At 35.7% G+C, this 72,089-nt stretch overlaps 2 protein-coding genes across 2 annotated transcripts; both read right to left on the bottom strand.

The window, feature by feature from the left end:
- Nucleotides 1-9,792: 9,792 nt before the first annotated feature.
- On the bottom strand, nt 9,793-15,469 carry LOC136031362 (transcription initiation factor IIB-like). Its single transcript, XM_065710863.1, has one exon. It carries the CDS (start codon nt 13,419-13,421, stop codon nt 12,486-12,488), a length of 936 nt encoding a protein of 311 aa, XP_065566935.1. The 5' UTR covers nt 13,422-15,469; the 3' UTR covers nt 9,793-12,485.
- A 42,111-nt stretch (nt 15,470-57,580) lies between these two features.
- LOC136030814 (transcription initiation factor IIB-like) lies at nt 57,581-58,659 on the bottom strand. The gene has a single exon (XM_065709860.1). It carries the CDS (start codon nt 58,657-58,659, stop codon nt 57,865-57,867), a length of 795 nt encoding a protein of 264 aa, XP_065565932.1. The 3' UTR covers nt 57,581-57,864.
- Nucleotides 58,660-72,089: the final 13,430 nt, after the last annotated feature.

Consider the following 72,089-nt stretch of genomic DNA (forward strand, 5'->3'; position numbering starts at 1 on the left):
TTTTTTTTAGTTTTTTACCTTTTTTTAGTTTTTTTAGTTTTTTTAGTTTTTTTAGTTTTTTAGCTTTTTTACTTTTTTTATTAGTTTTTAGTTTTTTTGTAGTTTTTGCCTTTTTTTAGTTTTTTCAGTTTTTTTTTAGTTTTTTATTGGTTTTTACCTTTATTTTAGCTTATTTTTCAGTTTTTTTCTTTTTTTTAGTTTTTTTTAGTTTTTAGTTTTTTTAGTTTTTTACCTTTTTTTAGTTTTTTTAGTTTATTTAAGTTTTTTAGCTTTTTTATTTTTTTTATTAGTTTTTAATTTTTTGTAGTTTTTGCCTTTTTTTAGTTTTTTTAGTTTTTTAGCTTTTTTATTAGTTTTTAGTTTTTTTTGTAGTTTTTGCCTTTTTTTAGTTTTTTAGTTTTTTAGCTTTTTTATTTTTTTTATTAGTTTTTAGTTTTTTTTGTAGTTTTTGCCTTTTTTTAGTTTTTTCAGTTTTGACGTCACCTGATCCAGTTTTTTCAGGTGACGTCACCTGATCCACGATCCACAGATTCACAGACAACTTATTTTTATATATATAGATAGTTTTTTTTTTTTACTTATGTCCTGGTCGTCATTTATTCTCCCTGTGTCCCGGTGCTTTGTTGATTGCTAATCGAACATTCCTTTTGTCCTGGTCGCTTTCTCTTTGAGTTTCGTCATTTATTTTTTTCTTTTTTAGTTCTTTTAGTTTTTACCTTTTTTAGTTTTTTTTAGTTTTTTCGATGAAAATTTTTTTTAGTTTTTTCCTTTTTTTCTTTTTAGTTTTTTATTGGTTTTTACCTTTATTTTAGCTTATTTTTCAGTTTTTTCCTTTTTTTTAGTTTTTTTTTTATTTTTTATTTTTTTTAGTTTTTTACCTTTTTTTAGTTTTTTTGGTTTTTTTAGTTTTTAGCTTTTTTACTTTTTTTATTAGTTTTTAGTTTTTTTTTTGTAGTTTTTGCCTTTTTTTAGTTTTTTCAGTTTTTTTTTAGTTTTTTATTGGTTTTTACCTTTATTTTTGCTTATTTTTCAGTTTTTTCCTTTTTTTTAGTTTTTTTTAGTTTTTAGTTTTTTTAGTTTTTTACCTTTTTTAAGTTTTTTTAGTTTTTTTAGTTTTTTAGCTTTTTTATTTTTTTTATTAGTTTTTAGTTTTTTTGTAGTTTTTGCCTTTTTTTTAGTTTTTTTAGTTTTTTAGCTTTTTTATTAGTTTTTAGTTTTTTTGTAGTTTTTGCCTTTTTTAGTTTTTTAGTTTTTTAGCTTTTTTATTTTTTTTATTAGTTTTTAGTTTTTTTGTAGTTTTTGCCTTTTTTTAGTTTTTTCAGTTTTGACGTCACCTGATCCAGTTTTTTCAGGTGACGTCACCTGATCCACGATCCACAGATCCACAGACAACTTATTTTTATATATATAGATAGTTTTTTTTTTTTACTTATGTCCTGGTCGTCATTTATACTCCCTGTGTCCCGGTGCTTTGTTGATTGCTAATCGAACATTCCTTTTGTTCCTGGTCGCTTTCTCTTTGAGTTTTGTCATTTATTTTTTCTATTTTAGTTCTTTTAGTTTTTTACTTTTTTAGTTTTTTTTTAGTTTTTTTAGATGAAAATTTTTTTTAGTTTTTTCCTTTTTTTCTTTTTAGTTTTTTTATTGGTTTTTTACCTTATTTTAGCTTATTTTCAGTTTTTTCCTTTTTTAGTTTTTTTTATTTTTTATTTTTTTTTAGTTTTTAACCTTTTTTTAGTTTTTTTATTTTTTAGTTTTTTAGCTTTTTTACTTTTTTTATTAGTTTTTCAGTTTTTTTTTTGTAGTTTTTGCCTTTTTTTTTAGTTTTTTCAGTTTTTTTTTTAGTTTTTATTGGTTTTTACCTTTATTTTAGCTTATTTTTCAGTTTTTTCCTTTTTTTAGTTTTTTTTAGTTTTTAGTTTTTTTAGTTTTTTACCTTTTTTTGGTTTTTTTTAGTTTTTTTTAGTTTTTTAGCTTTTTTATTTTTTTTATTAGTTTTTAGTTTTTTTTGTAGTTTTTGCCTTTTTTTAGTTTTTTAGTTTTTTAGGTTTTTTTATTAGTTTTTAGTTTTTTTTGTAGTTTTTGCCTTTTTTTTAGTTTTTTTAGTTTTTTAGCTTTTTATTTTTTTTATTAGTTTTAGTTTTTTTTGTAGTTTTTGCCTTTTTTTAGTTTTTTCAGTTTTGACGTCACCTGATCCAGTTTTTTCAGGTGACGTCACCTGATCCATCCATCCACAGACAGACAGACAACTTATTTTTATATAGATAGATATATATATCTATATATATAAAAATAAGTTGTCTGTGGATGGATGTGTGGATGGATGTGTGGATGGATGTGTCAGGTGACGTCACCTGAAAAACTGGATTAGGTGACGTCAAAACTGAAAAAACTAAAAAAGGCAAAAACTACAAAAAAAACTAAAAACTAATAAAAAAAATAAAAAAGCTAAAAAACTAAAAAAACTATAAAGGTAAAAACCAATAAAAAACTAAAAAAAAAAACTGAAAAAACTAAAAAAAGGCAAAAACTACAAAAAAAAACTAAAAACTAATAAAAAAAGTAAAAAAGCTAAAAAACTAAAAAACTAAAAAAACTAAAAAAAGGTAAAAAACTAAAAAAAATAAAAAATAAAAAAAAACTAAAAAAAAGGAAAAAACTGAAAAATAAGCTAAAATAAAGGTAAAAACCATAAAAACTAAAAAAAAAAAAGGAAAAAAACTAATAAATGACGACACTCAAAGAGAAAGCGACCAGGACAAAAAACTAAAAAAAAAGGCAAAAACTACAAAAAAACTAAAAACTAATAAAAAAAATAAAAAAGCTAAAAAACTAAAAAAACTAAAAAAAGGTAAAAAACATAAAAAACTAAAAACTAAAAAAAAACTAAAAAAGGTAAAAACTAAAAGAACTAAAAAAGAAAAAAATAAATGACGACACTCAAAGAGAAAGCGACCAGGACAAAAGGAATGTTCGATTAGCAATCAACAAAAGCACCGGGACACAGGGAGTATAAATGACGACCAGGACACAAGTAAAAAAAAAAATTAACAAAACTAAAAAGAAGGTAAAAACTACAAAAAAAACTAAAAAGAAAAAAAAAACTAAAACTAATAAAAAAAACTAAAAAATCTAAAAATCTAAATAAACTAAAAAAGAAAAAAAAAGGAAAAAAATAAAGGAGAAAAACAAAACTAAAAAACGAATGTATATACAGACCGGTACACCGGGATACAAATGACGACCGGGACACAGGGAATATAAATAACGACCGGGACACAGGGACACAACTACAACGGGGACACCGGGGGAAACAGGGGGATATAAATGACGACCGGACAAAAAAACTAAAAAGAAATAAAAACTAAAAACTAATAAAAAAAACTAAAAAATCTAAAAATCTAAATAAGCTAAAAAAGAAAAAAAAAGGAAAAAAATAAAGGAGAAAAACAAAACTAAAAAACGAATGTATATACAGACCGGGACACCGGGATACAAATGATGACCGGGGACGCGGGGACACAGGGAATATAAATGACGACCGGGACACAGGGACACAACTACAACGGGGACACCGGGGGGAAACAGGGGGATAACCTGACAATCTATTTATATGCAAAGACAATGGGACAGCAAAGAATGTTGTATATTCGCAAGTTTTACGTAGTTAAAACCATATATATATATATATATCTATATTCACAGGTGGGACATAGGGACACAACTACAATGGCGCGTAACTATTATGGCGCGTAACGACTTACGCGCGCGGGGGGGCTTGGGGGGGGCGCGAAGCGCCCCCACCAACTAGGTGTTGGGGTGGCGCGAAGCGCCTACCCCAACAGCTAGTATATATATATATATATATATATATTATATAGAAGATATATCTATATATAATAAATAAGTTGTCTGTGGATCTGTGGATCTGTGGATATAGATTATAAATGACGACCAGGACATAAGTAAAAAAAAAAACTAAAAAAACTAAAAAGAAGGTAAAAACTACAAAAAAACTAAAAAGAAAAAAAAAACCTAAAAACTAATAAAAAAACTAAAAAATCTAAAATCTAAATAAACTAAAAAAGAAAAAAAAGAAAAATCTGGTTAGGCTAAAAAAGGTAAAAAACTAAAAACTAAAAAAAAAAACTAAAAAAACTAAAAAAAGGCAAAAACTACAAAAAAAACTAAAAAACTAATAAAAAAGCTAAAAAACTAAAAAAACTAAAAAAAGGCAAAAACTACAAAAAACTAAAAACTAATAAAAAAACTAAAAAAGCTAAAAAACTAAAAAAACTAAAAAAACTAAAAAAAAGGTAAAAAACTAAAAAAACTAAAAACTAAAAAAAAACTAAAAAAAAGGAAAAAACCGAAAAATAGAAGAGAAAAGAAAACTATAAAATTAAGAATAAAAATAAAAAAAAATTTAAAAGATAAAAACTAAAAAAAAAGTAAAAAGAAAAAACGAAAAAAAACTAAAAAAGCTAAAAAAAAAAGGTAAAAACCATAAAAAACTAAAAAGAAAAAAAGGAAAAAACTAAAAAAAAAGTTTCATCTAAAAAATTAAAAAAAAACTAAAAAAGGTAAGAACTAAAAAAGAAAAAAATAAATGACGACACTCAAAGAGAAAGCGACCGGAACAAAAGGAATGTTCGATTAGCAATCAACAAAGCACCGGGACACAGGGAGTATAAATGACGACCATGACATACGTAAAAAAAAAACTAAAAAAACTAAAAAGAAGGTAAAAACTACAAAAAAACTAAAAAGAAAAATAAAACTAAAAACTAATAAAAAAACTAAAAAATCTAAAAATCTAAATAAACTAAAAAAGAAAAAAAGAAAAAAGGAAAAAAATAAAGGAGAAAAACACAACTAAAAAACGAATGTATATACAGACTGGGACACCAGGATACAAATGACGACCGGGACACAGGGAATACAAATGACCATACATAAGCCATAATGACCAGGACATAAGTAAAAAATATAATTGACGACCGGGACACAGGAACACAACTACAACGGGGACGCCGGGGGGCACAGGGGGATATAAATGACGACCGGGACACCGGGACAGGGAATGGTCGATTAGCAATCACCATCAACAAAGCTCAAGGGCAATCATTAGAATAATGAGGTATAGATCTGAATACGGATTGTTTTCCCATGGACCATTATATGTTGCATGTTCAAGAGTCGGTAAACCTGACAATCTATTTATATGCACAGACAATGGGACAGCAAAGAATGTTGTATATTCGCAAGTTTTACGTAGTTAAAAACATATATATAATATATCTATCTATATTCACAGGTGGGACATAGGGACACAACTACAATGGCGCGTACTAATATGGCGCGTAACGACTTACGCGCGCGGGGGGGCTTGGGGGGGGGGCGCGAAGCGCCTTCACCAACTAGGTGTTGGGGTGGCGCGAAGCGCCACCCCAACAGCTAGTATATATATATATATAAAAGTTGTCTGTGTGTCTGTGTGTCGAGTGACGTCATGTCATCCGGTCGCCATGTCGTCATTATGACGATAACGTCATTAAATGTATTTATGACATTCGTTCACGGAAAAATGTTTAATTGTAAAATGACTGAAGAACCTACAATGTCAACAGCCGAGGAAGCTGCTCAAAGAGTCTATGCCAAAAAACGCTGCTGATAGAGAAAGTAAGAAAAGAAAGCGTGCCGAGGAATCACAAGAGCAACGCGAAACCAGACTTGCTGCTAAAAGAGAAAGTGAAAAAAGAAGGCGTGCCGAGGAATCACAAGAACAGCAAGAAAACAGGCTTGCGGCTGATAGAGAAAGTAAGAACAGAAAGCGTGCCGAGGAATCACAAGAGCAACGCGAAACCAGACTTGCTGCTAAAAGAGAAAGTGAAAAAAGAAGGCGTGCCGAGGAATCACAAGAACAGCAAGAAAACAGGCTGATAGAGAAAGTAAGAAAAGAAAGCTTGCCGAGGAATCACAAGAGCAATCTGAAAATTATCGCCTGGCATTCAGGTACAGCCCAGTCGATGATTATAGCTTGAGTAGATGTGTTCAAATCGGGACTATGTCTAAAATTTGTCCCTATTGCAAGGCCTTGAAATTCAATGGTGAAACAATGGGAATGTGTTGCGCCTCAGGAAAAGTTAAACTTCCTCTATTGGCTGCACCACCAGAGCCATTGAAGAATTTGCTTACTGGAACTACGTCAGAATCTAAGCGTTTTTTATCACAGATCAGAAAATATAACTCATGTTTCCAAATGACGTCGTTTGGTGCCCAAATCGAAAATCCAGATCAATTTATGCCTACTTTCAAAGTAAAAGGGCAAATTTATCATAGAGCAGGGTCCCTTCTACCATTCTCAGGCGAGAATCATAAATTTTTACAATTGTACTTCATCAGTGATAGAAATTCTGAATTGAATGCACGTTGCGAAATTTCTCCCAACGTTGAAAGGACAATCGTTTCCCAATTGCAACATCTTTTCCACGAAAATAATAATCTAGTGCGTCTGTTCAAACAGCCATCGATTTGATGGCTACTGATACGCATAAAATTGTTATTTCCGCTGACAAAACGCCTCCTGGCCAACATGTGCGTAGATACAATGCTCCAACTATCGACGAAGTGGCAATTGTTATGGTCGGTGATCAGTTTTTACCCCGAGATATTATTCTTCATAAGCGAAACGCTCAGTTGGTAAGAATTACTGAAACTCATCGATGCTATGATGCCCTACAATATCCTATCATTTTTTGAGATGGAGCCGACGGCTATCATATATCTATATTGTCGACTTACGAAATTACAGACCGGGACATCGGGACAAAAATGACGACCGGGACACCAGGACATAGGGAATGTTAATGACGACCGGGACACTCAAAGAGAAAGAGACCGGGACACAAGGAATGTTCAATTAGCAATCACCATCAACAAAGCACCGGGACACAAATGACGACCGGGACACAGGGAATATAAATGACGACCAGGACACTCAAAGAGAAATTACAGACCGGGACACCGGAACACAAATGACGACCGGGACAAAAATGACGACCGGGACACCGGGACACAGGAATATAAATGACGACCGCGACACTCAAAGAGAAATTACAGACTGGGACACCGGGACACAAATGACGACCAGGACACTGGAAAACAACAACAACGGGGACACCGGGGGGCACAGGGGGAAACAGGGAAACAATAACAACGCCACCTGGGGGCACAGGGGGATATATAAATGACGACGGGGACACAGGGAATGTTCGATTAGCAATCACCATCAACAAAGCTCAAGGGCAATCATTAGAATAATGAGGTATAGATCTGAATACAGATTGTTTTTCCCATAGACAATTATATGTTGCATGTTCAAGAGTCGGTAAACCTGACAATCTATTTATATGCACAGACAATGGGACAGCGAAGAATGTTGTGTATTCGCAAGTTTTACGTAGTTGAAAATATATATATATATATATATATATATATATATATATATATATATATATATATATATATATATATATATATATATATATATATATATATATCTATATTCACAGGTGGGCTTACGCGCACGGGGGGCTTTGGGGGGGGGATGGGTCGAAGCGCCCCCTCCAACTAGGTGTTGGGGTGGCGCGAAGCGCCACCCCAACAGCTAGTATATATATATATATATATTTATATATATATATATATATATATATATATATATATAATATATATATATATACATATCTATATATATATATATATATATATATATATATACTAGCTGTTGGGGTGGCGCTTCGCGCCACCCCAACACCTAGTTGGTGGGGGCGCTTCGCGCCCCCCCCCCCCAAGCCCCCCCGCGCGCGTAAGTCGTTACGCGCCATATTAGTTACGCGCCATTGTAGTTGTGTCCCTATGTCCCACCTGTGAATATAGATAGATATATATATATATATATATATATGTTTTTAACTACGTAAAACTTGCGAATATACAACATTCTTTGCTGTCCCATTGTCTGTGCATATAAATAGATTTTCAGGTTTACCGACTCTTGAACATGCAACATATAATGGTCCATGGGAAAACAATCCGTATTGAGATCTATACCTCATGATTCTAATGATTGCCCTTGAGCTTTGTTGATGGTGATTGCTAATCGACCATTCCCTGAGTCGCCATCGTCATTTATATATCCCCCTGTGCACCCCGGCGTCCCCTTTGTAGTTATGTCCCTGTGTCCCGGTCGTCATTTATATTCCCTGTGTCCCGGTCGTCATTTGTGTCCCGGTGTTCCAGTCTGTGATTTCTCTTTGAGTGTCCCAGGCGTCATTTATATTCCTTGTGTCCCGCTGTCCCGGTCGTCATTTATATCCCCCTGTGCCCCCCGGCGTCCCCATTGCAGTTGTGTCCCTGTGTCCCGGTCGTCATTTATATTCCCTGTGTCCCGGTCGTCATTTGTATCCCGGTGTCCCGGTCTGTATATACATTCATTTTTTAGTTTTGTTTTTCTCCTTTATTTTTTTCCTTTTTTCTTTTTTTTCTTTTTTAGTTTATTTAGATTTTTAGATTTTTTAGTTTTTTTATTAGTTTTTAGTTTTTTTTGTAGTTTTTACCATTTTTTTTAGTTTTTTTAGTTTTTTTTTTTTTACTTATGTCCTGGTCGTCATTTATACTCACTGTGTCCCGGTCGTCATTTGTGTCTCGGTGCTTTGTTGATTGCTAATTTATATTATATTTATATTTATATTTTTTATATTTATTAATATTTTTTTAGTTTTCTTTTTCTCTTATTTTTCAGTTTTTTCCTTTTTTTTAGTTTTTTCTTTTTTAGTTTTTTTTTTTTTTTACCTTTTTTTAGTTTTTTTAGTTTTTTTAGTTTTTTAGCTTTTTTAGTTTTTTTATTAGTTTTTAGTTTTTTTTTTAGTTTTTGCCTTTTTTTAGTTTTTTCAGTTTTTTTTAGTTTTTAGTTTTTTACCTTTTTTTAGTTTTTTTTTAGTTTTTTAGCTTTTTTAGTTTTTTTTCTTTTTAGTTTTTTTTGTAGTTTTTACCTTTTTTAGTTTTTTTTCTTCTTTTGTATTAGTGTGAAATAATTCAGACGTCATATGCGGACAAACACGACGTCACTCGACAGACAGACAGACAGACATAACCCACAAACAACTTATTTTTATATATATTTATTCATATTTTTTTAGTTTTCTTTTTCTCTTTTATTTTTCAGTTTTTTCCTTTTTTTTAGTTTTTTTCTTTTTTAGTTTTTAGTTTTTTTTAGTTTTTTACCTTTTTTTAGTTTTTTTTAGTTTTTTTAGTTTTTTAGCTTTTTTATTTTTTATTAGTTTTAATTTTTTTTGTAGTTTTTGCCTTTTTTTATTTTTTTCAGTTTTTTTTAGTTATTAGATTTTTACCTTTTTTTAGTTTTTTTTAGTTTTTCAGCTTTTTTAGTTTTTTTTCTTTTTAGTTTTTTTTGTAGTTTTTACCTTTTTTAGTTTTTTTCTTCTTTTGTATTAGTGTGAAATAATTCAGACGTCATATGCGGACAAACATGACGTCACCTGATCCACACATCCACAGACAGACAGACAACTTATTTTTATATATATAAGATATATATATATATATATATATATATATATATATGTATATATATATATATATATATATATATATATATATATATATATATATATATATATATATATATATATATATATATATATATATATATATATATATATATATATATATATATATATATATATATATATATATATATATATTCACAGGTGGGACACAGGGACACAACTAATCACTATCAACAAAGCTCAAGGGCAATCATTAGAATAATGAGGTATAGATCTGAATACGGATTGTTTTTCTCATGGACAATTATATATTGTATGTTCAAGAGTCGGTAAACCCGACATTCTATTTATATGCTTAGACAATGGGACAGCAAAGAATGATGTATATTCGCAAGTTTTACGTAGTTAAAAACATATATATATATCGATCTATATTCACGGGTGGGACACAGGGACACAACTACAATGGCGCGTAAATAATATGGCGCTTAACGACTTACGCATGGGGGGGAGCTTGGGGGGCGCAAAGCGCCACCCCAACAGCTAGTATCTATATACAAATAAGTTGTTTGTTTTTGTGTGTGTGTGTTGAATGACGTCATGTCTGTGTGTCGACTGACGTCATTGTAAGGATTGAGAATTATGCCGTCATGAAGTTTGTAGACTTCATGGTTGTAGACTGACGAAATTAGTGACCGGGACACCGGGACATAAATGACAACCGGGACACAGGGACACAGGGAATATAAATGACGACCGGGACACAGGGACAGAGCTACAACTGGGACACTGGGGGGCACAGGGGGGATATATAAATGGCGACCAGGACACAGGGAATGTTCGATAAGCAATCACCATCAAGAAAGCTCAAGGGCAATCATTAGAATAATGAGGTATAGATCTGAATACGAATTGTTTTTCCCATGGACAACCGGGACAAAAATGACGACCGGGACACAGGGAATATAAATGACGACCGGGACACTCATAGATAAATTACAGACCGGGACACCGGGACACAAATGACGACCAGGACACAGGGAATATAAATGACGACCGGGACACTCAAAGAAAAATTACAGACTGGGACACCGGTACACAAATGACGACCAGGACACAGGGAATTTAAATGACGACCAGGACACAGGGACAAAACTACAACGGGGACGCTGGGGGGCACAGGGGGGGTATACAAATGACGACGGGGACGCAGGGAATGTTTGGTTAGCAATCACCATCAACAAAACTCATGGGCAATCACTAGAATAATGACGTATAGATCTGAATACGGATTGTTTTTCCCATGGACAATTATATGTTGCATGTTCAAGAGTCGGTAAACCTGACAATCTATTTATATGCACAGACAATGGGACATGGGATATATATATTCATTAACATCATAAGGAATAGATTTGTTATTAGGTTTAATTAGTCACAGACGTGCATGTTGCTTAACAAATTATTTTAACGAAAGAACTAATGGTTGTTAAACTCTTTATATAAGCATTCACACGCTTCCATCTGCGTGTCTAGGAATTATATTAAGAAATTAGACTTGCAGTGTTGCACAATCAAAAAATATTCATTAAAGTTGCTTAATTATCCGTTATTCCAGCTGGATCAGTTATTCCATCTTTTGGAAAATAATTAGACAAAACGATCAAATTAAAAATCAAGATTCATCCCATTAATATTTAATCGTTTAAAATTAAAATCAGCCACATACATACAATCTAAATTACTCGCTCTTATTCGTGACATAAAACATTCAAAATTATAAAAGAACTCATCAGGAACAGCACCAGGAGACTGGTATATCAGCCAAAACAAAATTGTCTTGTTTATCGTAATAGTTTCTATCTTACCCTCAATCCAACAAGTGAAATCATCGCTCAATCCGAAATATTCTATCATCAAGAGATTCAAAGTGGCTTTTCATAGACTCCAGTTGATTTTCTATTTCAGCAAATTTTGGGGTATATTCTATAATAACAGGTTGATAGACTTACGAAACGATATTTTCATCCGAGAATTTCTTTTTCTTCAATAGTAGCTAAGCGAGTTTGCACCTCTTTCTCAATGTCCTTCTCCTCAACTTAGCCTTGGTGCAAGCAATTTCAATTTTCGTCATCGATAATCGTGCACTTCATTAGTCTTACTAGCAGCACTTCTTCTATGAGCGTCTACAATTTTTGAACCCATGGAAATATACGCCCAATATTTTTTGTCTTCTCAAATTTTTCAAAATAGATATCGGGCATTAAATTCAGTTTAACAAATTTTTTTTAGCATTTTTCGCTGTTTTCTTTGAGGCTTCATTTTAATTTGACTCAAAATTAAGTAGGTTAATCTCCGCTAACGTCTGCTCATCTTGAGACCCATGACAATATACCAAAAATTTCCAACCGCCTGATATCACGGAGTCTATAATTCTGACGGATGATGGAGGATACCCCGTGAATTTAGCAAAAGCAAAATCACCCGATTCATATAAAGCGATATCAAAGAGACTTACTGGCAAGGGGGGTGTTTGAAGAGCCCCCCCCCCCTAATAACCTAAAAATCCAAGTTATCAACTATCTATCCAGTAAACAGTATATCCAAATGAGTTATCATGAAGCACTCCGATAATTCTTTTAAATTTAGCCAGGAAAGATGTAATTTCTTGGTCACTGAATTTTCTTCAATAATCAAGTATCTTTGAAACATTTTCAGTATGAAAAGACATATCAGTATGAAAAACTTACCTAGAGGTAGATTGTTTTTAAAGTCAACAATTTATTACCATTTGAAGTTACAACAGTATTTGAAAATGTTTTTTTTTCTAAGAACCCAAAACAAGCTGAAGTCTAACTATGAAATAAGTTTGAAACATAAATTTGTTTCTGTAGCTTAGCTTTGGGAGAAGCATTTAATTGGAACTGAAAATTTGAAGCTTTTAGGAAATAGAAACGGAGCCGATGTCATCATAAGTCGATAAGTCTGTTGGATTGTAGCCTCAGTGGTACCAACAACATCACCAATGACCTTCCGAGAGCATGGATTATTAGATGCCTGAGACGCCATGTAAATAGCAGCTGCAGCAACAGATATCGGTGATCGTCCTGGCACAATATCTAACTCCATAGCTTTTTCTGCAATATGATGAGCAGATATCTGAACCGAGTAGGGCAAACCAAGGCTGTTACAAAACCGTGCTATAAAGTCCCCGGGAGTATTCAAATTAAGAGTGATCGATAGATTGCTTACAATCCGCTTAAACTCTCGTTTAATATCTTTTATACTAACGCTTGAAACAGCACATAATTCTTTAAAAGTCCGTGGGTTCCCTTGTTGTCGAAAGGCAATGTATAAACAAGCCGAAGCAATAGCATTATTGGACCTTCCTTTTAATGATTTTCCACCATGAAACCTTTTAAAAAGGCTCCCAGCTTCATCCACAGTAGTTCTTGGTAAATGGAGTTTATCAGCCATTTCCTCAAGGCTCTTTTGAGCGGTCTTCAAAGCTCGATCGGAGCTACTCATCTGGCTGATATAATATTTTGCATAATCTAATTTACCAAACGAGCTGGGACCAGCAGGGCCAATCATTGTGGACAGGCCATGGCCTTCAAAAAGAAGATTCTCCGGACCACCAACACGAGATGGATCTGCACTGCTTTTCTCATTACTAAAACTTCTCCATTCACTCCCAACATCAATAGTCCTTTCACCTACCACCAGCGCACATTCTGAGCACAAGCTATCACCTGCGTGAGAATCTTCAATCAAATCGGCTTGTGGGTGATAAGGACATTTAACACTGTTGGATTGAATTAGCTTATCCATTATTTCAATAGTTTTTTACTTTTCATACTGAGGCGTCATAAGCGGACACATCCTTTTATATTGATTAATAACGTCATGACAAATGACGTAATCGTGATAATACATAAGTTTATAGTATGACGTCATTTAAATCATCATACATATACTGCAGCCACTGCAGCTTTCGAACACCGTGTTAGAACAATTTAATCCAAGAGGCTCCGGAGAACTGAAAGAATCTGATAGACATACTTGTTAGCATTAGCCACTTGCGAGGTCACTCTTTTCTGTCCAGACTGACCAGCGGACGTTGGTTCAGATATTTTCTGCGGCTGTCTGATGACACATAGGATCAGATTCTCCATGACTCTTAGCCAATCAGTAGCGGCTTAAATCGTCCAAGGAGAAGGCCCAAGTTCCGGTGGAACGAGTCTTCGAAAATTTCTGGACCAGGCTGGAATTCTGCTGTAAGATGAACACACTCTCGCTACTGACCATCCTACGTAGAATTAAATGGAATAGTGAAATGAATGGAAAAATTGAAAATGATTTTAAAATGGAATAGTTGTGGGTATCAAGCCTTGGCTCGTTGTAGAAAAAGCTAAGACAGATAGTCCAATTGAGTGAGAAGCAAGCTTGGCATTAATCCCCCCCACCCTTATTAGGGTTCGAATTGCTAATTATATAAAAATTATAATAAAATAAAATGGCTAATTATAGAAAAAGCCAAGAAAGATAGTCCAAATGAGTGAGAAGCAAACTTGGCATTAATCTCCCCTCCCTTAATAGGATTGTATCAAAATGTTGTTAGTTCATTTGTTAAAATATGTGTGTATCTATATAGGCCTGACGACGCGCTCAATGCCACCCCGGCATGAGGATTAAGTAAGTTAGTAACTGTAGTACTAATAGCAAGAGCAGTAGTAGTACACCACTACTTATAGTAGTAGTATGCACAGTTAAATGGCTGATAAGAGTTAAATTATGATATGGATTATTGCTAATACGGCCCTTTGAAAACCTACATGCACAGAATGTGTTTTTAGTCCAAGATGTCCCTGAAAATTTAATCTTCGTGCCCTTAGTCTCTGTAGCAATAGTCGTAAGAGTAGTAGAAGCCGCAGCAGTATGTATAGAGTGCCTTTTGGTTAGTTCAAACTTCCTCTCAACACGCCCTGAAAGTTTCAACTTAACCCTCTAAGCTATTCCTGAGAAACTACTCATACGTCCTTTGGGCAACCAGAATGCAAATAGTGGATTTGATTAGTTTATCATTCATCTAAACATTCTCTGAAAGTTTTACCTTGATACCTCCTTCAAAGTAGTAATTGTAGCAGTACTAATAGTATTAATAATGGTAACATCTACTTAGGGCTCTGTGATTAGTTCATCATGTCCTGATAGCTTAAACTTAATATTCTAATCATTCTTAAGATATTGCTTACATAGCCTACCCTTTTGACAACCTCCATGCATATAGTGTTTTTATTTGGTTGAAGCTCACCCAAGCCATTTCCCGAAAGTTTCACCTTAACACCATAAGCCTCACCAGTGGCAGTAACCTAGCAGCAGTACTTAATACTCAAAGCCGTTCAATAGATATTGCCGCTATACCCTTTTGACAATTTGCATTCTCATAGTATGTTTTTATTTAGTTTAACATCCTCCTAATCATTCCCCAAAAGCTTCACGTTAATACCGTTGGTATCAGCAGTAGCAAATGTTGTAGTAGTAACATTAGAAAAAGTGTGCATGTAGTACCTTTTCCTTTTTTAATACTCCCCTAAACACAAGCAGAAAGTTTCAACCTAATACCCTAAACAGTTCCAGGGGCATTGCTAATAAGTCCTTTTGACAACCTGCATGCACACAGTGTGTTTTGATTTAGTTCAACGTCCCCTGAAATTTCACCTTAATACGCTTCGCTTTAACAGTAAAAGTACCAGTGATAATAGTAGTAGCAATAGCATTAATAATAATTGGTGTCAGCAGTAGTAGCATGCATACGTTGCCTTTTGGTCAGATGAACATCACTTTCATCCAGCCCTGGAAGTTTCAATTTAATATTCTAAGCCGTTCTCAATATACTACTGATAAGCTCATTTGACAACCTATATACACATGGTATGTTTTAATTTAATTCAATTTCCCTTCAACATTTCCTGAAATTTTCCTCTTAATAACCTTAGCCTTAGTTACAATATAAGTAATAATGCGTGCACAAATTGCTTTTGCGTCAATTGACCATTCCCTGAGAGTTCCAACTTAATACCATCCAGCCAATCCTGAGATACACCTTTTTGACAATCTGTATGCACAGAGTGTGTTTTTATTTAGCTCAGCTTTCCCTGATGCGTTTACCTTAATTCCGTTAGCCTTACTAGAACTCATAATAGTTGCATTAATAGTAATAAATAACAGTAGTAGTATGCACATATTGCCTTTTGGTCTGTGTAACATCCCCCTCATCATGCGCTGGGAGTTTCAATTTAACACTCTGACGACGCTAATAAGCCGTTCCTAAGATGTTGCTGATGTGCCACCCGATATGAACTTAGTGCTCTAATTTAGTAGTAGTAGAAGCGTGCACGCATGGCCTTTTCGTCAAATGATCATCTCCCTCACCATTACCCGAAAATTCCATCTTAATGCCCTAAGTCATTCCTGAGATACGCCCTTTTTGACAATCTGCATGCACAGAATGTGTTTTGATTTAGTTAAACTTCCCCCTCAACATTTTCTTGAATTTTCACCTTAATATCCTCAGCTGTAGTAGTAGCCACAATAGGAATTGTAGTTGTAGCAGTAGTAACAGTGGTGGTAGTGGTAACAGCGTGCACATATTGTTGTGTATATTAGGCATATTTTGGTCAATTGATCATCATTCCCTGAAAGTTACAACTTAATGCTCCAAGTCATTCCTGACACACGCCCTTTTGACAACCCACATGCGCATAGGGTCTTGATTTAGTTCAACAACCCTCAACGTCACATCCCCTGAAAGCTTCCTTTGAATGCCCTTGGCATTTGTACGAAAAAGGATAAACACGTATTTCTTTCCCAATAACATATATTATATGTAAACAATGGGCCAATTGTACAACTTACAACCCTTGCCCCCAAGGCTTAGGAGGGAAGGGTGTCATCCCCAGACCCATAGTTACTGGATCTTTCAACTATACTAGACAAGATGACTATCTCAAAAATTTGATTCAGGAGGGAGGGGCTTGTTGCCCTTCAATCACTTTGGCCCTTAAAAATGGCAAAAATTCCAATCAAATGATTCTCTGCTGAAGTTTCTACAGCCCCTTCCATATGAACGCCCGAAGGTGAAAAAATTAATAGTACCCACTTGGTTTTTTACTTATAGGCACTTGTCCATCTTGCTACATATAATATTTGGGGTATATAAATTGTTCTGAACTTGAAACGCATACTAAATGAATATCCCTCACATATTACAAATCACGTCTCATAACCACATGCTTCCCATAAAACAAAGGTGAAATACAAACGATGATTAGACAAAAGTTTAATTGACAATGTTAGTTCATCTCAAACACAATACACTGAATTTCTTAAATCAACGAAAACAAATCTTTATTAAACACATATTGCAAGAATTAAAAATACATTTCTTAACACATACTCTAAGTATATATATATATATATATATATATATATATATATATATATATATATATATATATATATATATATATATATATCTATCTATCTATCTATATATATAAAAATAAGTTGTCTGTCTGTCTGTGGATGTGTGGATCAGGTGACGTCACCTGAAAAAACTGGATCAGGTGACGTCAAAACTGAAAAAACTAAAAAAAAGGCAAAAACTACAAAAAAAACTAAAAACTAATAAAAAAAATAAAAAAGCTAAAAAACTAAAAAAAACTAAAAAAAAGGCAAAAACTACAAAAAATACTAAAAACTAATAAAAAAGCTAAAAAACTAAAAAAACTAAAAAAAAGGCAAAAACTACAAAAAAAAACTAAAAACTAATAAAAAAAATAAAAAAGCTAAAAAACTAAAAAAACTAAAAAAACTAAAAAAAGGTAAAAAACTAAAAAAACTAAAAACTAAAAAAAACTAAAAAAAAGGAAAAAAACTGAAAAATAAGCTAAAATAAAGGTAAAAACCAATAAAAAACTAAAAAAAAAACTGAAAAAACTAAAAAAAGGCAAAAACTACAAAAAAAAACTAAAAACTAATAAAAAAAGTAAAAAAGCTAAAAAACTAAAAAAACTAAAAAAACTAAAAAAAGGTAAAAAACTAAAAAAAAATAAAAAATAAAAAAAAACTAAAAAAAGGAAAAAACTGAAAAATAAGCTAAAATATCATATCATTCTATATCATACATTGTTCATGAGATAAAAGGTACCCTTGGATATGAAATGAAACAGAAATGCCAATTTAACAAAATTTTATACAAATGAAGATAAAAATATTGAAGATGATAAATATTCTAGGCGTGAAAGATATGGTGGCCCTGTTTCAGAATTTAAAGATAAGGCTGGATATAAGCCAGATGTAAAGCTGGAATATATAGATGACTCTGGACACATATTGGATCAGAAGGAGGCTTTTAGATACTTATCACATATCATTAAAACTCGATTTGAGGGGCTGGATTAACTCAAGAAACTCGAGAAAGGACTAAAAAATGATATCTTTTGTGTCGATTTGACAACTACTAACTTTTGAATTTCGATTTGTTTGAGTTTTTATATTTCTGACTTTATTTGTCTCCCTCAATCACCCTTAATCTTTAATTCTCACGCAGCGAGTTGGTGATGCCTTTGCCAGCTTATGCCTTCGATGCCTGTTGTGTTTATGCCTTTGCCAGCACTGAATATACTACAGCAACTTTTGCAATATCGAATTTTAAAGTCAAAGCTTGAAGCCACTACTTACCCATATTCTCAACGACAAAAGAAATTAAACTTCAATGAACAAGTTTTAAAATAAGAGGTACCTTTGAATGTGAAATGAAATAGAAATACCTACTGATATGAAATAAAATTCATACCATTCTTTCACATCATTCGATACCGTATATTCTTAATGAAATAGAGGTTCCTACTGCTATGAAATGAAATACATACCATTTTTTCACGTCATTCTATACCATACATTCTTTCACACCATTTTATATATGATTCAATACCATACATTGTTTGTGAAATAAAGATGTCTACTAATGTGAAACGAAATAGGGTTTTTTGTTTATGAAATAGTATTGCCGATTGAGATCAGGATACCGTGGCCCAACAAAGATTTTAATGACTGGCATTATACTTTGGCTCAGGCTGTTTTTCTAAAACAAATACGCTTTTTCAGAAAATTTGTAGACATATTTCCTCACTGGGATTTGAAGGACCGTTGGAACAATATATTAAAGACTACGTCTTTTCAGGGCGTCGGTAGTGTGTCCAAAATTTTGATTGAAACCCCTCTATAAAATGTTGGGTATTTGTATTGCCTTCAAAAAATTATATACATTGAAAATTTGTTCTACAGTTATCTCTATAAAAGTGCTACATACAGTGGAAATACAATGGAAAGTTGCAGGCAACTGTAATTTTTATTTAGTTTAATTTTTTTTTTTACTCAGGTTCATTTTTATGAATACATTTTCCTTGACAAAAGAACTTTCATTGTTTACGTAGAACCCAAATGTTCAATAAGAAAAAGAATGTTCGTTCATGATTTGTGAGGCACCTGAAAAGCCCTCCTAAACATTACTTTTGGGTTTCTGTTCAGGCCTAACCAATACTATTAAAAAAAGTCCCATTAAAACTAAGTTTTTTTTTTTTAGATATTCAGCAGTCAAGATAACAAGTGCGTTTTTCTTGGAAATCTCTTATGCATAAGAAATGAAAAATTACAAGGTATGGCAAACACACCCTTTAACAACATCCATGCATAGATTTAACTTGTGATTAGTAGATTAAAAAAGAGAAGGTTCAACGGACAGATACTGAAATATAAAAAAAGCATTAAAAATAAAGATACAAAAGACGATGTGAGACACACAAAAAGAGAAAATAAGGAAAACAAATCAAACAAGATGAATATGTGCACACACAAATGAAAGCGGCCTCATTAACAAGAACCAGAAACTTCAAAACGAATCCTACCCAGAGACCTTAGAATACCAGACGCCAAATAACGCTATATTAATCGATCTCTGTCCTTCTTTTCTTCATGAGCCGAATACCCCTTATGAGTAAAATTTTCAATAGTAGTTAGAACTCAACAATAGTTAAATAAAGCTCAATAATTCTACCCAGAGGAAAACTAAAATCATCACGGATTTCTGGACGTAATTTTACCAACATTTGGGATCAAGTACTATAAGGTCTTTGCGTCTACCTGACTAGGTTTAAGACCTAAACAACTGTACGAAACAATTAAAAAAGAAGAAGAGTAGATGGGTATGCCGGACTTCTATTGTACTCTTAAAACGAAGTTATGATTGGCAGAGAGACGAACAACGCAGGTTACAGTTAAAGACTATAGAAACCATTGTTTTAACTTGGGGAGGAGAAACCTAAATAACTGTAAAAACACAGGTACACAATCAAAAAGTCAAAAGAAACACACGGTGGATAAGTTCAATAAAAAGGAGTTGTACCATTATATATGATAGTTGCCCATTGTTAACATATGCAGTTTTTGATGGAAAAGGTGGTTGTGTCAGATTTGGAAAGGGCTTATTCGAACGGAGATCGAAAGTTCTAGTACCCTTTTTAAGAGTCGAAATTCGTCGGAGGGTAAATTCGATCAAAACGATTGTACCATCAATCTGTTTAGAACACTGAGGAGGATCAAGGTTTTTTTTTACGAGTTTCTACCATAACAAAAAATAAGAAGACGACCGTCACGTTTACACTCTGTATTTTCAGAAGGAGCTTTTTTAACTCTATTTCTGAGTGCAATGAAAAATATAAAATGCACCAAAAGATCAAAATATTTACTAAAGATACGCTAATATATAGACAAAATATACTTTAAGAACAAAATAAAAGATTAAGATATTTTCAGAAACCAAAACAAAAGTCTTTGGTGATATATTTCATAAGAAATCTTAATTTCCTTTCAGGGGCGGGGAATGGCTTAAAACCACTTGAAACAATATAAAAGAAGAAGGCCTTAGCTAAACGTCGCTAAAAATGCAACATATTAATAATATATGCGACAGAACTTAGATATTCGATTTTCGTTCTCCATTATGGCCTCAAAAGTAGAAGGCCTCAATCAAAGGTCGCTGAAAATGCAAAGTAAAAATCATATATGTGATAAAACATAGACTTTCGAATCTCTTTGTCCAGTTTGGCCTTAAAGGGAAAAGGCATCAATCGAGTGTCGCTAAAAGTGCAACTTATGAATAATATATGTGACAAAATATGGATATTTGATTCTCGTTCTACAGTGTGGCCTCCACATATGATATTGAGAGAGAAGGACTAATCATATTTGAAACCAATACTAATGAATTCTTAGAAAATAAATAATTGACACCGCGGACAAAGTAGAAAAGAGGATAGGCATAGTACACAGAGAAGGCAAATAATCTCCATCATGGTTTTTTTGCTTTTCTTGCTAATAACTAGGATCTATCAAACCGTTGAATCATTTAACGGTCTAACGTTACCGCACCGCAAACAACGTCTAACGTTTAGACTATTACCACATCCAAAAAACCGTTTTTTCTTCAGGAGAGGAAATGTCGCGGCGAATAGTTCCCTCTTTTGTTATTTCTATTGTGGGCGGTGCTATTCTACCCGCTTTGTGGATGAATCCTACTTAAAAAGTACAAAAACTTTAATAGTCCCCTTGGGAGGTTTTCTCCAAGTAGCAACAGTATCATAGGTTTTTTGTAAACATTTTATTTTTCTATTAAAAAACTAAAAGGATCACAAGTTCAGTTGAGATTTTATCCAAGATAACTTAGATCTTCGATTCGAAATAGTTCGAAGCTTTAAGTCTTCAGCATTTAGGCTTATAAAGACAGTCAGCAAGTTTGTCTAAAACACAACGAATCTCAGAAAACTTACAAAACAAATTACAAAAGAATATGAAGATCAAAAATAATTCGATTACATATTTGGATGTGGTATACCAAAGATTGCGCTGAGTAATTTCCTTTTTATTTAAAATATTTAATTATATATATTATGGTCATATAATTATCTTAATTTAATATTAAATTTCATTGCAGTTTGGATTTATTTTTAAGTTAAAATATTTTATTTTCTAAGTTAAAACACTCCTTCCTCGGCTTCAAAAAGCGCTAAACAAAATTTTTACGCAAAAACTCTGAAAAATCCAAATTTTGAGGAAAATTTTTTTCACAAATCCATGTGATATAAGTTCACGTAAACTTCTTGTAAAAAAAAGGCCTTTACTCTGATTGACCAACATAAGCAAAGAGTCATATACCTCAAAATATATTTCAGAGAAAATTGAATGGAACCCAAATGCTGTACAATAGCGTAGCTTTCTATCTATAAATATTATTCCAATATTGTTCAGCATTCACAAAAAAATGAATTTATTGCCTCTCAATTGACCATAGTCAGATTGAGACACCATTCCAAAAAAGACTCCATTCCCCTAGGAATATAAATTACCAAACAAGTTTAAAAGGCTAACAGAGGCCATAACAGTGAGAACATGCAGGGTATCAAAAAGTAAACCCTGATTCTATTTTATGCATTTGAATCAGACATCAAAATTTTGGAAAAAAAGGTTATAATGTAGAACTTGCACCATAAGAAAATCAGAATGTCACCAAATGAATAAACGTGTCAGTATGTCAATGAATCCCCCCCCCCTCGCCCTGTTTATTCATTTTCATACGGGTCTGTCAATCAAAAAAGTAAAATAATTTGACAAATGTGTATCTTAAGCTCCCAAAGTTTCAAAACTAACTTAAAGACCCTTCCTGCAACGAACACGTTATGGAAAAGTTACAAATAATCCACCCCAACCCCCAAAGAAAAAGAACAGCTAGGCGAGCACGCATTTCAAAATTTCAAATCCAAGTTTTAATCCCACCCCCGCCCTAAATATAAGAAAGGTTAGCCATAGTTAAGCGGATTTCCATTGTTTATAAAATTAAACAATTTTAGTCAGAATACTTTTCGGTCACCTTGTACAGTCTTTCAAGCAGAATTAGAGTTGGTTTTAACTATATGGCTGAAAAGATTTCAGAAAAGAGTATTAATAAAAATTCGGTTTCGAATATAAAATATATAAACGTTACAATACAAAAATACCTAGCCTTCTAAAAATTCTTCTTTTACCGTATTTTTCAGTACATAAGTTACCTAAAAAGGGAGCGTTTTTACATTCAGTAGGAAGTGCCAAAAAGTGTCACTGATAATGGAAAAAAGTAGGTCAATTCTTAAAAAACCATATAATTCGACAATAGCATATACGTACAAATACGTTGCGTATGCGCACAAATGACGTAATACGTTGAAACATAAACAATACTTGGGAACACAATAGTATTGAAGTAACATTTTCCATCCAAGTTTTATTCCTATTTTGCTTGAGTGAGCCCCAGAAAACAGGAAACTAAGTTTCGTTCAAAACCAATGTGTTCATCATCTTCAACATCTGAGATTCCAAATAATTTAATCAAGTCATTAAAAAAAAAGACAACTAAATTTCACTGGAAAAGGTACTTACGCTAGGGAAGTTTTTGCCCCTAAAAACTTCATAATTTTTATTTTCTTCTTATAATTCAAATATTTTTACGTATTTTAGAAATTCTTGCACACGTTTCTATGCTAGAGTAATAATTTTTGAAACACGTTGCAATTCAATAATTCCAAAAACGCCAAGAGGTAAATTTTGTTTACATCCATTATCCAGGCATAATTTTCAAATTTGTAGGACGTGAGCTTTAGTTTATTTGTTATGGGAAAGATGGGGAAAATTATTTGTCACAAATAAAAAATAATAATAAAAAGAGCATAAGAGCAAAAATATGCAAAAATATAATGTTACGAAAATATTAAAGAAAAAGGGTTTCCAACGACGTTATAGTCCGAAATGATTCTTGAATTTAAAGGTTTGCAGTCCGAACCCTAGAAAAAACCGATCAACCAGTTTTCAGTTTCCAGATATTCAAAAAAGAAAAAAGAAATCTGAAAGGGGATACCAGAGTACACGGTTTTAAAACAAACTTCTAGGCTCATTGCAACTTCAAATCCTGATATATCCCTTCTTTTAAAGGAACCAGGTTCAAAACTGAATTATACAGATTATTTCTAATCCAATGATTAATATTACACTGATAAATACCAGTCTGTCCTCTTTACTGATATGTCACTTGTTTGGAAATATTGAAGCTAAGAAAAAGGCAAGAAAAAAGAATAAGAAAAGAATAATACCTGATTAAAATTAGACTCCTTGCATAATGAAAATATACAAAATTAAGAGAAAAGGAACAAAAGCTAAAATGTCAAAACAGAAAACAAAAGTGGCAAGAGACTCACATATCATTAATAAGTCGTTACTATTTTTAAATGCCACCACAATAGTTAGAAAAATAAAAAATAAAACGGAAAAAAGAACCGCCAAAGTTTACTTAAACACTGAAAAAGGCGGAATGTAGAAAACATGAACAGAACAATCACGGTAAAAGAGAAAAGTTGCCAATTGATAGCTGCTCAACACTGCACGACTCCAACTATGGAAATAAAAAGCACAGCACATATGCAAAGCCGCCTTCTTTGAAAGCAAAAGTTTTTACAATTTCTTATCACGTCATTTGATCTTTCAAGTCTGTTGAGTCTGGGCGCCTTTCCGTTATGGTTGAAAGCAATGCCTTAAACTCTCTTTCAAGCAGCTGACGGGCCTGGAAAAAACTTATCAATTTACCGCTTCTCAAGAGATTTCATGAGTAGTGAAACATGTTTTTGTTTACTTTTATTTGAATTAAAATGGAATATTTGTGGTCATCAGGTCATGGCTAATTGTAGAAAAAGCCAAGACAAATAGTCCGATTAAGTGAGAAGCAAATTAAAATAAGGTCTTTGTGCCCTAATGGGAGCTCGGCAATACAATCAGACAGAAAGATTGGTTGTGTGCCCACTATCATCGTAAACCTGTTTCAGAGCAGACTCTAAAAGCAGAACCAAGAAGAAACAACTCTGTTAGGTACTTTATGCCCCATGACAATGGAAACAAGAAGAAAGTTTGTCTAAAAATTTTTTGTGCAACCCTTGATCTTGGGGAGTTTAATGTCAGAAATGCAGCTAAGAACAATGATCTGGGATTTTCTCGAAGAAAGGATAATAAATCAGACCTTTACAATAAGATACCTAGGGATGTCTATAAGCATGCAAGAAAGTGGTTAAAAGACTTACCGGCTGTAGAATCTCAATACTGTCGTTCTTCTACAACCGAAAAGTATCTGCCTCAAAACTTCAAAAATAAGTCAAAACTGTTCCGGCTGTACACCAAACCCTGCAGAAAATCTAAAAAGCCCATCCTTTTGCGTGGAACCTTCATGAACATCCTCAACGAGTTTGACTCCAGTTTCCATAAGTCGAGGAAGGATAAGTGCGTGCTCTGTGAAATGGTGCAGTCTGCCCAGAATATGACAGGAAGTGAAAAGTTGGCTTACACGAACCACTTAATAGAGAAGAAGGCAACCAGGCACTATACGGAAGCCACCCGCTAACATGCTGAAGCTGACCAGTTTACGTTGATGCGTGCTTTGATCTAGAAAAAGTACTTAGCACACCACACGGAGAAGGAATGTTGATTGGATTCTCTCGAAAATATGCTTGCTACAATTTTTCAGTTTACGAGAATGTGACTAAGAATGGATACTACTTCTTCTGGGAGCAAAAGAACGGAAACTGAAGGGCAAACGAAATAGAAACTTGTCTTTTGCGGTGGAATAGAGAAGTTGATAGTAGAAGTACTGTCAGGACAGTATACCTGTCCTGTGACTGCTGGGGTGATCAAAACAGAAACCGCCAAATGCTTGCGAGGCTCTTTTCAACTCTTCAGCACTGTAAAACATACAGATAATTGAGCTGAATTTCCTTCTTTTGGGTCATTCGCTAAAGACTATAAAATTAAGTTGTTTGTCTGTTGACTGACGTCATGTTTGTGTGAAGAGTGACGTCATGTTTGCCGACTGACGTCATTATAAGGATTTAGCTGTATGTCGTCATGAAGTTGTTTGTCGACTGACGTTATGTTTGTAGACTGACGAAATTACAGACCGGGACACAAATGACGACCGGGGCACTCAAAGAGAAATTACAGACTGGGACACCGAGACACGAATAACGACCGGGACACAGGGAATATAAATGACGACCGGGACACAGGGGCACAACTACAACGGGTACGCCGGGGGGCACAGGGGCGATATATAAATGCCGACCGGGACACAGGGAATGTTCGATTAGCAATCACCATCAACAAAGCTCAAGGGCAATCATTATAATAATGAGTTATAGATCTGAATACGGATTGTTTTCTAAGCGTTTTTTATCACAGATCAGAAAATATAACTCATGTTTCCAAATGACGTCGTTTGGTGCCCAAATCGAAAATCCAGATCAATTTATGCCTACTTTCAAAGTAAAAGGGCAAATTTATCATAGAGCAGGGTCCCTTCTACCATTCTCAGGCGAGAATCATAAATTTTTACAATTGTACTTCATCAGTGATAGAAATTCTGAATTGAATGCACGTTGCGAAATTTCTCCCAACGTTGAAAGGACAATCGTTTCCCAATTGCAACATCTTTTCCACGAAAATAATAATCTAGTGCCTCTGTTCAAAACAGCCATCGATTTGATGGCTACTGATACGCATAAAATTGTTATTTCCGCTGACAAAACGCCTCCTGGCCAACATGTGCGTAGATACAATGCTCCAACTATTGACGAAGTGGCAATTGTTATGGTCGGTGATCAGTTTTTACCCCGAGATATTATTCTTCATAAGCGAAACGCTCAGTTGGTAAGAATTACTGAAACTCATCGATGCTAAGATGCCCTACAATATCCTATCATTTTTTGGGATGGAGCCGACGGCTATCATATATCTATATTGTCGACTGACGAAATTACAGACCGGGACATCGGGACAAAAATGACGACCGGGACACCGGGACATAGGGAATGTTAATGACGACCGGGACACTCAAAGAGAAAGAGACCGGGACACAAGGAATGTTCGATTAGCAATCACCATCAACAAAGCACCGGGACACAAATGACGACCGGGACACAGGGAATATAAATGACGACCAGGACACTCATAGATAAATTACAGACCGGGACACCGGGACACAAATGACGACCGGGACACAGGGAATATAAATGACGACCGGGACACTCAAAGAGAAATTACAGACTGGGACACCGGGACACAAATGACGACCAGGACACAGGGAATTTAAATGACGACCGGGACACAGGGACAAAACTACGGATTGTTTTTCCCATGGACAATTATATGTTGCATGTTCAAGAGTCGGTAAACCTGACAATCTATTTATATGCACAGACAATGGGACATGGGATATATATATTCATTAACAAATCACATATCATTAAAACTCGATTTGAGGGGCTGGATTAACTCAAGAAACTCGAGAAAGGACTAAAAAATGATATCTTTTGTGTCGATATGACAACTACTAACTTTTGAATTTCGATTTGTTTGAGTTTTTATATTTCTGACTTTATTTGTCTCCCTCAATCACCCTTAATCTTTAATTCTCACGCAGTGAGTTGGTGATGCCTTTGCCAGCTTATGCCTTCGATGCCTGTTGTGTTTGTGCCCACACTGGATATACTACAGCAACTTTTGCAATATTGAATTTTAAAGTCAAAGCTTGAAGCCACTACTTTCCCATATTCTCAACGACAAAAGAAATTAAACTTCAATGAACAAGTTTTAAAATAAGAGGTACCTTTGAATGTGAAATGAAATAGAAATACCTACTGATATGTAATAAAATTCATACCATTCTTTCACATCATTCGATACCGTATATTCTTAATGAAATAGAGGTTACTACTGCTATGAAATGAAATACATACCATTTGTTCACGTCATTCTATACCATACATTCTTTCACACCATTTTATATATGATTCAATACCATACATTGTTTGTGAAATAAAGATGTCTACTAATGTGAAACGAAATAGGGTTTTTTGTTTATGAAATAGTATTGCCGATTGAGATCAGGATACCGTGACCCAACAAAGATTTTAATGACTGGCATTATACTTTGGCTCAGGCTGTTTTTCTAAAACAAATACGCTTTTTCAGAAAATTTGTAGACATATTTCCTCACTGGGATTTGAAGGACCGTTGGAACAATATATTAAAGACTACGTCTTTTCAGGGCGTCGGTAGTGTGTCCAAAATTTTGATTGAAACCCCTCTATAAAATGTTGGGTATTTGTATTGCCTTCAAAAAATTATATACATTGAAAATTTGTTCTACAGTTATCTCTATAAAAGTGCTACATACAGTGGAAATACAATGGAAAGTTGCAGGCAACTGTAATTTTTATTTAGTTTAATTTTTTTTTTACTCAGGTTCATTTTTATGAATACATTTTCCTTGACAAAAGAACTTTCATTGTTTACGTAGAACCCAAATGTTCAATAAGAAAAAGAATGTTCGTTCATGATTTGTGAGGCACCTGAAAAGCCCTCCTAAACATTACTTTTGGGTTTCTGTTCAGGCCCAACCAATACTATTAAAAAAAGTCCCATTAAAACTAAGTTGTTTTTTTTTAGATATTCAGCAGTCAAGATAACAAGTGCGTTTTTCTTGGAAATCTCTTATGCATAAGAAATGAAAAATTACAAGGTATGGCAAACACACCCTTTAACAACATCCATGAATAGATTTAACTTGTGATTAGTAGAGTAAAAAAGAGAAGGTTCAACGGACAGATACGGAAACATAAAAAAAGCATTAAAAATAAAGATACAAAAGACGATGGGAGACACACAAAAAGAGAAAATAAGGAAAACAAATCAAACAAGATGAATATGTGCACACACAAATGAAAGCGGCCTCATTAACAAGAACCAGAAACTTCAAAACGAATCCTACCCAGAGACCTTAGAATACCAGACGCCAAATAACGCTATATTAATCGATCTCCGTCCTTCTTTTCTTCATGAGCCGAATACCCCTTATGAGTAAAATTTTCAATAGTAGTTAGAACTCAACAATAGTTAAATAAAGCTCAATAATTCTACCCAGAGAAAAACTAAAATCATCACGGATTTCTGGACGTAATTTTAACAACATTTGGGATCAAGTACTATAAGGTCTTTGCGTCTACCTGACTAGGTTTACGACCTAAACAACTGTACGAAACAATTAAAAAAGAAGAAGAGTAGATGGGTATGCCGGGCTTCTATTGTACTCTTAAAACGAAGTTATGATTGGCAGAGAGACGAACAACGCAGGTTACAGTTAAAGACTAGAGAAACCATTGACTTAACTTGGGGAGGAGAAAACTAAATAACTGTAAAAACACAGGTACACAATCAAAAAGTCAAAAGAAACACACGATGGATAAGTTCAATAAAAAGGAGTTGTACCATTATATATGCTAGTTGCCCATTGTTAACATATGCAGTTTTTGATGGAAAAGGTGGTTGTGTCAGATTTGGAAAGGGCTTATTCGAACGGAGATCGAAAGTTCTAGTACCCTTTTTAAGAGTCGAAATTCGTCGGAGGGTAAATTCGATTAAAACGATTGTACCATCAATCTGCTTTAGAACACTGAGGAGGATCAAGGTTTTTTTTTACGAGTTTCTACCATAACAAAAAATAAGAAGACGACCGTCGCGTTTACACTCTGTATTTTCAGAAGGAGCCTTTTTAACTATATTTCTGAGTGCAATGAAAAATATAAATGCACCAAAAGATCAAAATATTTACTAAAGATACGCTAATATATAGACAAAATATACTTTAAGAACAAAATAAAAGATTAAGATATTTTCAGAAACCAAAACAAAAGTCTTTGGTGATATATTTCATAAGAAATCCTAATTTCCTTTCAGGGGCGGGGAATGGCTTAAAACCACTTGAAACAATATAAAAGAAGAATGCCTTAGCTAAACGTCGCTAAAAATGCAACATATTAATAATATATGCGACAGAACTTAGATATTCGATTTTCGTTCTCCATTATGGCCTCAAAAGTAGAAGGCCTCAATCAAAGGTCGCTGAAAGTGCAAAATAAGAATCATATATGTCATAAAACATAGACGTTCGAATCTCTTTGTCCAGTTTGGCCTTAAAGGGAAAAGGCATCAATCGAGTGTCGCTAAAAGTGCAACTTATGAATAATATATGAGACAAAATATGGATATTTGATTCTCGTTCTACAGTGTGGCCTCCACATATGATATTGAGAGATAAGGACTAATCATATTTGAAACCAATACTAATGAATTCTTAGAAAATAAATAATTGACACCGCGGACAAAGTAAAAAAGAGGATAGGCATAGTACACAGAGAAGGCAAATAATCTCCATCATGGTTTTTTTGCTTTTCTTGCTAATAACTAGGATCTATCAAACCGTTGAATCATTTAACGGTCTAACGTTACCGCACCGCAAACAACGTCTAACGTTTAGACTATTACCACATCCAAAAAACCGTTTTTTCTTCAGGAGAGGAAATGTCGCGGCGAATAGTTCCCTCTTTTGTTATTTCTATTGTGGGCGGTGCTATTCTACCCGCTTCGTGGATGAATCCTACTTAAAAAGTACAAAAACTTTAATAGTCCCCTTGGGAGGTTTTCTCCAAGTAGCAACAGTATCATAGGTTTTTTGCAAACATTTTATTTTTCTATTAAAAAACTAAAAGGATCACAAGTTCAGTTGAGATTTTATCCAAGATAACTTCGATCTTCGATTCGAAATAGTTCGAAGCTTTAAGTCTTCAGTATTTAGGCTTATAAAGACAGTCAGCAAGTTTGTCTAAAACACAACGAATCTCAGAAAACTTACAAAACAAATTACAAAAGAATATGAAGATCAAAAATAATTCGATTACATATTTGGATGTGGTATACTAAAGATTGCGCTGAGTAATTTCCTTTTTATTTAAAATATTTAATTATATATATTATGGTCATATAATTATCTTAATTTAATATTAAATTTCATTGCAGTTTGGATTTATTTTTAAGTTAAAATATTTTATTTTCTAAGTTAAAACACTCCTTCCTCGGCTTCAAAAAGCGCTAAACAAAATTTTTACGCAAAAACTCTGAAAAATCCAAATTTTGAGGCAAATTTTTTTCACAAATCCATGTGATATAAGTTCACGTAAACTTCTTGTAAAAAAAAGGCCTTTACTCTGATTGACCAACATAAGCAAAGAGTCATGTACCTCAAAATATATTTCAGAGAAAATTGAATGGAACCCCAATGCTGTAGAATAGCGTAGCTTTCTATCTATAAATATTATCCCAATATTGTTCAGCATTCACAAAAAAATGAATTTATTGCCTCTCAATTGACCATAGTCAGATTGAGACACCATTCCAAAAAAGACTCCATTCCCCTAGGAATATAAATTACCAAACAAGTTTAAAAGGCTAACAGAGGCCATAACAGTGAGAACATGCAGGGTATCAAAAAGTAAACCCTGATTCCATTTTATGCATTTGAATCAGACATCAAAATTTTGGAAAAAAAGGTTATAATGTAGAACTTGCACCATAAGAAAAACAGAATGTCACCAAATGAATAAACGTGTCAGTATGTCAATGAACTCCCCCCCCCCACTCGCCCTGTTTATTCATTTTCATACGGGTCTGTCAATCAAAAAAGTAACATAATTTGACAAATGTGTATCTTAAGCTCCCAAAGTTTCAAAACTAACTTAAAGACCCTTCCTGCAACGAACACGTTATGGAAAAGTTACAAATAATCCACCCCAACCCCCAAAGAAAAAGAACAGCTAGGCGAGCACGCATTTCAAAATTTCAAATCCGAGTTTTAATCCCACCCCCGCCCTAAATATAAGAAAGGTTAGCCATAGTTAAGCGGATTTCCATTGTTTCGAGACTGGGTATCGGGCCAACAAGTAACACTTCTAACCCTTGCTAAAAAATTGTGAATATTTTCCATCACCCTACAAGCTATAACTGAAAAGTTATTGCCAATTTACGGAAGCATGCAGCAAACTCTTATTTTAATTTCTAACATTTTGGTAATTAAATAGGTTTTTTGAACACAGTGAATAAAATTAAACAATTTTAGTCAGAATACTTTTCGGTCACCTTGTACAGTCTTTCAAGCAGAATTAGAGTTGGTTTTAACTATATGGCTGAAAAGATTTCAGAAAAGAGTATTAATAAAAATTCGGTTTCGAATATAAAAAATATAGTCGTTACAATAAAAAAATACCTAGCCTTGTAAAAATTCTTCTTTTACTGTATTTTTCGGTACATAAGTTACCTAAAAAGGGAGCATTTTTACATTCAGTAGGAAATGCCAAAAAGTGTCACTGTTAATGGGAAAAAGTAGGTCAATTCTTAAAAAACCATATAATTTGACAATAGCATATACTTACAAATACGTTGCGTATGCGCACAAATGGCGTAATACGTTGAAACATAGACAATACTTGGGAACACAATAGTATTGAAGTATCATTTTCCATCCAAGTTTTATCCCTATTTTGCTTGAGTGAGCCCCAGAAAACAGGAAACTAAGTTTCGTTCAAAACCAATGTGTTCATCATCTTCAACATCTGAGATTCCAAATAATTTAATCAAGTCATTAAAAAAAAAGACAACTAAATTTCACTGGAAAAGGTACTTACGCTAGGGAAGTTTTTGCCCCTAAAAACTTCATAATTTTTATTTTCTTCTTATAATTCAAATATTTTTACGTATTTTAGAAATTCTTGCACACGTGTCTATGCTAGAGTAATAATTTTTGAAACACGTTGCAATTCAATAATTCCAAAATCTTGTGAAGTTTTTTGGCATAGACTCTTTGAGCAGCTTCCTCGGCTGTTGACATTGTAGGTTCTTCAATCTTTTTACAATTAAACATTTTTCCGTGAACGAATGTCTTAAATACATTTAATGACGTCATCGTCATAATGACGACATGGCGACCGGATGACATGACGTCACTCGACACACAGACACACAGACAACTTTTATATATATATATATATATATATATATATATATATATATATATATATATATATATATATATATATATATATATATATATATATATACATATATATATATATATATATATATATATATATATATATATATATATATATATATATATATATATATATATATATATATATATATATATATATATATATATATATATATATATATATATATATATATATATATATATATATATATATATATATACTAGCTGTTGGGGTGGCGCGAAGCGCCACCCCAACACCTAGTTGGTGGGGCCCTTCGCGCCCCCCCAAGCCCCCCCTTGCGCGTAAGTCGTTGCGCGCCATTGTAGTTACGCGCCATTGTAGTTGTGTCCCTGTGTCCCACCTATGAATATAGATAGATTTATATATGTGTTTCAAACTACGTAAAAATTGCGAATATACAACATTTTTGGCTTTCCCACTACTGGGAGCTTTCCGTTTCCAATTTCCAGCAATTGATCTGAAAATGTTTGACCAGAGTCATCGTTTTGCAATCGGACACGCATATTTGTAGTTAATTTTAATATTTTTACGTGTGCCCATAAATTAGAATTTTTCAGGCAAGCATTCATTTCGTCTGCAGGAGTTAAACTACGTAAAAATTGCGAATATACAACATTCTTGGCTTTCCCATTGTCTGTGCATATACAAAGCCGTATGTACTAATAATGACGTCATATGCAAACGCTCTTTTTACAAACAAACAAACATGCATACTTAACTGCTTCATTTGGTTCCAAAACTGTGTCGATTGACTTGTAAAGGACTGCCTGGTCTCGAATCTTGGTCAAAACAATATTGTTGATTTCGTGGACGTCTATATTTTTGGGTGCGAGAATCGCTCTTTCACTTAGCCATTTATTATTTTTATAATTTTTTAGAATATTCGGAAATACTTTTTCAATCAATTCATTTTTGGACGTCACAAATTACAGAAATCAGCAGGTAGTTGTATACGTCCTGAAATTGAGTATCGTATCATAAATGTCTTTTTGTTCCGACGTTAACTTGGAAATGTTATTTTGTACATACGACAATAGATGACTCGTACTGTAACTTTGTTCACGATCCAATTCTACACATGTCGAAACAGCAGCGATACGGTTAGATGAAGGCATTCCCAAATCCTGAAGAGGTTTGTTTGCCATACGTACGCACAAATCTTCTATAATAACTAAAGTGTAGTTATAAATTTCTGATGTAAAATCAAAAGTCATATCTGACGTCTCTAACTGTTTTCGACGGAGTATATCTACGGACATTTTTGACTTATATTTTCCCCATAACTCTGTAGGAGCTGATGGAGAGCAAGTTGTTAAAATGATGCCAAACAATGCACGAATTTGACTTGGGGTTGACGTTTCGCACGCGTCATTGATGCAGTTATCCCAGTGTTGGTCATTCTCCAATAAATTCAGAGCTTGGCATGCACTACGGTAAGTGTCATGTATAGTACCGTTTACAGTTCTCAAATACTCAAAGGATGTCGGACCGGGTACATTCACCAAAAGCAGGCGTAGAAAGAAGAATTCATGTTGATTGGGGTGAACGGTGTAGAGTCTTCCTATCGTGGTATCTTTGAAGATGGCAGGTTGGCCGTCGACTGACTTACCCTGTTTTCGACGTTCAAATACTTTATTTTTAGTATTCCACGTGTAATACGAAGGCACTTCAGTATACAGCAGTTTTTTTGCAAAAGAATTATTTTTGCAAAGCGAAAAAAAAGCTGTTAATTTTGTATCCGGTGGATTCAGGGCTCTTTGTTGCACGTTGGTTTCCGAGAAATAAACACGTTGACCATTCTGTAAATTTACCGCTAAGTGAACAACAGCTGGACTACGTTCATGTATCGGAAATGAAAGAATTCGCCAAACAGCTTCATTACTGCTTATGTATCTTCCAGCCTGATATTGTACGATTTCGTCGAAATCTTTGATTTTGGGCTGCAAGCCAAAAACTGCCATGTCACTGCCTTTGTTGACGTATTTACATATGTATTTGATTGCCTTTACGGAGTTACAGTATTCAACGTTTATGTGTGCATTAAATGTTTTTGATAATAATGGGGAATATGGAACAACTCACTGGTTATCTACTTCGATGGTGGTACCGTTGCCATTGTAGGTTCTTCAGTCATTTTACAATTAGAAATTTCTCTTTCAACGGTCTTTTTACAATTAAAAATTTGTCTTTGAACGATATTCTTAAATACCTGTGTCCTGGTCGTCATTTATATTCCCTGTGTCCCGGTCGTCATTTGTGTCCCGGAATCCCAGTCTGTAATTTCTCTTTGAGTGTCCCGGTCGTTATTTATATTCCCTCTGTCCCGGTCGTCATTTGTGTCCCGGTCTGTAATTTCTCTTTGAGTGTTTTTCTTTTTAGTATTTTTTAGTTTTTTACAGTTTTTCTTTTTTCAGTTTTCTTTTTCTTCTTTATTTTTCAGCTTCACTATGAAATACATATCGCCGAACCTTTGTTTTTTTAACTAAAATCTGGTAGGCATTGATGACCTTATCCAAGTCAAAATCCCAAACCCAATCATCATCGCTATCATTTTCAGTTTTGATATGTTTTGACTCTCGCTGTCCAGGTGGATCTTCATCTAACTGCGCGGTTTTGCGTTCTTTAGCCTCAAGCCTGTTTCCTTGCTGTTCTTTTGATTCCTCGGCACGCTTTCTTTTCTGACTTTCTCTATCAGCAGCAAGTTTTTTGGCATAGACTCTTTGAGCATCTTCATCGGCTTTTGCCATGGTAAGTTCATCAGTCATTGTAAACTTAAACATTAATAGATTTCTACGTGAACATATGTCTAAAATATCTTGAATGACGTCACCGTCAAAGCAAAAATGACGACAACTAATTTCATGACGTCAGCCGACACAGAAACATGACGTCACCTGATCCACAGCCAGACAGACAGACAACTTATTTTTATATATATAGATATATATATGTTTGTAAAACTTGCGAATATACAACATTCTTCGCTGTCCCATTGTCTGTGCATATAAATAGATTGTCAGGTTTACCGACTCTTGAACATACAACATATAATTTTCCATGGGAAAAACAATCCGTATTCAGATCTATACCTCATTATTATAATGATTGCCCTTGAGCTTTGTAGATGGTGATTGCTAATCGAACATTCCCTGTGTCCCGGTCGGCATTTATATATACCCCCTGTGCCCCCCGGCGTCCTCGTTGTAGTTGTGTCCCTGTGTCCCGATCGTCATTTATATTCCCTGTGTCCCGGCCTTTATTTGTGTCCCAGTGTCCCAGTCTGTAATTTCTCTTTGAGTGCCCCGGTCGTCATTTGTGTCCCGGTCTGTAATTTCGTCAGTCGACAAACATAACGTCAGTCGACAAACAACTTCATGACGACATACAGCTAAATCCTTATAATGACGTCAGTCGACAAACATGATGTCAGTCGACACACAAACATGACGTCAGTCAACAGACAAACAACCTATTTTTATAGTCATTAGCGAATGACCCGAAAGTAGGAAATTCAGCTCAATTATCTGTATGTTTTACAGTGCTGAAGAGTTGAAAAGAGCCTCGCAAGCATTTGGCGGTTTCTGTTTTGATCACCCCAGCAGTCACAGGACAGGCTTACTGTCCTGACAGTACTTTTACTATCAACTTCTCTATTCCACCGCAAAAGACAAGTTTCTATTTTGTTTGCCCTTCAGTTTCCGTTCTTTTGCTCCCAGAAGAAGTAGTATCCATTCTTAGTCACATTCTCGTAAACTGAAAAATTGTAGTAAGCATATTTTCGAGAGAATCCAATCAACATTCCTTCTCCGTGTGGTTTGCTAAGTACTTTTTCTAGATCAAAGTACGTATCAACGTGAGACTGGTAAGCTTCAGCATGTTAGCGGGTGGCTTCCGTATAGTGCCTGGTTGCCTTCTTCTCTAATAAGTGGTTCATGTAAGCCAACTTTTCACTTCCTGTCATATTATGGGCAGACTGCACCATTTCACAGAGCACGCCTCGACTTATCCTTCCTCGACTTATAGAAACTGGAGTCAAACTCGTTGAGGATGTTCATGAAGGTTCCACGCAAAACGATGGGTTTTTTAGATTTTCTGCAGGGTTTGGTGTACAGCCGGAACAGTTTCGACTTATTTTTGAAGTTTTGAGGCAGATACCTTTCGGTTGTAGAAGAACGACAGTAATGAGATTCTACAGCTGGTAAGTCTTTTAACCACTTTCTTGCATGCTTATAGACATCCCTAGGTATCTTATTGTAAAGGTCTGATTTATTATCCTTTCTTCGAGAAAATCCCAGATCATTGTTCTTAGCTGCATTTCTGACATTAAACTCCCCAAGATCAAGGGTTGCACAAAAAATTTTAGACAAGCTTTCTTCTTGTTTCCATTGTCGTGGGGCGTAAAGTACCTAACAGAGTTGTTTCTTCTTGGTTCTGCTTTTAGAGTCTGCTCTGAAACAGGTTTACGATGACAGTGGGCACACAACCAATCTTTCTGTCTGATTGTATTGCCGAGCTCCCATTAGGGCACAAAGACCTTATTTTAATTTGCTTCTCACTTAATCGGACTATTTGTCTTGGCTTTTTCTACAATTAGCCATGACCTGATGACCACAAATATTCCATTTTAATTCAAATAAAAGTAAACAAAAACATGTTTCACTACTCATGAAATCACTTGAGAAGCAGTAAATTGATAAGTTTTTTCCAGGCCCGTCAGCTGCTTGAAAGAGAGTTTAAGGCATTGCTTTCAACCATAACGGAAAGGCGCCCAGACTCAACAGACTTGAAAGATCAAATGACGTGATAAGAAATTGTAAAAACTTTTGCTTTCAAAGAAGGCGGCTTTGCATATGTGCTGTGCTTTTTATTTCCATAGTTGGAGTCGTGCAGTGTTGAGCAGCTATCAATTGGCAACTTTTCTCCTTTACCGTGATTGTTCTGTTCATGTTTTCTACATTCCGCCTTTTTCAGTGTTTAAGTAAACTTTGGCGGTTCTTTTTCCGTTTTTATTTTTTATTTTTCTAACTATTGTGGTGCCATTTAAAAATGGTAATGACTTATTAATGATATGTGAGTCTTTTGCCACTTTTGTTTTCTGTTGTGACATTTTAGCTTTTGTTCCTTTTTTCTTAATTTTGTATATTTTCATTATGCAAGGAGTCTAATTTCAATCAGGTATTATTCTTTTCTTATTCTTTTTTCTTGCCTTTTTCTTAGCTTCAATATTTCCAAACAAGTGCCATATCAGTAAAGAGGACAGACCGGTATTTATCAGTGTAATATTAATCATTGGATTAGAAATAATCTGTATAATTCATTTTTGAACCTGGTTCCTTTAAAAGAAGGGATATATCAGGATTTGAAGTTGCAATGAGCCTAGAAGTTTGTTTTAAAACCGTGTACTCTGTATCCCCTTTCAGATTTCTTTTTTCTTTTTTGAATATCTGGAAACTGAAAACTGGTTGATCGGTTTTTTCTAGGTTTCAGACTGCAAACCTTTAAATTCAAGAATCATTTCGGACTATATCGTCGTTGGAAACCCTTTTTCTTTAATATTTTCGTAACATTATATTTTTGCATATTTTTGCTCTTAGGCTCTTCTTATTACTATTTTTTTTATTTGTGACAAATAATTTTCACCATCTTTCCCATAGAAAATAAACTAAGGATCACGTCCTACAAATTTGAAAATTATGCCTGGATAATGGATGTAAACAAAATTTACCTCTTTTTGAAATCTTAGAATTCCAAACTCGGGATGGCGTTTTTGGAATTATTGAATTGCAACGTGTTTCAAAAATTATTACTCTAGCATAGACACGTGTGCAAGAATTTCTAAAATACGTAAAAATATTTGAATTATAAGAAGAAAATAAAAATTATGAAGTTTTTAGGGGCAAAAACTTCCCTAGCGTAAGTACCTTTTCCAGTGAAATTTAGTTGTCTTTTTTTTTAATGACTTGATTAAATTATTTGGAATCTCAGATGTTGAAGATGATGAACACATTGGTTTTGAACGAAACTTAGTTTCCTGTTTTCTGGGGCTCACTCAAGCAAAATAGGGATAAAACTTGGATGGAAAATGATACTTCAATACTATTGTGTTCCCAAGTATTGTCTATGTTTCAACGTATTACGCCATTTGTGCGCATACGCAACGTATTTGTAAGTATATGCTATTGTCAAATTATATGGTTTTTTAAGAATTGACCTACTTTTTCCCATTAACAGTGACACTTTTTGGCATTTCCTACTGAATGTAAAAATGCTCCCTTTTTAGGTAACTTATGTACCGAAAAATACAGTAAAAGAAGAATTTTTACAAGGCTAGGTATTTTTGTATTGTAACGACTATATTTTTTATATTCGAAACCGAATTTTTATTAATACTCTTTTCTGAAATCTTTTCAGCCATATAGTTAAAACCAACTCTAATTCTGCTTGAAAGACTGTACAAGGTGACCGAAAAGTATTCTGACTAAAATTGTTTAATTTTATTCACTGTGTTCAAAAAACCTATTTAATTACCAAAATGTTAGTGATATACCAGTCTCCTGGTGCTGTTCCTGATGAGTTCTTTTATAATTTTGAATGTTTTATGTCACGAATAAGAGCGAGTAATTTAGATTGTATGTATGTGGCTGATTTTAATTTTAAACGATTAAATATTAATGGGATGAATCTTGATTTTTAATTTGATCGTTTTGTCTAATTATTTTCCAAAAGATGGAATAACTGATCCAGCTGGAATAACGGATAATTCAGCAACTTTAATGAATATTTTTTGATTGTGCAACACTGCAAGTCTAATTTCTTAATATAATTCCTAGACACGCAGATGGAAGCGTGTGAATGCTTATATAAAGAGCTTAACAACCATTAGTTCTTTCGTTAAAATAATTTGTTAAGCAACATGCACGTCTGTGACTAATTAAACCTAATAACAAATCTATTCCTTATGATGTTAATGAATATATATATCCCATGTCCCATTGTCTGTGCATATAAATAGATTGTCAGGTTTACCGACTCTTGAACATGCAACATATAATTGTCCATGGGAAAAACAATCCGTATTCAGATCTATACGTCATTATTCTAATGATTGCCCATGAGCTTTGTTGATGGTGATTGCTAACCAAACATTCCCTGCGTCCCCGTCGTCATTTGTATATCCCCCTGTGCCCCCCAGCATCCCCATTGTAGTTTTGTCCCTGTGTCCCGGTCGTCATTTAAATTCCCTGTGTCCTGGTCGTCATTTGTGTCCCGGTGTCCCAGTCTGTAATTTCTCTTTGAGTGTCCCGGTCGTCATTTATATTCCCTGTGTCCTGGTCGTCATCTGTGTCCCGGTGTCCCGGTCTGTAATTTATCTATGAGTGTCCGGTCGTCATTTATATTCCCTGTGTCCCGGTCGTCATTTGTGTCCCGGTTGTCCATGGGAAAAACAATTCGTATTCAGATCTATACCTCATTATTCTAATGATTGCCCTTGAGCTTTCTTGATGGTGATTGCTTATCGAACATTCCCTGTGTCCTGGTCGCCATTTATATATCCCCCCTGTGCCCCCCAGCGTCCCAGTTGTAGCTCTGTCCCTGTGTCCCGGTCGTCATTTATATTCCCTGTGTCCCTGTGTCCTGGTTGTCATTTATGTCCCGGTGTCCCGGTCAGTAATTTCGTCAGTCTACAACCATGAAGTCTACAAACTTCATGACGGCATAATTCTCAATCCTTACAATGACGTCAGTCGACACACAGACATGACGTCATTCAACACACACACACAAACAAACAACTTATTTTTATATAGATACTAGCTGTTGGGGTGGCGCTTCGTGCCCCCCAAGCTCCCCCCCATGCGTAAGTCGTTAAGCGCCATATTAGTTACGCGCCATTGTAGTTGTGTCCCTGTGTCCCACCCGTGAATATAGATAGATATATATATGTTTTTAACTACGTAAAACTTGCGAATATACATCATTCTTTGCTGTCCCATTGTCTGTGCATATAAATAGATTGTCGGGTTTACCGACTCTTGAACATACAATATATAATTGTCCATGGGAAAAACAATCCGTATTCAGATCTATACCTCATTATTCTAATGATTGCCCTTGAGCTTTGTTGATGGTGATTAGTTGTGTCCCTGTGTCCCAGCTGTGAATATATATATATATATATATATATATATATATATATATATATATATATATATATATATATATATATATATATATATATATATATATATATATATATATATATATATATATATATATATATATATATATATATATATATATATATATATATATATATATATATATTTTTAACTACGTAAAACTTGCGAATATACAACATTCTTCGCTGTCCCATTGTCTGTGCATATAAATAGATTGTCAGGTTTACCGACTCTTGAACATGCAACATATATTTGTCTATGGGAAAAACAATCTGTATTCAGATCTATACCTCATTATTCTAATGATTGCCCTTGAGCTTTGTTGATGGTGATTACTAATCGAACATTCCCTGTGTCCCCGTCGTCATTTATATATCCCCCTGTGCCCCCAGGCGTCCCCGTTGTTGTTGTTTCCCTGTTTCCCCCTGTGCCCCCCGGCGTCCCCGTTGTTGTTGTTTTCCAGTGTCCTGGTCGTCATTTGTGTCCCGGTGTCCCAGTCTGTAATTTCTCTTTGAGTGTCGCGGTCGTCATTTATATTCCTGTGTCCTGGTGTCCCGGTCGTCATTTTTGTCCCGGTAGTCATTTGTGTTCCGGTGTCCCGGTCTGTAATTTCTCTTTGAGTGTCCTGGTCGTCATTTATATTCCCTGTGTCCCGGCTGTCATTTGTGTCCCGGTGCTTTTTTGATGGTGATTGCTAATCGAACATTCCTTGTGTCCCGGTCTCTTTCGCTTTGAGTGTCCCGGTCGTCATTAACATTCCCTATGTCCCGGTGCCCCGGTCGTCATTTTTGTCCCGATGTCCCGGTCTGTAATTTCGTCAGTCGACAATATAGATATATGATAGCCGTCGGCTCCATCCCAAAAAATGATAGGATATTGTAGGGCATCGTAGCATCGATGAGTTTCAATAGTTCTTACCAACTGAGCGTTTCACTTATGAAGAATAATATCTCGGGGTAAAAACTGATCACCGACCATAACAATTGCCACTTCGTCGATGTTGGAGCATTGTATCTACGCACATGCTGGCCAGGAGGCGTTTTGTCAGCGGAAATAACAATTTTATGCGTATCAGTAGGCATCAAATCGATGGCTGTTTTGACAGACGCACTAAATTATTATTTTCGTGAAAAAGATGTTGCAATAAATTGATCTGGATTTTCGATTTGGGCACCAAACGACGTCATTTGGAAACATGAGTTATATTTTCTGATCTGTGATAAAAAACGATTAGATTTTGACGTAGTTCCAGTAAGCAAATTCTTCAATGGCTCTGGTGGTGCAGCCAATAGAGGAGTTTAACTTTTCCTGAGGCGCAACACATTCCCATTGTTTCACCATTGAATTTCAAGGCCTTGCAATAGGGATAAATTTTAACCATAGTCCCGATTTGAACACATCTACTCAAGCTATAATCATCGACTGGGCTGTACCTGAATGCCAGGCGATAATTTTCAGGTTGCTCTTGTGATTCCTCGGCAAGCTTTCTTTTCTTACTTTCTCTATCAGCTGCAAGCCTGTTTTCTTGCTGTTCTTGTGATTCCTCGGCACGCCTTCTTTTTTCACTTTCTCTTTTAGCAGCAAGTCTGGTTTCGCGTTGCTCTTGTGATTCCTCGGCACGCTTTCTGTTCTTACTTTCTCTATCAGCCGCAAGCCTGTTTTCTTGCTGTTCTTGTGATTCCTCGGCACACCTTCTTTTTCACTTTCTCTTTTAGCAGCAAGTCTGGTTTCGCGTTGCTCTTGTGATTCTTTATATTCGAAACCGAATTTTTATTAATACTCTTTTCTGAAATCTTTTCAGCCATATAGTTAAAACCAACTCTAATTCTGCTTGAAAGACTGTACAAGGTGACCGAAAAGTATTCTGACTAAAATTGTTTAATTTTATTCACTGTGTTCAAAAAACCTATTTAATTACCAAAATGTTAGTGATATACCAGTCTCCTGGTGCTGTTCCTGATGAGTCTAAAAAAACCCCATCGTTTTGCGTGGAACCTTCATGAACATCCTCAACGAGTTTGACTCCAGTTTCTAATTCGAGGAAGGATAAGTCGAGGCGTGCTCTGTGAAATGGTGCAGTCTGCCCATAATATGACAGGAAGTGAAAGTTGGCTTACATGAACCACTATTAGAGAAGAAGGCAACCGGGCACTATACGGAAGCCACCCGCTAACCATGCTGAAGCTGACCAGTCTCACGTTGATACGTGCTTTGATCTAGAAAAAGTACTTAGCAAACCACACGGAGAAGGAATGTTGATTGGATTCTCTCGAAAATATGCTTACTACAATTTTTCAGTTTACGAGAATGTGACTAAGAATGGATACTACTTCTTCTGGGAGCAAAAGAACGGAAACTGAAGGGCAAACAAAATAGAAACTTGTCTTTTGCGGTGGAATAGAGAAGTTGATAGTAAAAGTACTGTCAGGACAGTAAGCCTGTCCTGTGACTGCTGGGGTGATCAAAACAGAAACCGCCAAATGCTTGCGAGGCTCTTTTCAACTCTTCAGCACTGTAAAACATACAGATAATTGAGCTGAATTTCCTACTTTCGGGTCATTCGCTAATGACTATAAAAATAGGTTGTTTGTCTGTTGACTGACGTCATGTTTGTGTGTCGACTGACGTCATGTTTGTCGACTGACGTCATTATAAGGATTTAGCTGTATGTCGTCATGAAGTTGTTTGTAGACTTATGTTATGTTTGTCGACTGACGAAATTACAGACCGGGACAAAAATGACGACCAGGGCACTCAAAGAGAAATTACAGACTGGGACACTGGGACACAAATAAAGGCCGGGACACAGGGAATATAAATGACGACCAGGACACAGGGACACAACTAAAACGGGGACGCCGGGGGGCACAGGGGGTATATATAAATGCCGACCGGGACACAGGGAATGTTCGATTAGCAATCACCATCAACAAAGCTCAAGGGCAATCATTATAATAATGAGGTATAGGTCTGAATACAGATTGTTTTTCCCATGGAAAATTATATGTTGTATGTTCAAGAGTCGGTAAACCTGACAATCTATTTATATGCACAGACAATGGGACAGCGAAGAATGTTGTATATTCGCAAGTTTTACAAACATATATATATATATATATACTAGCTGTTGGGGTGGCGCGAAGCGCCACCCCAACAGCTAGTATATATATATATATATATGTATCATCGAAAGTAGATAGTAGATAACCAGTAGTAGATAGTAGATAGTAGATAGTAGATAGTAGATAGTAGATAACCATCTACTTCGATCACCATCGAAGTAGATAACCAGTGGGTTGTTCCATATTCCCCATTATTATCAAAAACATTTAATGCACACATAAACGTTGAATACTGTAACTCCGTAAAGGCAATCAAATACATATGTAGATACGTCAACAAAGGCAGTGACATGGCAGTTTTTGGCTTGCAGCCCGAAATCAAAGATTTCGATGAAATCGTACAATATCAGGCTGGAAGATACATAAGCAGTAATGAAGCTGTTTGGCGAATTCTTTCATTTCCGATACATGAACGTAGTCCAGCTGTTGTTCACTTAGCGGTACATTTACAGAATGGTCAACGTGTTTATTTCACGGAAACCAACGTGCAACAAAAAGTCCTGAATCCACCGGATACAACATTAACAGCTTTTTTTCGCTTTGCAAAAATGATTCTTTTGCAAAAAAACTGCTGTATACTGAAGTGCCTTCGTATTACACGTGGAATACTAAAAATAAAGTATTTGAACGTCGAAAACAGGGTAAGTCAGTCGACGGCCAACCTACCATCTTCAAAGATACCACGATAGGAAGACTCTACACCGTTCACCCCAATCAACATGAATGCTTCTTTCTACGCCTGCTTTTGGTGAATGTATCCGGTCCGACATCCTTTGAGTATTTGAGGACTGTAAATGGTACTATACATGACACTTACCGTAGTGCATGCCAAGCTCTGAATTTATTGGAGATAACAACGTTGGAGAAATTTTCTTTTTGGATGCGCCAGGAGGTACTGGTAAAACGTTTGTGATAAAACTGATTCTGGCATCAATTCGATCAAAAAATGATATAGCGTTGGCAATTGCGTCGTCCGGAATAGCCGCAACATTGCTGCCTGGTGGAAGAACTGCTCATTCCGCTTTGAAATTGCCTCTGAACTTGCATTCTACAGAAACTCCCACGTGCAATATTTCCAAATCATCTGGGATGGGTAAAGTATTGCAGCAATGCAAACTTATTATTTGGGATGAGTGCACAATGGCACACAAAAACCGCTCGAGGCTCTGGATCAATGCTTGAAAGATTTGCAAGGGAAGTCGAAACCCTTTGGCAGCACATTAATATTGCTTGCGGGAGATTTCAGGCAAACATTACCTATAATACCTAGATCAACTCCTGCAGACGAAATGAATGCTTGCCTGAAAAATTCTAATTTATGGGCACACGTAAAAATATTAAAATTAACTACAAATATGCGTGTCCGATTGCAAAACGATGACTCTGGTCAAACATTTTCAGATCAATTGCTGGCAATGGGAAACGGAAAGCTCCCAGTAGACTCAATTTCAGTACGTATACAACTACCTGCTGATTTCTGTAATTTAGTGACGTCCAAAAATGAATTGATTGAAAAAGTATTTCCGAATATTCTAAAAAATTATAAAAATAATAAATGGCTAAGTGAAAGAGCGATTCTCGCACCCAAAAATATAGACGTCCACGAAATCAACAATATTGTTTTGACCAAGATTCGAGACCAGGCAGTCCTTTACAAGTCAGTCGACACAGTTTTGGAACCAAATGAAGCGGTTAATTATCCATCTGAATTTTTAAATTCCATAGATCTTTCAGGGTTTCCACCACACGTGCTACAACTAAAAATAGGCGTACCAATAATACTTTTAAGAAATATAAACCCACCAAAGCTTTGCAATGGCACTCGACTTGCCGTAAAAAAAACAATTGAAAACCTATTAGAGGCCACAATCTTGACAGGGCCTTTTGAGGGTGAGGCTGTTCTTATTCCTCGCATTCCCATGATTCCAACGGATCTGCCTTTTCAATTTAAAAGATTGCAATTCCCAATTCAATTAGCATTTACATTCACCATTAACAAAGCTCAAGGTCAATCATTAGAAAAATGTGGTATAGATCTTAATACTGATTGTTTTTCCCATGGACAATTGTACGTTGCATGTTCGAGGGTCGGTAAACCTGACAATCTATTTATATGCAGCGACAATTGGACAGCGAAGAATGTTGTATATTCGCAAGTTTTACGCAGTTAATTTGTATTTTGGAACCAAATGAAGCGGTTAATTATCCATCTGAATTTTTAAATTCCATAGATCCTTCAGGGTTTCCACCACACGTGCTACAACTAAAAATAGGCGTACCAATAATACTTTTAAGAAATATCAACCCACCAAAGCTTTGCAATGGCACGCGACTTGCCGTAAAAAAAAACAATGGAAAACCTAATAGAGGCCACAATCTTGACAGGGCCTTATGAGGGCGAGGCTGTTCTTATTCCTCGCATTCCCATGATTCCAACGGATCTGCTTTTTCAATTTAAAAGATTGCAATTCCCAATTCGATTAGCATTTGCAACCACCATCAACAAGGCTCAAGGGCAATCACTAGAAAAATGCGGTATAGATCTTAATACAGATTGCTCTACCAATGTACAATTGTATGTTGCATCTTTGAGGGTCGGTTAACCTGACAATCTATTTATACGCACAGACAATGGGACAGCGAAGACTGTTGTATATTCACAAGTTTTACGTAGTTAATTTGTATTGTATCTATCTATCTATCTATCTATATAAAAACGAGTTGTGTGTATGCATGTTTGTTTGTTTGTAAAAAGAGCGTTTGCATATGACGTCATTATTAGTACATACGGCTTTGTATATGGAGAGACAATGGGAAAGCCAAGAATGTTGTATATTCGCAATTTTTACGTAGTTTGAAACACATATATAAATCTATCTATATTCACAGGTGGGACACAGGGACACAACTACAATGGCGCGTAACTAATATGGCGCGTAACGACTTACGCGCGCGGGGGGGGCTTGGGGGGGCGCGAAGCACCCCACCAACTAGGTGTTGGGATGGCGCGAAGCGCCACCCCAACAGCTAGTATATATATATATATATATATAAGTTGTCTGTGTGTCTGTGTGTCGAGTGACGTCAAGTCATCAGGTCGCCATGTCGTCATTATGACGATGACGTCATTAAATGTATATAAGACATTCGTTCACGGAAAAATGTTTAATTGTAAAATGACTGAAGAACCTACAATGTCAACAGCCGAGGAAGCTGCTCAAAGAGTCTATGCCAAAAAACTTGCTGCTGATAGAGAAAGTAAGAAAAGAAAGCGTGCCGAGGAATCACAAGAGCAACGCGAAACCAGACTTGCTGCTAAAAGAGAAAGTGAAAAAAAAGGCGTGCCGAGGAATCACAAGAACAGCAAGAAAACAGGCTTGCGGCTGATAGAGAAAGTAAGAACAGAAAGTGTGCCAAGGAATCACAAGAGCAACGCGAAACCAGACTTGCTGCTAAAAGAGAAAGTGAAAAAAGAAGGCGTGCCGAGGAATCACAAGAACAGCAAGAAAACAGGCTTGCAGCTGATAGAGAAAGTAAGAAAAGAAAGCTTGCCGAGGAATCACAAGAACAACCTGAAGATTATCGCCTGGCATTCAGGTACAGCCCAGTCGATGATTATAGCTTGAGTAGATGTGTTCAAATCGGGACTATGTCTAAAATTTATCCCTATTGCAAGGCCTTGAAATTCAATGGTGAAACAATGGGAATGTGTTGCGCCTCAGGAAAAGTTAAACTTCCTCTATTGGCTGCACCACCAGAGCCATTGAAGAATTTGCTTACTGGAACTACGTCAAAATCTAAGCGTTTTTTATCACAGATCAGAAAATATAACTCATGTTTCCAAATGACGTCGTTTGGTACCCAAATCGAAAATCCAGATCAATTTATGCCTACTTTCAAAGTAAAAGGGCAAATTTATCATAGAGCAGGGTCCCTTCTACCATTCTCAGGCGAGAATCATAAATTTTTACAATTGTACTTCATCAGTGATAGAAATTCTGAATTGAATGCACGTTGCGAAATTTCTCCCAACGTTGAAAGGACAATCGTTTCCCAATTGCAACATCTTTTCCACGAAAATAATAATTTAGTGCGTCTGTTCAAAACAGCCATCGATTTGATGCCTACTGATACGCATAAAATTGTTATTTCCGCTGACAAAACGCCTCCTGGCCAGCATGTGCGTAGATACAATGCTCCAACTATCGACGAAGTGGCAATTGTTATGGTCGGTGATCAGTTTTTACCCCGAGATATTATTCTTCATAAGGGAAACGCTCAGTTGGTAAGAATTATTAAAACTCATCGATGCTACGATGCCCTACAATCTATATATATAAAAATAAGTTGTCTGTCTGTCTGTCTATGGATCAGGTGACGTCATGTTTCTGTGTCGGCTGATGTCATGAAATTAGTTGTCTCTTGACGTCATGTTTCTGTGTCGGCTGACGTCATGAAATTAGTTGTCGTCATTTTTGCTTTGACGGTGACGTCATTCAAGATATATAAGACATGTGTTCACGTAGAAATCTATTAATGTTTAAGTTTACAATGACTGATGAAGATGCTCAAAGAGTCTATGCCAAAAAACTTGCTGCTGATAGAGAAAGTCAGAAAAGAAAGCGTGCCGAGGAACTACCAGAGCAACGCGGAAGCAGACTTGCTGCTAAAAGAGAAAGTGAAAAAAGAAGGCGTGCCGAGGAATCAAAAGAACAGCAGGGAAACAGGCTTGAGGCTGATAGAGAAAGAAAGAACAGAAAGCGTGCCGAGGAATCAAAAGAACAGCAAGGAAACAGGCTTGAGGCTGATAGAGAAAGACAGAACAGAAAGCGTGCCGAGGAATCAAAAGAACAGCAAGGAAACAGGCTTGAGGCTGATAGAGAAAGAAAGAACAGAAAGCGTGCCGAGGAACTACCAGAGCAACGCGGAAGCAGGCTTGCTGCTGATAGAGAAAGTAAGAAAAGAAAGCGTGCCGAGGAATCAGAGCAACCTGAAAGTTATCGCCTGGCATTCAGGTACAACCCAGTCGATGATTATAGCTTGAGTAGATGTGTTCAAATCGGGACAATGTCTAAAATTTGTCCCTATTGCAAGGCCTTGAAATTCAATGGTGAAACAATGGGAATGTGTTGCGCCTCAGGAAAAGTTAAACTTCCTCTATTGGCTGCACCACCAGAGCCATTGAAGACTTTCCTTACTGGAACTACGTCAGAATCTAAGCGTTTTTTGTCAAAAATCAGACAACTCATGTTTCCAAATGACGTCGTTTGGAGCCCAAATCGAAAATCCAGATCAATTTATGTCTACTTTCAAAGTAAAAGGGCAAATTTATCATAAAGCAGGGTCCCTTCTACCATTCTCAGGCGAGAATCATAAATTTTTACAATTGTACTTCATCAGTGATAGAAATTCTGAATTGAATGCACGTTGCGAAATTTCTCCCAACGTTGAAAGGACAATCGTTTCCCAATTGCAACATCTTTTCCACGAAAATAATAATTTAGTGCGTCTGTTCAAAACAGCCATCGATTTGATGCCTACTGATACGCATAAAATTGTTATTTCCGCTGACAAAACGCCTCATGGCCAACAAGTGCGTAGATACAATGCTCCGACTATCGACGAAGTGGCAATCGTTATGGTCGGTGATCAGTTTTTACCTCGAGATATTATTCTTCATAAGCGAAACGCTCAGTTGTTAAGAATTGCTGAAACTCATCGATGCTACGATGCCCTACAATATCCTATCATTTTTTGGGATGGAGCCGACGGCTATCACTTTAATATTAAATTGATGAATCCAGCCACTAATAAAGAAATGAATAAGAAATGCAGTGCAATGCATTATTATTCCTATAGACTAATGATTCGGCAGGATGAAGAAAATTATATTTTAAAATGCCGTGAATTGTTTCACCAATTCGTCGTGGATATGTATGCTAAAATTGAATCAGAACGTTTGCTATATATCCGCCTGAATCAGACCAAGCTCCGCTCTGAACAATACATTCATTTGTGAGATGCAGTTATAAATGACGGTAATACCACAAACGTTGGAAGATTAACAATTTTACCTTCGTCATATGCTGGCAGTCCCCGTCATATGCATGAATATGCTCAAGATGCTATTGCGTATGTTCGTCTCTATGGTCGTCCAGATTTATTTATTACATTTACATGTAATCAATCTTGGGACGAGATACTGCAGCTTTTACTTCAAGGACAATCGGCGGTTCATAGGCATGACATTACGGCACGTGTCTTCCGGCAAAAGTTGAAATCACTGATAAACTACCTTGTAAAACATGAAGTGTTTGGGTCAGTGCGATGCTGGATGTACTCAGTGGAATGGCAAAAACGAGGTTTGCCACACGGACATATACTAATCTGGCTACATAAAAAAATTACTTCGAACGAAATTGATGATGTGATTTCCTCTGAAATACCTGATAAAAATGTCGATAAGGGGTTACATGATATTATTGTAAAAAATATGATACATGGACCTTGCGGTGCACTGAACGAAAATTCACCATGCATGGCCAAAGGAAGGTGCACAAAGCAATATCCTCGACTTTTAGTACCCAAAACAATTACTGGCAATGATGGTTACCCACAATATAGAAGACGATCTACTGAAGATGGCGGTAAAACAGCAATAATAAAGAAGCGTAACGGTACCACCATCGAAGTAGATAACCAGTGGGTTGTTCCATATTCCCCATTATTATCAAAAACATTTAATGCACACATAAACGTTGAATACTGTAACTCCGTAAAGGCAATCAAATACATATGTAAATACGTCAACAAAGGCAGTGACATGGCAGTTTTTGGCTTGCAGCCCGAAATCAAAGATTTCGATGAAATCGTACAATATCAGGCTGGAAGATACATAAGCAGTAATGAAGCTGTTTGGCGAATTCTTTCATTTCCGATACATGAACGTAGTCCAGCTGTTGTTCACTTAGCGGTACATTTACAGAATGGTCAATGTGTTTATTTCACGGAAACCAACGTGCAACAAAGAGTCCTGAATCCACCGGATACAACATTAACAGCTTTTTTTTCGCTTTGCAAAAATGATTCTTTTGCAAAAAAACTGCTGTATACTGAAGTGCCTTCGTATTACACGTGGAATACTAAAAATAAAGTATTTGAACGTCGAAAACAGGGTAAGTCAGTCGACGGCCAACCTACCATCTTCAAAGATACCACGATAGGAAGACTCTACACCGTTCACCCCAATCAACATGAATGCTTCTTTCTACGCCTGCTTTTGGTGAATGTACCCGGTCCGACATCCTTTGAGTATTTGAGGACTGTAAATGGTACTATACATGACACTTACCGTAGTGCATGCCAAGCTCTGAATTTATTGGAGAATGACCAACACTGGGATAACTGCATCAATGACGCGTGCGAAACGTCAACCCCAAGTCAAATTCGTGCATTGTTTGGCATCTTTTTAACAACTTGCTCTCCATCAGCTCCTACAGAGTTATGGGAAATATATAAGTCAAAAATGTCCGAAGATATACTCCATCGAAAACAGTTAGAGACGTCAGACATGACTTTTGATTTTACATCAGAAATTTATAACTACACTTTAGTTGTTATAGAAGATTTGTGCGTAAGTATGGCAAACAAACCTCTTCAGGATTTGGGAATGCCTTCACCTAACCGTATCGCTGCTGTTTCGACATGTGTAGAATTGGATCGTGAACAAAGTTACAGTACGAGTGATCTATTGTCGTATGTACAAAATAACATTTCCAAGTTAACGTCGGAAAAAAAAGACATTTATGATACGATAATGCATTGTGTCGATAACAACGTTGGAGAAATTTTCTTTTTGGATGCGCCAGGAGGTACTGGTAAAACGTTTGTGATAAAACTGATTCTGGCATCAATTCGATCAAAAAATGATATAGCGTTGGCGATTGCGTCGTCCGGAATAGCCGCAACATTGCTGCCTGGTGGAAGAACTGCTCATTCCGCTTTGAAATTGCCTCTGAACTTGCATTCTACAGAAACTCCCACGTGCAATATTTCCAAATCATCTGGGATGGGTAAAGTATTGCAGCAATGCAAACTTATTATTTGGGATGAGTGCACAATGGCACACAAAAAATCGCTCGAGGCTCTGGATCAATGCTTGAAAGATTTGCGAGGGAAGTCGAAACCCTTTGGCAGCACCTTAATATTGCTTGCGGGAGATTTCAGGCAAACATTACCTATAATACCTAGATCAACTTCTGCAGACGAAATGAATGCTTGCCAGAAAAATTCTAATTTATGGGCACACGTAAAAACATTAAAATTAACTACAAATATGCGTGTCCGATTGCAAAACGATGACTCTGGTCAAACATTTTCAGATCAATTGCTGGCAATGGGAAACGGAAAGCTCGCAGTAGACTCAATTTCAGGACGTATACAACTACCTGCTGATTTCTGTAATTTAGTGACGTCCAAAAATAAATTGATTGAAAAAGTATTTCCGAATATTCTAAAAAATTATAAAAATGATAAATGGCTAAGTGAAAGAGCGATTCTCGCACCCAAAAATATAGACGTCCACGAAATCAACAATATTGTTTTGACCAAGATTCGAGACCAGGCAGTCCTTTACAAGTCAGTCGACACAGTTTTGGAACCAAATGAAGCGGTTAATTATCCATCTGAATTTTTAAATTCCATAGATCTTTCAGGGTTTCCACCACACGTACTACAACTAAAAATAGGCGTACCAATAATACTTTTAAGAAATATAAACCCACCAAAGCTTTGCAATGGCACTCGACTTGCCGTAAAAAAAAAACAATGGAAAACCTAATAGAGGCCACAATCTTGACAGGGCCTTTTGAGGGTGAGGCTGTTCTTATTCCTCGCATTCCCATGATTCCAACGGATCTGCCTTTTCAATTTAAAAGATTGCAATTCCCAATTCGATTAGCATTTGCAATCACCATTAACAAAGCTCAAGGTCAATCATTAGAAAAATGTGGTATAGATCTTAATACTGATTGTTTTTCCCATGGACAATTGTACGTTGCATGTTCGAGGGTCGGTAAACCTGACAATCTATTTATATGCAGCGACAATCGGACAGCAAAGAATGTTGTATATTCGCAAGTTTTACGCAGTTAATTTGTATTTTGGAACCAAATGAAGCGGTTAATTATCCATCTGAATTTTTAAATTCCATAGATCCTTCAGGGTTTCCACCACATGTGCTACAACTAAAAATAGGCGTACCAATAATACTTTTAAGAAATATCAACCCACCAAAGCTTTGCAATGGCACGCGACTTGCCGTAAAAAAAAACAATGGAAAACCTAATAGAGACCACAATCTTGACAGGGCCTTATGAGGGTGAGGCTGTTCTTATTCCTCCCATTCCCAGGATTCCAACGGATTTGCTTTTTCAATTTAAGAGAGTGCAATTCCCAATTCGATTAGCATTTGCAACCACCATCAACAAAGCTCAAGGGCAATCACTAGAAAAATGCGGTATAGATCTTAATACAGATTGCTTTACCAATGTACAATTGTATGTTGCATCTTTGAGGGTCGGTAAACCTGACAATCTATTTATACGCACAGACAATGGGACAGCGAAGACTGTTGTATATTCACAAGTTTTACGTAGTTAATTTGTATTGTATCTATCTATCTATCTATCTATATAAAAACGAGTTGTGTGTATGTATGTTTGTTTGTTTGTAAAAAGAGCGTTTGCATATGACGTCATTATTAGTACATACGGCTTTGTATATGGACAGACAATGGGAAAGCCAAGAATATTGTATATTCGCAATTTTTACGTAGTTTGAAACACATATAAAAATCTATCTATATTCACAGGTGGGACACAGGAAGACAACTACAATGGCGCGTAACTAATATGGCGCGTAACGACTTACGCGCTTGGGGGGGCTTGGGGGGGGCGCGAAGCGCCCCACCAACTAGGTGTTGGGGTGGCGCGAAGCGCCACCCCAACAGCTAGTATTCTATAATTTTTTGGGATGGAGCCGACGGCTATCAATTATCTATATTGTCGACTGACGAAATTACAGACCGGGACATCGGGACAAAAATGACGACCGGGGCACCGGGACATAGGGAATGTTAATGACGACCGGGACACTCAAAGAGAAAGAGACCGGGACATAAGGAATGTTCGATTAGCAATCACCATCAACAAAGCACCGGGACACAAATGACAGCCGGGACACAGGGAATATAAATGACGACCAGGACACTCAAAGAGAAATTACAGACCGGGACACCGGAACACAAATGACGACCGGGACAAAATGACGACCGGGACACCGGGACACAGGAATATAAATGACGACCGCGACACTCAAAGAGAAATTACAGACTGGGACACCGGGACACAAATGACGACCAGGACACTGGAAAACAACAACAACGGGGACGCCGGGGGGGCACAGGGGGAAACAGGGAAATAATAACAACGGGGACGCCTGGGGGCACAGGGGGATATATAAATGACGACGGGGACACAGGAAATGTTCGATTAGCAATCACCATCAACAAAGCTCAAGGGCAATCATTAGAATAATGAGGTATAGATCTGAATACAGATTGTTTTTCCCATAGACAATTATATGTTGCATGTTCAAGAGTCGGTAAACCTGACAATCTATTTATATGCACAGACAATGGGACAGCGAAGATAGTTGTATATTTGCAAGTTTTACGTAGTTAAATATATATATATATATATATATATATATATATATATATATATATATATATATATATATATATATATATATATATATATATATATATATATATATATATATATATATATATATATATATATATATATCTATATTCACAGGTGGGACACAGGGACACATCTACAATGGCGCGTAACTAATATGGCGCGTAACGACTTACGCGCGCGGGGGGGCTTTAGGGGGGGGGCGAAGCGCCCCTTCCAACTAGGTGTTGGGGTGGCGCAAAGCGCCACCCCAACAGCTAGTATATATATATATATATATATATATATATATATATATATATATATATATATATATATATATATATATATTTATATATATACACCCACATATATATATATATATATATATATATATATATATATATATATATATATATATATATATATATATATATTCACAGGTGGGACACAGGGACACAACTAATCACCATCAACAAAGCTCAAGGGCAATCATTAGAATAATGAGGTATAGATCTGAATACGGATTGTTTTTCCCATGGACAATTATATATTGTATGTTCAAGAGTTGGTTAACCCGACAATCTATTTATATGCACAGACAATGGGACAGCAAAGAATGATGTATATTCGCAAGTTTTACGTAGTTAAAAACATATATATATATCTATCTATATTCACGGGTGGGACACAGGGACACAACTACAATGGCGCGTAACTAATATGGCGCTTAACGACTTACGCATGGGGGGAGCTTGGGGGGCGCGAAGCGCCACCCCAACAGCTAGTATCTATATAAAAATAAGTTGTTTGTTTGTGTGTGTGTGTGTTGAATGACGTCATGTCTGTGTGTCGACTGACGTCATTGTAAGGATTGAGAATTATGCCGTCATGAAGTTTGTAGACTTCATGGTTGTAGACTGATGAAATTACTGACCGGGACACCGGGACATAATTGACAACCGGGACACAGGGACACAGGGAATATAAATGACGACCGGGACACAGGGACAGAGCTACAACTGGGACACTGGGGGGCTCAGGGGGGATATATAAATGGCGACCAGGACACAGGGAATGTTCGATAAGCAATCACCATCAAGAAAGCTCAAGGGCAATCATTAGAATAATGAGGTATAGATCTGAATACGAATTGTTTTTCCCATGGACAACCGGGACACAAATGACGACCGGGACACAGGGAATATAAATGACGACCGGGACACTCATAGATAAATTACAGACCAGGACACCGGGACACAAATGACGACCAGGACACAGGGAATATAAATGACGACCGGGACACTCAAAGAGAAATTACAGACTGGGACACCGAGACACAAATGACGACCAGGACACACGGAATTTAAATGAGGACCGGGACACAGGGACAAAACTACAACGGGGACGCTAGGGGGCACAGAGGGGATATACAAATGACGACGGGGACGCAGGGAATGTTTGGTTAGCAATCACCATCAACAAAGCTCATGGGCAATCATTAGAATAATGACGTATAGATCTGAATACGGATTGTTTTTCCCATGGACAATTATATGTTGCATGTTCAAGAGTTGGTAAACCTGACAATCTATTTATATGCACAGACAATGGGACATGGGATATATATATATTCATTAACATCATAAGGAATAGATTTGTTATTAGGTTTAATTAGTCACAGACGTGCATGTTGCTTAGCAAATTATTTTAACGAAAGAACTAATGGTTGTTAAGCTCTTTATGTAAGCATTCACACGCTTCCATCTGCGTGTCTAGGAATTATATTAAGAAATTAGACTTGCAGTGTTGCACAATCAAAAAATATTCATTAAAGTTGCTGAATTATCCGTTATTCCAGCTGGATCAGTTATTCCATCTTTTGGAAAATAATTAGACAAAACGATCAAATTAAAAATCAAGATTCTTCCTATTAATATTTAATCGTTTAAAATTAAAATCAGCCACATACATTCAATCTAAATTACTCGCTCTTATTCGTGACATAAAACATTCAAAATTATAAAAGAACTCATCAGGAACAGCACCAGGAGACTGGTATATCAGCCAAAACAAAATTGTCTTGTTTATCGTAATAGTTTCTATCTTACCCTCAATCCAACAAGTGAAATCATCGCTCAATCCGAAATATTCTATCATCAAGAGATTCAAAGTGGCTTTTCATAGACTCCAGTTGATTTTCAATTTCAGTAAATTTTGGGGTATATTCTATAATAACAGGTTGATAGACTTACGAAACGATATTTTCATCCGAGAATTTCTTTTTCTTCAATAGTAGCTAAGCGAGTTTGCACCTCTTTCTCAATGTCGTTCTCCTCAACTTAGCCTTGGTGCAAGCAATTTCAATTTTCGTCATCGATAATCGTGCACTTCATTAGTCTTACTAGCAGCACTTCTTCTATGAGCGTCTACAATTTTTGAACCCATGGAAATATACTGCCCAATATTTTTTGTCTTCTCAAATTTTTCAAAATAGATATCGGGCATTAAATTCAGTTTAACAAATTTTTTTTAGCATTTTTCGCTCTTTTCTTTGAGGCTTCATTTTTATTTGACTCAAAATTAAGTAGGTTAATCTCCGCTAACGTCTGCTCATCTTGAGACCCATGACAATATACCAAAAATTTCCAACCGCCTGATATCACGGAGTCTATAATTCTGACGGATGATGGAGGATACCCCGTGAATTTTTGCAAAAGCAAAATCACCCGATTCATATAAAGCGATATCAAAGAGACTTACTGGCAAGGGGGGTGTTTGAAGAGCCCTCCCCCCCTATTAACCTAAAAATCCAAGTTATCAACTATCTATCCAGTAAACAGTATATCCAAATGAGTTATCATGAAGCACTCCAATAATTCTTTTAAATTTAGCCAGGAAAGATGTAATTTTTTGGTCACTGAATTTTCTTCAATAATCAAGTATCTTTGAAACATTTCAGTATGAAAAGACATATCAGTATGAAAAACTTACCTAGAGGTAGATTGTTTTTAAAGTCAACAATTTATTACCATTTGAAGTTACAACAGTATTTGAAAATGTTTTTTTTTTCTAAGAACCCAAAACAAGCTGAAGTCTAACTATGAAATAAGTTTGAAACATAAATTTGTTTCTGTAGCTTAGCTTTGGGAGAAACATTTAATTGGAACTGAAAATTTGAAGTTTTTAGGAAATAGAAACGGAGCTGATGTCATCATAAGTCGATAAGTCTGTTGGATTGTAGCCTCAGTGGTACCAACAACATCACCAATGACCTTCCGAGAGCATGGATTATTAGATGCCTGAGACGCCATGTAAATAGCAGCTGCAGCAACAGATATCGGTGATCGTCCTGGCACAATATCTAACTCCATAGCTTTTTCTGCAATATGATGAGCAGATATCTGAACCGAGTAGGGCAAACCAAGGCTGTTACAAAACCGTGCTATAAAGTCCCCGGGAGTATTCAAATTAAGAGTGATCGATAGATTGCTTACAATCCGCTTAAACTCTCGTTTAATTTCTTTTATACTAACGCTTGAAACAGCACATAATTCTTTAAAAGTCCGTGGGTTCCCTTGTTGCCGAAAGGCAATGTATAAACAAGCCGAAGCAATAGCATTATTGGACCTTCCTTTTAATGATTTTCCACCATGAAACCTTTTAAAAAGGCTCCCAGCTTCATCCACAGTAGTTCTTGGTAAATGGAGTTTATCAGCCATTTCCTCAAGGCTCTTTTGAGCGGTCTTCAAAGCTCGATCGGAGCTACTCATCTGGCTGATATTATATTTTGCATAATCTAATTTACCAAACGAGCCGGGACCAGCAGGGCCAATCATTGTGAACAGGCCATGGCCTTCAAAAAGAAGATTCTCCGGACCACCGTTTGGTGGTCCGGATTCTACCTTTGAATGTGAAATGAAATAGAAATACATACTGATATGAAATAAAACTCATACCATTCTTTCACATCATTCGATACCGTATATTCTTAATGAAATAGAGGTTCCTACTGCTATGAAATGAAATACATACCATTTTTTCACGTCATTCTATACCATACATTCTTTCACACCATTTTATATATGATTCAATACCATACATTGTTTGTGAAATAAAGATATCTACTAATGTGAAACGAAATAGGGTTTTTTGTTTATGAAATAGTATTGCCGATTGAGATCAGGATGCTGTGGCCCAACAAAGATTTTAATGACTGGCATTATACTTTGGCTCAGGCTGTTTTTCTAAAACAAATACGCTTTTTCAGAAAATTTGTAGACATATTTCCTCACTGGGATTTGAAGGACCGTTGGAACAATATATTAAAGACTACGTCTTTTCAGGGCGTCGGTAGTGTGTCCAAAATTTGGATTGAAACCCCTCTATAAAATGTTGGGTATTTGTATTGCCTTCAAAAAATTATATACATTGAAAATTTGTTCTACAGTTATCTCTATAAAAGTGCTACATACAGTGGAAATACAATGGAAAGTTGCAGGAAACTGTAATTTTTATTTAGTTTAATTTTTTTTTTTTACTCAGGTTCATTTTTATGAATACATTTTCCTTGACAAAAGAACTTTCATTGTTTACGTAGAACCCAAATGTTCAATAAGAAAAAGAATGTTCGTTCTTGATTTGTGAGGCACCTGAAAAGCCCTCCTAAACATTACTTTTGGGTTTCTCTTCAGGCCCAACCAATACTATTAAAAAAGGTCCCATTAAAACTAAGTTGTTTTTTTTTAGATATTCAGCAGTCAAGATAACAAGTGCGTTTTTCTTGGAAATCTCTTATGTATAAGAAATGAAAAATTACAAGGTATGGCAAACACACCCTTTAACAACATCCATGCATAGATTTAACTTGTGATTAGTAGAGTAAAAAAGAGAAGGTTCAACGGACAGATACTGAAACATAAAAAAAGCATTAAAAATAAAGATACAAAAGACGATGTGAGACACACAAAAAGAGAAAATAAGGAAAACAAATCAAACAAGAATCATATGTGCACACACAAATGAAAGCGGCCTCATTAACAAGAACCAGAAACTTCAAAACGAATCCTACCCAGAGACCTTAGAATACCAGACGCCAAATAACGCTATATTAATCGATCTCCGTCCTTCTTTTCTTCATGAGCCGAATACCCCTTATGAGTAAAATTTTCAATAGTAGTTAGAACTCAACAATAGTTAAATAAAGCTCAATAATTCTACCCAGAGAAAAACTAAAATCATCACGGATTTCTGGACGTAATTTTAACAACATTTGGGATCAAGTACTATAAGGTCTTTGCGTCTACCATCAATCTGCTTTGTTTACCATCAATCTTTTACTTTCTCTTTCTCTTTTACTTTGTTTACCATCAATCTGCAACAGTATCATAGGTTTTTTGTAAACATTTTATTTTTCTATTAAAAAACTAAAAGGATCACAAGTTCAGTTGAGATTTTGTCCAAGATAACTTCGATCTTCGATTCGAAATAGTTCGAAGCTTTAAGTCTTCAGCATTTAGGCTTATATAAACAGCCAGCAAGTTTGTCTAAAGCACAACGAATCTCAGAAAACTTACAAAACAAATTACAAAAGAATATGAAGATCAAAAATAATTCGATTACATATTTGGATGTGGTATACTAAAGATTGCGCTGAGTAATTTCCTTTTTATTTAGAATATTTAATTATATATATTATGGTCACATAATTATCTTAATTTAATATTAAATTTCATTGCAGTTTGGATTTATTTTTAAGTTAAAATATTTTATTTTCTAAGGTAAAATACTCCTTCCTCGGCTTCAAAAAGCGCTAAACAAAATTTTTACGCAAAAACTCTGAAAAATCCAAATTTTGAGGCAAACTTTTTTCACAAATCCATGTGATATAAGTTCACGCAAACTTCTTTAAAAAAAAAGGCCTTTACTCTGATTGACCAACATAAGCAAAGAGTCATATGCCTCAAAATCTATTTCAGTGAAAATTGAATGGAACCCCAATGCTTTAGAATAGCGTAGCTTTCTATCTATAAATATTATCCCAATATTGTTCAGCATTCACAAAAAAATGAATTTATTCTCTCTCAATTGACCATAGTCAGATTGAGACACCATTCCAAAAAAGACTCCATTCCCCTAGGAATATAAATTACCAAACAAGTTTAAAAGGCTAACAGAGGCCATAACAGTGAGAACATGCAGGGTATCAAAAAGTAAACCCTGATTCCATTTTATGCATTTGAATCAGATATCAAAATTTTGGAAAAAAAGGTTATAATGTAGAACTTGCACCATAAGAAAATCAGAATGTGACCAAATGAATAAACTTGTCAGTATGTCAATGAACCCCCCCCCCCCCTCGCCCTGTTTATTCATTTTCATACGGGTCTGTCAATCAAAAAAGTAAAATAATTTGACAAATGCGTATATTAAGCTCCCAAAGTTTCAAAACTAACTTCAAGACCCTTCCTGCAACGAACACGTTATGGAAAAGTTACAAATAATCCACCCCAACGCCCAAAGAAAAAAAACAGCTAGGCGAGCACGCATTTCAAAATTTCAAATCCAAGTTTTAATCCCACCCCCGCCCTAAATATAAGAAAGGTTAGCCATAGTTAAGCGGATTTCCATTGTTTCGAGACTTGGTATCGGGCCAACAGGTAACACTTCTAACCCTTGCTAAAAAATTGTGAATATTTTCCATCACCCTACAAACTATAACTGAAAAGTTATTGCCAATTTACGGAAGCTTGCAGCAAACTCTTTTTTTACTTTCTAACATTTTGGTAATTAAATAGGTTTTTTGAACACAGGGAATAAAATTAAACAATTTTAGTCAGAATACTTTTCGGTCACCTTGTACAGTCTTTCAAGCAGAATTAGAGTTGGTTTTAACTATATACCCCTTCTCAAAATTTTCCACTCCCCTTGCCCTTTTATGTCAGTATTATTTTAATATTGGGATTTGTATTCCCCGTTTTCCTGCGTTAAAGCAGGTATGACTCATCAACAATCCGCATTTCACCCTGCCGCTTAAAAAAGTATGGCTGAAAAGATTTCAGAAAAGAGTATTAATAAAAAATCGGTTTCGAATATAAAAAATATAGTCGTTACAATACAAAAATACCTAGCCTTCTAAAAATCTGCCTTCTTCTTTTACCGTATTTTTCGGTACATAAGTTACCTAAAAAGGGAGCATTTTTACATTCAGTAGGAAGAGCCAAAAAGTGTCACTGTTCATGGGAAAAAGTAGGTCAAGTCTTAAAAAACCATATAATTCGACAATAGCATATACGTACAAATACGTTGCGTATGCGCACAAATGGCGTAATACGTTGAAACATAGACAATACTTGGGAACACAATAGTATTGAAGTAACATTTTCCATCCAAGTTTTATCCCTATTTTGCTTGAGTGAGCCCCAGAAAACAGGAAACTAAGTTTCGTTCAAAACCAATGTGTTCATCATCTTTAACATCTGAGATTCCAAATAATTTAATCAAGTCATTAAAAAAAAAGACAACTAAATTTCACTGGAAAAGGTACTTACGCTAGGGAAGTTTTTGCCCCTAAAAACTTCGTAATTTTTATTTTCTTCTTATAATTCAAATATTTTTACGTATTTTAGAAATTCTTGCACACGTGTCTATGCTAGAGTAATAATTTTTGAAACACGTTGCAATTCAATAATTCCAAAAACGCCATCCCGAGTTTGGAATTCTAAGATTTCAAAAAGAGGTAAATTTTGTTTACATCCATTATCCAGGCATAATTTTCAAATTTGTAGGACGTGAGCTTTAGTTTATATGTTATGGGAAAGATGGGGAAAATTATTTGTCACAAATAAAAAATAATAATAAAAAGAGCATAAGAGCAAAAATATGCAAAAATATAATGTTACGAAAATATTAAAGAAAAAGGGTTTCCAACGACATTATAGTCCGAAATGATTCTTGAATTTAAAGGTTTGCAGTCTGAACCCTAGAAAAAACCGATCAACCAGTTTTCAGTTTCCAGATATTCAAAAAAGAAAAAAGAAATCTGAAAGGGGATACAGAGTATACGGTTTTAAAACAAACTTCTAGGCTTATTGCAACTTCAAGTCCTGATATATCCCTTGTTTTAAAGGAACCAGGTTCAAAACTGAATTATACAGATTATTTCTAATCCAATGATTAATATTACACTGATAAATACCAGTCTGTCCTCTTTACAGATATGTCACTTGTTTGGAAATATTGAAGCTAAGAAAAAGGCAAGAAAAAAGAATAAGAAAAGAATAATAACAAGTGATTGTCTATTTGTGGTGCCTATTAATGATATGTGAGAGACTCACATATCATTAATAGGTCGTTACTATTTTTAAATGGCACCACAATAGTTAGAAAAATAAAAAATAAAACGGAAAAAAGAACCGCCAAAGTTTACTTAAACACTGAAAAAGGCGGAATGTAGAAAACAAGAACAGAACAATCACGGTAAAGGAGAAAAGTTGCCAATTGATAGCTGCTCAACACTGCACGACTCCAACTATGGAAATAAAAAGCACAGCACATATGCAAAGCCGCCTTCTTTGAAAGCAAAAGTTTTTACAATTTCTTATCACGTCATTTGATCTTTCAAGTCTGTTGAGTCTGGGCGCCTTTCCGTTATGGTTGAAAGCAATGCCTTAAACTCTCTTTCAAGCAGCTGACGGGCCTGGAAAAAACTTATCAATTTACTGCTTCTCAAGTGATTTCATGAGTAGTTAAACATGTTTTTGTTTACTTTTATTTGAATTATAATGGAATATAAGTGGTCATCAGGTCATGGCTAATTATAGAAAAAGCCAATACAAATAGTCCGATTAAGTGAGAAGCAAATTAAAATAAGGTCTTTGTGCCCTAATGGGTGCTCGGCAATACAATCAGACAGAAAGATTGGTTGTGTGCCCACTATCATCGTAAACCTGTTTCAGAGCAGACTCTAAAAGCAGAACCAAGAAGAAACAACTCTGTTAGGTACTTTATGCCCCATGACAATGGAAACAAGAAGAAAGTTTGTCTAAAATTTGTTTGTGCAACCCTTGATCTTGGGGAGTTTAATGTCAGAAATGCAGCTAAGAACAATGATCTGGGATTTTCTCGAAGAAAGGATAATAAATCAGAACTTTACAATAAGATACCTGGGGATGTCTATAAGCATGCAAAAAAGTGGTTAAAAGACTTACCGGCTGTAGAATCTCAATACTGTCGTTCTTCTACAACCGAAAGGTATCTGCCTCAAAACTTCAAAAATAAGTCGAAACTGTTCCGGCTGTACACCAAACCCTGCAGAAAATCTAAAAAGCCCATCCTTTTGCGTGGAACCTTCATGAACATCCTCAATGAGTTTGACTCCAGTTTCCATAAGTCGAGGAAGGATAAGTGCGTGCTCTGTGAAATGGTGCAGTCTGCCCAGAATATGACAGGAAGTGAAAAGTTGGCTTACACGAACCACTTAATAGAGAAGAAGGCAACCAGGCACTATACGGAAGCCACCCGCTAACATGCTGAAGCTGACCAGTCTCAAGTTGATGCGTGTTTGATCTAGAAAAAGTACTTAGCACACCACACGGAGAAGGAATGTTGATTGGATTCTCTATAAAATATGCTTGCTACAATTTTTCAGTTTACGAGAATGTGACTAAGAATGGATACTACTTCTTCTGGGAGCAAAAAAACGGAAACTGAAGGGCAAACGAAATAGAAACTTGTCTTTTGCGGTGGAATAGAGAAGTTGATAGTAGAAGTACTGTCAGGACAGTATGCCTGTCCTGTGACAGTTGGGGTGATCAAAACAGAAACCGCCAAATGCTTGCGAGGCTCTTTTCAACTCTTCAGCACTGTAAAACATACAAATAATTGAGCTGAATTTCCTTCTTTCGGGTCATTCGCTAAAGACTATAAAAATAAGTTGTTTGTCTGTTGACTGACGTCATGTTTGTGTGTCGACTGACGTCATGTTTGCCGACTGACGTCATTATAAGGATTTAGCTGTGTGTCGTCATGAAGTTGTTTGTCAACTGACGTTATGTTTGTAGACTGACGAAATTACAGACCGGGACAAAAATGACGACCGGGGCACTCAAAGAGAAATTACAGACTGGGACACCGGGACACGAATGACGACCGGGACACAGGGAATATAAATGACGACCGGGACACAGGGACACAACTACAACGGGAACGCCGGGGGGGCACAGGGGGGATATATAAATGCCGACCGGGACACAGGGAATGTTCGATTAGCAATCACCATCAACAAAGCTCAAGGGCAATCATTATAATAATGAGGTATAGATCTGAATACGGATTGTTTTTCCCATGGAAAATTATATGTTCCATGTTCAAGAGTCGGTAAACCTGACAATCTATTTATATGCACAGACAATGGGACAGCGAAGAATGTTGTATATTTGCAAGTTTTACAAACATATATATCTATATATATATATATATATATATATATATATATATATATATATATGTATATATATATAAAAAGTTGTCTGTGTGTCGAGTGACGTCATGTCATCAGGTCGCCATGTTCATTATGACGATGACGTCATTAAATGTATTTAAGACATTCGTTCACGGAAAAATGTTTAATTGTAAAATGACTGAAGAACCTACAATGTCAACAGCCGAGGAAGCTGCTCAAAGAGTCTATGCCAAAAAACTTGCTGCTGATAGAGAAAGTAAGAAAAGGAAGCGTGCCGAGGAATCACAAGAGCAACGCGAAACCAGACTTGCTGCTAAAAGAGAATGTGAAAAAAGAAGGCGTGCCGAGGAATCACAAGAACAGCAAGAAAACAGGCTTGCGGCGGATAGAGAAAGTAAGAACAGAAAGCGTGCTGAGGAATCACAAGAACAACGCGAAACCAGACTTGCTGCTAAAAGAGAAAGTGAAAAAAGAAGGCGTGCCGAGGAATCAGAAGAACAGCAAGAAAACAGGCTTGCGGCTGATAGAGAAAGTAAGAAAAGAAAGCTTGCCGAGGAATCACAAGAGCAACCTGAAAATTATCGCCTGGCATTCAGGTACAGCCCAGTCGATGATTATAGCTTGAGTAGATGTGTTCAAATCGGGACTATGTCTAAAATTTGTCCCTATTGCAAGGCCTTGAAATTCAATGGTGAAACAATTGGAATGTGTTGCGCCTCAGGAAAAGTTAAACTTCCTCTATTGGCGGCACCACCAGAGCCATTGAAGAATTTGCTTACTGGAACTACGTCAGAATCTAAGCGCTTTTTATCACAGATCAGAAAATATAACTAAAGTTTCCAAATGACGTCGTTAGGTGCCCAAATCGAAAATCCAGATCAATTTATGCCTACTTTCAAAGTAAAAGGGCAAATTTATCATAGAGCAGGGTCCCTTCTACCATTCTCATGCGAGAATCATAAATTTTTACAATTGTACTTCATCAGTGATAGAAATTCTGAATTGAATGCACGTTGCGAAATTTCTCCCAACGTTGAAAGGACAATCGTTTCCCAATTGCAACATCTTTTCCACGAAAATAATAATCTAGTGCGTCTGTTCAAAACAGCCATCGATTTGATGGCTACTGATACGCATAAAATTGTTATTTCTGCTGACAAAACGCCTCCTGGCCAACATGTGCGTAGATACAATACTCCAACTATCGACGAAGTGGCAATTGTTATGGTCGGTGATCAGTTTTTACCCCGAGATATTATTCTTCATAAGCGAAACGCTCAGTTGGTAAGAATTACTGAAACTCATCGATGCTATGATGCCCTACAATATCCTATTATTTTTTGGGATGGAGCCGACGGCTATCATATATCTATATTGTCGACTGACGAAATTACAGACCGGGACATCGGGACAAAAATGACGACCGGGACACCGGGACATAGGGAATGTTAATGACGACCGGGACACTCAAAGAGAAAGAGACCGGGACACAAGGAATGTTCGATTAGCAATCACCATCAACAAAGCACCGGGACACAAATGACGACCGGGACACAGGGAATATAAATGACGACCAGGACACTCAAAGAGAAATTACAGACCGGGACACCGGAACACAAATGACGACCGGGACACCGGGACACAGGGAATATAAATGACGACTGCGACACTCAAAGAGAAATTACAGACTGGGACACCGGGACACAAATGACGACCAGGACACAGGAAAAAAACAACAACGGGGACGCCGGGGGGCACAGGGGGAAACAGGGAAACAACAACAACGGGGACGCCTGGGGGCACAGGGGGATATATTAATGACGACGGGGACACAGGGAATGTTCGATTAGCAATCACCATCAACAAAGCTCAAGGGCAATCATTAGAATAATGAGGTATAGATCTGAATACAGATTGTTATTCCCATGGACAATTATATGTTGCATGTTCAAGAGTCGGTAAACCTGACAATCTATTTATATGCACAGACAATGGGACAGCGAAGAATGTTGTATATTCGCAAGTTTTACGTAGTTAAATATATATATATATATATATATATATATATATATATATATATATATATATATATATATATATATATATATATATATATATATATATATATATATATATATTCACAAGTGGGACAAAGGGACACAACTACAATGGCGCGTAACTAATATGGCGCGTAACGACTTACGCGCGCGGGGGGGCTTGGATTTGGGGCGAAGCGCCTCTCCCACTAGGTGTTGGGGTGGCGCGAAGCGCCACCCCAACAGCTAGTATATATATATATATATATATATATATATATATATTTATATATATATATATATATATATATATATATAAATTTATATATATATATATATATATATATATATATATATATATATATATATATATATATATATATATATATATATATATATATATATCTATATATTCACAGGTGGGACACAGGGACACAACTAATCACCATCAACAAAGCTCAAGGGCAATCATTAGAATAATGAGGTATAGATCTGAATACGGATTGTTTTTCCCATGGACAAATATATATTGTATGTTCAAGAGTCGGTAAACCCGACAATCTATTTATATGCACAGACAATGGGACAGCGAAGAATGATGTATATTCGCAAGTTTTACGTAGTTAAAAACATATATATATATCTATCTATATTCACGGGTGGGACACAGGGACACAACTACAATGGTGCGTAACTAATATGGCGCGTAACGACTTACGCAAGGGGGGCTTGGGGGGCGCGAAGCGCCACCCCAACAGCTAGTATCTATATAAAAATAAGTTTTTTGTTTGTGTGTGTGTGTTGAATGACGTCATGTCTGTGTGTCGACTGACGTCATTGTAAGGATTGAGAATTATGCCGTCATGAAGTTTGTAGACTTCATGATTGTAGACTGACGAAATTACAGACCGGGACACCGGGCCACAAATGACAACCGGGACACAGGGACACAGGGAATATAAATGACAACCGGGACACAGGGACACAGCTACAACTGGGACGCTGGGGGGCACAGGGGGGATATATAAATGGCGACCAGGACACAGGGAATGTTCGATTAGCAATCACCATAAAGAAAGCTCAAAGGCAATTATTAGAATAATGAGGTATAGATCTGAATACGAATTGTTTTTCCCATAGACAACCGGGACACAAATGACGACCGGGACACAGGGAATATAAATGACGACCGGGACACTCATAGATAAATTACAGACCGGGACACCGGGACAAAAATGACGACCGGGACACAGGGAATATAAATGACGACCGAGACTCAAAGAGAAATTAAAGACTGGGACACCGGGACACAAATGACGACCAGGACACAGGGAATTTAAATGACGACCGGGACACAGGGACAAAACTACGGATTGTTTTTCCCATGGACAATTATTTGTTGCATGTTCAAGAGTCGGTAAACCTGACAATTTATTTATATGCACAGACAATGGGACATGGGATATATATATTCATTAACATATCACATATCATTAAAACTCGATTTGAGGGGCTGGATTAACTCAAGAAACTCGAGAAAGGACTAAAAAATGATATCTTTTGTGTCGATTTGACAACTACTAACTTTTGAATTTCGATTTGTTTGAGTTTTTATATTTCTGACTTTATTTGTCTCCCTCAATCACCCTTAATCTTTAATTCTCACGCAGAGAGTTGGTGATGCCTTTGCCAGCTTATGCCTTCGATGCCTGTTGTGATTATGCCCATACTGGATATACTACAGCAACTTTTGCAATATCGAATTTTAAAGTCAAAGCTTGAAGCCACTACTTTCCCATATTCTCAACGACAAAAGAAATTAAACTTCAATGAACAAGTTTTAAAATAAGAGGTACCTTTGAATGTGAAATGAAATAGAAATACCTACTGATATGAAATAAAATTCATACCATTCTTTCACATCATTCCATACCGTATATTCTTAATGAAATAGAGGTTCCTACTGCTATGAAATGAAATACATACCATTTTTTCACGTCATTCTATACCATACATTCTTTCACACCATTTTATATATGATTCAATACCATACATTGTTTGTGAAATAAAGATGTCTACTAATGTGAAACAAAATAGGGTTTTTTGTTTATGAAATAGTATTGCCGATTGAGATCAGGATACCGTGGCCCAACAAAGATTTTAATGACTGGCATTAGACTTTGGCTCAGGCTGTTTTTCTAAAACAAATACGCTTTTTCAGAAAATTTGTAGACATATTTCCTCACTGGGATTTGAAGGACCGTTGGAACAATATATTAAAGACTACGTCTTTTCAGGGCGTCGGTAGTGTGTCCAACATTTTGATTGAAACCCCTCTATAAAATTTTGGGTATTTGTATTGCCTTCAAAAAATTATATACATTGAAAATTTGTTCTACAGTTATCTCTATAAAAGTGCTACATACAGTGGAAATACAATGGAAAGTTGCAGGCAACTGTAATTTTTATTTAGTTTAATTTTTTTTTTTTTACTCAGGTTCATTTTTATGAATACATTTTCCTTGACAAAAGAACTTTCATTGTTTACGTAGAACCCAAATGTTCAATAAGAAAAAGAATGTTCGTTCATGATTTGTGAGGCACCTGAAAAGCCCTCCTAAACATTACTTTTGGGTTTCTCTTCAGGCCCAACCAATACTATTAAAAAAGGTCCCATTAAAACTAAGTTTGTTTTTTTTAGATAATCAGCAGTCAAGATAACAAGTGCGTTTTTCTTGGAAATCTCTTATGCATAAGAAATGAAAAATTACAAGGTATGGCAAACACACCCTTTAACAACATCCATGCATAGATTTAACTTGTGATTAGTAGAGTAAAAAAGAGAAGGTTCGACGGACAGATACTGAAACATAAAAAAAGCATTAAAAATAAAGATACAAAAGACGATGTGAGACACACAAAAAGAGAAAATAAGGAAAACAAATCAAACAAGTTGAATATGCGCACACACAAATGAAAGCGGCCTCACTAACAAGAACCAGAAACTTCAAAACGAATCCTACCCAGAGACCTTAGAATACCAGACGCCAAATAATGCTATATTAATCGATCTCCGTCCTTCTTTTCTTCATGAGCCGAATACCCCTTATGAGTAAAATTTTCAATAGTAGTTAGAACTCAACAATAGTTAAATAAAGCTCAATAATTCTACCCAGAGAAAAACTAAAATCATCACGGATTTCTGGACGTAATTTTAACAACATTTGGGATCAAGTACTATAAGGTCTTTGCGTCTACCTGACTAGGTTTACGACCTAAACAACTGTACGAAACAATTAAAAAAGAAGAAGAGTAGATGGGTATGCCGGGCTTCTATTGTACTCTTAAAACGAAGTTATGATTGGCAGAGAGACGAACAACGCCGGTTACAGTTAAAGACTAGAGAAACCATTGACTTAACTTGGGGAGGAGAAACCTAAATAACTGTAAAAACACAGGTACACAATCAAAAAGTCAAAAGAAAGACACGGTGGATAAGTTTAATAAAAAGGAGTTGTACCATTATATATGCTAGTTGCCCATTGTTAACATATGCAGTTTTTGATGGAAAAGGTGGTTGTGTCAGATTTGGAAAGGGCTTATTCGAACGGAGATCGAAAGTTCTAGTACCCTTTTTAAGAGTCGAAATTCGTCGGAGGGTAAATTCGATTAAAACGATTGTACCATCAATCTGCTTGAAAAATATAATGCACCAAAAGATCAAAATATTTACTAAAGATACGCTAATATATAGACAAAATATACTTTAAGAACAAAATAAAAGATTAAGATATTTTCAGAAACCAAAACAAAAGTCTTTGGTGATATATTTCATAAGAAATCCTAATTTCCTTTCAGGGGCGGGGAATGGCTTAAAACCACTTGAAACAATATAAAAGAAGAAGGCCTTAGCTAAACGTCGCTAAAAATGCAACATATTAATAATATATGCGACAGAACTTAGATATTCGATTTTCGTTCTCCATTATGGCCTCAAAAGTAGAAGGCCTCAATCAAAGGTCGCTGAAAGTGCAAAATAAGAATCATATATGTGATAAAACATAGACGTTCGAATCTCTTTGTCCAGTTTGGCCTTAAAGGGAAAAGACATCAATCGAGTGTCGCTAAAAGTGCAACTTATGAATAATATATGAGACAAAATATGGATATTTGATTCTCGTTCTACAGTGTGGCCTCCACATATGATATTGAGAGAGAAGGACTAATCATATTTGAAACCAATACTAATGAATTCTTAGAAAATAAATAATTGGCACCGCGGACAAAGTAAAAAAGAGGATAGGCATAGTACACAGAGAAGGCAAATAATCTCCATCATGGTTTTTTTGCTTTTCTTGCTAATAAGTAGGATCTATCAAACCGTTGAATCATTTAACGGTCTAACGTTACCGCATCGCAAACAACGTCTAACGTTTAGACTATTACCACATCCAAAAAACCGTTTTTTCTTCAGGAGAGGAAATGTCGCGGCGAATAGTTCCCTCTTTTGTTATTTCTATTGTGGGCGGTGCTATTCTACCCGCTTCGTGGATGAATCCTACTTAAAAAGTACAAAAACTTTAATAGTCCCCTTGGGAGGTTTTCTCCAAGTAGCAACAGTATCATAGGTTTTTCGTAAACATTTTATTTTTCTATTAAAAAACTAAAAGGATCAAAAGTTCAGTTGAGATTTTATCCAAGATAACTTCGATCTTCGATTCGAAATAGTTCGAAGCTTTAAGTCTTCAGCATTTAGGCTGATAAAGACAGTCAGCAAGTTTGTCTAAAACACAACGAATCTCAGAAAACTTACAAAACAAATTACAAAAGAATATGAAGATCAAAAATAATTCGATTACATATTTGG

Source organism: Artemia franciscana, chromosome 9 (genome assembly GCF_032884065.1).
Source record: "Artemia franciscana chromosome 9, ASM3288406v1, whole genome shotgun sequence".
Taxonomy (NCBI): domain Eukaryota; kingdom Metazoa; phylum Arthropoda; class Branchiopoda; order Anostraca; family Artemiidae; genus Artemia; species Artemia franciscana.

Excerpts from the sequence above, each read along its gene's own strand:
- LOC136031362 (XM_065710863.1), bottom strand. The coding sequence starts at position 13,421 with ATGGATAAGCTAATTCAATCCAACAGTGTTAAATGTCCTTATCACCCA.
- LOC136030814 (XM_065709860.1), bottom strand. The coding sequence starts at position 58,659 with ATGTATTTCTATTTCATTTCACATTCAAAGGTAGAATCCGGACCACCA.